Source organism: Musca autumnalis, unplaced genomic scaffold (genome assembly GCF_047663935.1).
Source record: "Musca autumnalis isolate F117 unplaced genomic scaffold, ASM4766393v1 scaffold_1, whole genome shotgun sequence".
Taxonomy (NCBI): Eukaryota; Metazoa; Arthropoda; class Insecta; order Diptera; family Muscidae; genus Musca; species Musca autumnalis.
Genome location: NW_027411644.1, coordinates 299,075,798 through 299,138,283, shown reverse-complemented (window position 1 = coordinate 299,138,283; position 62,486 = coordinate 299,075,798). Strand labels below are relative to the sequence as shown.

General features: G+C 38.0%; 1 protein-coding gene across 14 annotated transcripts; it reads right to left on the bottom strand.

The window, feature by feature from the left end:
• Window positions 1–15,688: 15,688 nt before the first annotated feature.
• Fmr1 (synaptic functional regulator FMR1) lies at window positions 15,689–58,664 on the bottom strand. Of its 14 annotated transcripts, none has more exons than XM_073961926.1 (12): window positions 58,311–58,664; window positions 51,899–52,722; window positions 36,998–37,047; window positions 30,737–31,054; window positions 30,504–30,669; window positions 24,136–24,203; window positions 23,700–24,000; window positions 23,452–23,583; window positions 23,154–23,379; window positions 22,871–23,095; window positions 17,000–17,071; window positions 15,689–16,881 (listed from the first exon to the last, which is right to left on the bottom strand). In XM_073961926.1, the coding sequence occupies exons 2-12, from the start codon at window positions 51,947–51,949 to the stop codon at window positions 16,418–16,420; spliced, it is 2,073 nt and encodes a 690-aa protein (XP_073818027.1). In that variant the 5' UTR covers window positions 51,950–52,722; window positions 58,311–58,664; the 3' UTR covers window positions 15,689–16,417. The 14 variants fall into 14 exon arrangements, with proteins under 14 accessions (XP_073818027.1, XP_073818034.1, XP_073818041.1 ...); XM_073961933.1 differs by having other exon boundaries at window positions 23,703–24,000; window positions 58,311–58,497; XM_073961940.1 differs by having other exon boundaries at window positions 23,703–24,000; window positions 58,139–58,447.
• Between the last annotated feature and the right edge of the window lie 3,822 nt (window positions 58,665–62,486).

Below are 62,486 nucleotides of genomic sequence, written 5' to 3'. Positions count from 1 at the left end.
AGCTACCGGAAGATCCAAATTAGCACCCGTATGGGGTCATAACATCATTCAATAAAACATTTTAGTCCATAATTCTCTTTTAAATATCGTTCATGGTTCCTCTTTTCTACATTGATTGTTTTGTGTGTGTCAGTTTGTGATGCTTGCGTTAACGCAGCTTGTGTGAGTTTGTTTGTGTGCAAAAAATTGTGGTGGTTTTCTGAACGTGGTGGTGGTGATTTTGAATATGAACGAAAGAAGCAAAAAGAACCAGGGAAGCTAAAATAACGAGATGAACGATATGATCTACTGAACGATATGAGCTACTGAACGACATGACCTATTGAACGATATCAGCTAACTGGACCATTGATTGTGTTGTGTGTGATAATTTGTGATGCTTGCGCTAACGCAGCGTGTGTGAGTTTGTTCGTGTGCATAAAAATGGAGTTGGTTTTCTGAACGTGGTGGTGGTTTTGAATATGAACGAAAGAAGCAATATGATTTACTGAACGATAGGAGCTAACTGAATCATTGATTTTTTTATGTGTGCAAATTTGTGATGCTTGCGCTAAGGCAGCTTGTGTAAGTAGAATTTTTGTTTAAAACCAAGATCTATTAATAAGGTCACGTAAGTGGCGAATTGGCTCAAATGCAACAGTTTGACTTCTTCAATCTGTCAAAAATTGTAATTAGGGCGAAAACGTATTTCGCCCTTGTTTACAGTTTTTTTGAGGCGAATTTCTTAAGCGTCAACATATGAAAATCAAAACAAATCGTGTGAGCATTGAAATATAGGAATCCAAATTAACAAAAATAGAAAAAAAATGTTGGTTTTCCTTTGAAATAACTGATTTTGAAAAAAATAGAACCCGGAGGGCTCTGAGGACCATAATTGGAAAAATTTCCGTGCGCACGAGCCCAAAAATGAATGGCCAGTGTGGAGCAAATTACATCCGGAGAAAGGATTGGACATTTTGGATGTCAAAACACTTTATTATTAATAGATCTTGCGCAAAAAAAATGTATTTTTAATATTAATAGATCTGCAAAAACACATTATTTTTATTCGCTAACAATTTTAAATTGTGTATACCATTTTCAACATAACTGTAAAATATTTCATTTTGACATTTTCTTCGCGGCGAATTGAAAATATAAACAAATATATTTTGACAGATTGAAACCTGTCAGCTGGTCACTTTACGTGACCTTATTAATAGATCTTGTGTAAAACTAATTAAGGTGTTCTGCTGCTAATGTTGTAAGCAGCAATGTCTTGGTCATCAGGGATCTAAATGAACGACATAAACGAATGTGGTAGATACGGATCCGTTTGTTCTTTTCACGGAATCGTTCCTTGGAACCGGTTTGTTCATGAACGACACAACTCTACTAAATACCCTCAGGATTGGAGAACCGAAATGGATGAATAAATTGCTAATTTTAAATATTAAACGCCGTTTGCATTAGAACTTTTAGCCGGGTTTATCTTCTTTATGAGGATTTATCTGACGTATAAGCTATGCAATTGACATATGAAACCCAGTAAGTTTACTAAATCCGTTCAAATGCAAACGCACTATTAATAGAATGTTTGTGGGTGACGAACGAAGTTTTAGTAGTTTTCAGCATTTGTCTTGTTTGTATCGCATACAGTGTTCCTTAAGCTGAAAACACGTCCAACGTTTGTGTAAAGTTTTGTGTCATTTCTGGTGGGGATTTATCTGATCCATATCTCAGGAAGTATTGGTTTCCAAACAAATGCCATACTTTCTCAACCTCGTATTTTAAAAAATACAACTTTTCAGGAGAGACAAACGATTTTTTTGATACATCGATGTTTGGATGAAAGTGTAAAAGGCAATTATTATGGGCCAAATACATACGATCGGATGTGTGACGTGGACAGATAAAAGTGTAAAAGGCAATTATTATGGGCAAAATACATACGATCCGATGTGTGACGACTCGTGACGAGTTGCGCTTTGAAAACAACAACCACATGAAAAATGTGTAAGTGATGGCAAGTTTGTTCTTGAAGTTTTCATGTGGTTGTTGTAACGCTCAACGCTCCGTATGTGCAGCGACATTAAAGGAATTGATGCATCTATGCATATTAGTAATAATAATATATTAATCTCTTTCCGTTTAAGCACTAGACGCATTTATTGAGATACGAGTTTGCTGCATTAACAATTGAGAACAAAAACTACTCAGTTAACCACACTTTAGCTTCATACGTTCGTATCAAGGGCAATTTATATAAGGAAACAATTGCAGATAACCGTCGTGGTATCCAATGGACTTTAAGCAGTCACGTTGAGGATCTAAACTACGCGGACGACATTTGTATACTATCCACCAGACACTCAGATATTCAGTCTATACTCCACGACTTACTTATCCATTAAGCGAAAGTCAGATTAAAAATTAACATCGCAAATACACAGGTTTTAGGAATACGAACATCAAACAACAATCCCTTTGTTATTGGTCATGAACAAGTAGAGTTCGTAAATAAGTTATGCTATCTGGGAAGCATGATCTCAGCTGAAAACATTGCGCAGTCTGACATTGAATTCCGAATTGGTAAAGCAAACCGTGCTTTCTTCCGAAGTTAAAAATCCACATATTCAAATCAAACGTTCTGTCAGTACTATTCTATAGTTGCGAATAGAGTTGTGCCAAAGGAACTATATGGAACTATCTAGTGCACTTCGCAGTTCCAATGTCCCAAATCTTTTTTTCGTTGAACAAACTGCGTATACTTAATATCACACTTTATATTTCATGATGGGAAACTCGATCTATAAACGCCAAAATAATGGGAAAGTTTCGTATGAAACTCAGTAGCTCAGTAGTCACACGCGCAAAATTTGCGGCGAAACTTTCCCATTATTTGGCGTTCATAGATCGAGTTCCCCAATACAGCATTTTCATAAAATTACGTTAGTATGGAACTCCATCTGTGAACGCCAAAATAATGGGAAAGTTTCGCCGCAAATTTTGCGCGTGTGACTACTGACTTTGTGACCAAACTTTCCCATTATTTTGGCGTTCACAAATCGAGTTCCATACTAAAGTAATTTTATGAAAATGCTTTATTGGGGAACTCGATCTATGAACGTCAAAATAATGGGAAAGTTTCGTCACAAATTTTGCGCGTGTGACTACTGAGAAAGTTTCAGCGTGTAGCTTTAGAGAAAGTAGTCGTAAAGTTCTACCGATAGCAACAGTGTTGTCAACTTTTATTTGAACTTTTCATTCATAATTTTGCATTTTAATTTAACCTACATTTGTGTTTAACTCAAAAAAAAAAAAAAAAATGAGTTAAGGCCTGGGTACATAAGCTGCCTCGCCTGGTTGCCTTGCTTTCCTGCTTCATTTCTGACATAATATAAATAAAAGAATAAAGAAGGCCGAGCAAATTTCGAACTGGGTTGCCCTTTTCTTTTTTATTCTTTTATCAGAAACAAGCAGGCGAGGCAGCTTATGGACCCAGGCCTTTAAGGGGTGTGCCGTGAGTAGTGCGTGTTCGTGCCTTCTCGAAAAACACCGTGTTTGCGCGAGTCGTGCCAGAGTAACTTGTGTGATTGTTTTCTTTTAGCATGGCACGATGTGTCACGATCGTGCTAAATTTTTGTGTTGAAAAATTCACCTTTAAGAGTGTGAGAGAGTGTACTAAACCATTGGTACCCGCTTCCTAAAAACAAACCACACGTATTCTCTCTTTATTTCCGATTTGGCATTGCTTAGCAATGGGGAGAGTGTCTTACCACTACTAATACTGAGCACCCCTGTACTAAACTCGAAAATCGAACAGCCTGTTACGCAATGTCAACATAAATCGGCCAAGATCAAGATCTATTTAACAGGTCACGTAAGTAGCACAAATACAACTCTGTTTTTGCCAAAAATTCTTCAATATGTCAAAACGTTTGTTTACGTTTTCATACAATTTATTCACAATAACAAAAAATTTGACAGATTGAAACCAATCATCTGGTCATTTTACGCCACCTTATTATTTCATCATGGGCCAAGATCACCCATATACGTTAACGTGGGTACAACAACAACATAACTTCTCTTTATTTTCATCTGCCGTGTATTAGCAACGGAAAGAGTCTCTCAGAGAGACCAATGCACAAAATATTTTGAGCACCAACGACATAAATATAAAACCGAACATAAATACATAAATAATTTGCTCTGTTGTCCGAAATAGCCTTTGTTTTAAAACGTCAATCAAAACGATAGTCGGACTTTCGATCTGCCAGGGATGCCAACTGTCCCGAGTTAAAAATCGCTACAGACAAGTTGTGTTAAAAACCACCACAAATCACTAAAAAACCGTATTTTGAACCGTTTCTTAACGTTTGAGAGGATATATTTCTGTGCGTGAAAAAAATTATGATCATGACCCTTCAGTGTACTGTGTGTCTTCACCAAGGGCTTTCACCTTCATAACGAATTTTCCACCCCCAGGTCATGATCATAATTTTTTTCACGCACAGAAATGTATCCTCACAAACGTTAAGAAACGGTTCAAAATACTCACAAACGTTAAGAAACGGTTCAAATATTAATCATATCTGATTGAAATTTTAATACCTTTCTAATGATATACATATACGGTTCCATAATTCGGATATCCGGATCTTTATTCCAAAAAGAATTGACGTGCTTAGCAAAACGAGGTCCAACTGTTTTAATGACTCCGAGAATTCTAGGTCATCAATAGCTTAACAATAATATATTGAAATAAATAGATATAGGGCTGTCTGAGCAAGATTCGGATAAAAGTGAAAAACGGCCGCTTAAACAAGATTTTGTCGATTTTATGTCTTTGGGAGCCGTGCCTAAAATCTTCCGAGCGACATTTTTGTAGAATATTCCGAAGCTGAAAAATGTCATCTTGCGCCATTTTTATTACGGTTCTTGAAATAAAGGACGAAAAGGACATTGAAGGAAGCGAGTTAAAAGTTCGAAATGTTCTACGAAAAAAATCCTCATTTGATTTGACTGCAGACATGTCCTCTTAAATATAAGCTTAAACAACAGCGAACAAAGATATAATGCTGATTCCAGATGGCTTTTAGGGTCTCCAGCAAAATATTCATCACGTCATATCGCGAAAGTTCGACTCACGGCGAATCTGTCCTTCGGGGTTCTGTATATACTCACCAAGGGCTTTCATCTCCAATAAGAATTTTCCACCCCCCAGACTTTGAGCTCCATTTTGTTGCACAGTGTAATCAATTGTTTTTATTTGAGTTTTACGTTGAAAAATAAATAAAAAACAATTAGAAAATCTTTTGGCAACTATACATGTTCATCCGTGTATCAATGAAGCAAGGAAGACTTCAATCGAGGTTGGCGTAATTTGGAGGCGGAGTTGAAGTTGGCCAACATTTTTCAGATATCGGAAGCGGTTCCGAATCATAGGATGACCCAATCAGGAGCAACGCCTTTCTGCAATTGTTGTTCCTCGATAGAACAATGTACATACACACATACATATCGTCACCATAAATGCCGGAAGACGTAACCGACATGATAATCGAAATTCGTTTTTTGATGGAATCTGATATATTAAGCTAAAATACATGATCTGGCAAAATTTCAAGCGTCTACGTTTAAAAATAACGTTCCTATTTAAGAAATGCCAAAAGACAACAACATACCGTAATTTTCATAAAACACCAAAGGCGTAACCCTCATTATTTGTAAATTAAACAGCAGTACAAACAATGTAGTCTTTAATTTTTGCAGCAATTATAATGCCCGAGAGAGGGTTCATTGAGTATAATGTGTAATTTCCACGGGGGTGGATCCGGTTGTCCTGTTATTTGACCCGAAAGTCCAGGTTCAAAACCGGGTTAGAGCCGGTTAACGTATGAAAGCTTATGGAAATACCTATCACACGGTGTAGTTACTTTAACAGTTATATGTGTAATTTGACTCTTAGGTGACGATATTTCAAGGATGGTAGCTTTTTCAAAAATCACAAAGACCATCCTTTTAGTTAATTTTGAAATCAACTACTTTTAGTTCAGACCGTTTTTAATGATCTTTCAAAAAAAAATCCATAATTAAAATAATATGGCAAGCAATATGTTAATTCGACAAAAGGAAGTGGTTATTCGGAAGGCAAAGCAAGACAAATGAAACCCGGATCTAAAGCAGGTCGTATCGATATTGCTCATTTTTCCAAGAGAAAGAACGAACGGGAATATTCAAAACATCTGACAGCAAAAAACGTGCACGTAACGAGAATATTGAGGCATTGATACGGAAACGTGTATATGCTCAAAATTCTGGTCAGTCTAACACAAAGATGTTTTTTAAAGACAACTGCGATTATAGTGTAAGTTTGCCGAAAAATGTTTAAATGTGGTTTAACATTTATAATGGTTTGAGATTGGATAAATTCAACTGATTTTATTGATATTGAAATAGGTCCAGAGAAAAACTCAACTTTTCTGTATTGTCTACTTATGCAAATAAACAGGAGATCCAATAAACTGCAAACGTTGGCGTTTGATCTTAGCGGTGTAATCTATTTTAAAACTGATATAAAAGATAACTACCAGACTCTACCACAGACAATTTCAAAGTTTCACAAAAAGAAATTTCAGCACCTGCTAGACTTAATACACATAATTCCAAGTGATTGTCATTACATTTATAGCTACATTCCTTATGAGAATTAAAAGTTACATTTAAATTGTTACAGATCACTTAATATATCGACGCCTCCAAACAATAGTATGCTAAGTCGACTTAGCATGTTTTCAAGTTCTTTATATTTTTATATTTAACGTCCTTTAACTTAAATTCTATCAAATTTTGGTAATGATCGGACAATCCGAACAGAAGTTATAAACAAATATTTACTTAGCCTAGCCTGAAGGTCAAAGAAATTTCCAAACTTTTAGAGCTTGTCCTGCAAAACTCGCTTTTCAGAATTAGCAAACTATTATTTGGAGGTGTCGAACGTCCTTTAACTTAAATTCTGTCTAATTTTGGTAATGATCGGTCAATCCGAACAGAAGTAATAAACAAATATTGACTTAGCATAGTACTGAAGTTCAAAAAAATTTCCAAACTTTGAAAGCTTCTCCTGCAAAACTCATTTTTTAGACTTAGCATACTATTATTTGGAGGTGTCGATATATTAACTATATTTTGTCGATATATTGACTTAAATAACACAATAAATATAATATTCTGGATCTGTGGGGCTATTCTGTAACTTTTAAACAACTTTACTCATTGTTTATTTTACAACAATTTCATTTGTTTGTTTTGTAGTTGTTACAAAAACAAAAGAAATTTTAACAACTTTTTAATCGATAAAAGTTACAGAATAGGCCTACTGCTGATGTTTTAAATGTCTAATACACTTGAAATTATAAGTAATTGTAGTGCTGGTTGGAATAGACAGTTCACCTAATTTTGGTCCATTGAAATATCACCGTTGAGACTGGGAATTGAACCCAACAGCTTCAGATTGCTAGTTTAAAGTTAGTTTAACCGAGTAGGACAATAAGTCAGTTCTAATTTGATTATAATTTTTCATTTATACTAGTTTCTTTAAATTTATGCTCAATAAACTGTGGGTTACGTCTTTTGGATTTTAGAAAAATCCTCGTACAATACCAAAAGACGTAAACCACACAGCTTTTGAAATTCTAAAAAAAATATTTTTTTTCCAAAAATAAATTTCCTCTCTGTCCTCAAGCACGATTCTAAAAACTTTCGATATTTTATAACACCGTTTTCATTTTATAACGTTTTTTGCTTCTCCTGTAAAGTTTTAGTTTTGTGGGTTACGTCTTCCGGCATTTATGGTGACGATATGTACATACATACAGTGGTTGTTTCTCGAAGCGTTGAAGGCTGCTGGATTCCAATTGACTGATTGCCCGCGTTTACAATTGTATTCAATTGTAACAAGCTTGATGCTGCTTCTTCCGTGTCTGTTAGTATGTACTGCTTGAAGGATCCTCCACCTGTAGCACGACATTCCGCCTTATTGTGAACTAACTTCTTCCTTAACTTGAATTTGTTGTCAGCCCAGACTTTCATCCAACCCTCACCTGTTCGTACTAGAGGTGGGCGCGTGTCCTGCCGTGAGTAGTGCGTGTTCGTGCCTTCTCGAAAAACGCCGTGTTTGTGCGTGTCGTGCCGGAATGCATTTTTGGCCGTGCGTGATCGTGTTTTTTTGTTCGACCCGGTTTTGCACGACACGACTAAACACGATCTGCACTATGTGACACGATCGTGCTAAATTTTTGGTCTCCCTTTAGAACATCGAACAGGGAACCGACCAAAATATTCCTAAAATTATTTGCTTCGTTTTTGTAGTCTGGTACTTATTGCCGTTTTGTTATGGAGAGGCCAGGGTATGAGTGAAAAAAGATGACGTTTGTTTGCCATTTGTTTTGTTCATGAGAGAAACAAATACAAAAACTACTATGAGGGTTAACGCAATATACTCTCTTTGCAAATCAGATGTTTATCTGACTGTATTATTTTTTATGGATCCTCATCTGGATTTAATAAATCCAGTACAAATCTCATTGCATTTAGATATGTATATCTTTCAATCGGCTGATTTTTGTTCATAGCACAATTACCAAGGTAGATGCATCAGCCCATCCGATCGAATTTGAAACGTCAGAAGAAGCTGTTGTAAATTGAACTCGTCTCAAAATGCATACGGCAAATAACAAATTTATTGTTTAATATTGAAAATGTTATCTTATTATGCTACTAATGCAAATAAAGCAAATAAAGAATTATTTTATCGTTTAAACATTGCAAATATTTGTCTTGGTATCAAATCAAATTTGCATATCAAATCAAATTTATTTTTTTTTTGTCGTATCGTTTACAAATTTTGACATTTTAAATTATTTTCTAGCAACATGTTTTTCTGGCAGAGTTGTATACGAGGATTTATGCCGGATTTAAAATAAATCCACCCAATACCAGGATTTATTTTTGTATGGGAAATCTGGTAGACTTTGACTGGACTTAGCAATTAAAACCTGATAATGAACTAAATCCGACTACTGAAGTCATATCTAAATGGCCTATAAGAAGATGATTTTTTATCAGCTAATGTAAAAGCAATGTTCCTTGATATACAAAGTGAGAACATATGATTGGCAGGAAATTACAATACCACATTTACACTAATTATCAGAGCTTTTGGATCAAAATGGCAAAAAGACGAAAAATGAAAAAGTCTCCACTTGATACAGAAATTGATACATATTATCGAGTGCCGTATCTAGCACGACTGATGTTTTAAACTTTTGGAAACTGTCTAATCTAAAATATTTAGAACAATTAGCCAGAAAATTTATGGCTATACCCGTCAGCTCAGCAACGAGCGAAATATTCTCAACGAAAGGCGTACTAGACTTTTGAGTTCTAACTTGGACAAACTAAGGTTTTTAAATAAGAATAGAAAAATTAGAAGTACATATCGCTCATTTACTAAAAGAGTGTCACATTTCAAAAAATCAAGTTTCGAGAAAAACGCGTTTTAAGTTGGCGATTGAAATTTGACTTCCCAACTTAAAAAGATTATTACACAAAAACTAAAAGTACTACATGGACCATATTTTGCAGACAGCTAGCTAGATATCAGTGCTAAATTTCTGTGCAAGATCAATCATGATTTGAAATGTTTTAGTGCTTCATAAACTCGAAAAACTTGTGTGTTGAATTATTGGCAACTCTTAGTTAATGAGCTGTAACTCGTCGAGTTTTAGAGATATCAGCATGAAAATTTGACACAAGATAAAGTAGAAGTCGTAGAAAAAATAGAAAATGCTAACTCAGAAAACGCATTTTTTGAGTTATGCCACTCTTTGGGTAAATGAGCAATATGAATATTTTTTAAAAACAAATAAATGTACACCTATGTATATCGATTTCTCCTTTTTATACCCTACACCACCTTGTGGTATGGGGTATTAGGTCTTTGTGCATTAGTTTGTAACATGTAAAAGGAAACGAGATAGACCCATAGTTCCTTTTAGGGATATACATTGGATCACTTTCTGAGTCGATTTACGCATGTCCGTCTGTCTGTCCATGCATTTTTGTAAACAAGGTACAGGTCGCATTTATTGTCCGATTCGCATGAAAATTGGGGAAGATAGTTGTTTGCAAAAAGGACGAACGCTATTTATTTTGGTAAAAATCGGTTCAGATTTGGATATAGCCCCCATATATATCTTCGCCCGATTTCAATGAAATATGGAATGTGCGACGGATTTTAGTCTAGAAATAAGTGTGCCAAATTATCTTAAATAAATCGGTTTAGATTTGGATATAGGTCCCATATATATATATACTAGCAAATGCCCGCTACTTCGTATGCGGAAAGGGAACAAAATATATATAAACAATATTTAATACGGGAATGGTGAATACTGGAGATTCTGTTGTACTAAGACCTAGTTTTATTTACAATTTTTTTTTCGATTGTAGTCAGAATTTACAAAAAAATCTGAAGTATCGCATCCCTACACAACTACCATATTTTTTGTTTCGAATTTCCAAAACTACGTATCATATTGCAAATTTCAGATTTGACTCCTGGTTTTAACCCTTCACTAACACAGCATTCCCTTCCAGTACGAATTTCCAAACACTAAACTTTATCTCACGCCTTCACAACAACAATCACGCACATTTACCATGCAAGGTTCTAGCTTTAGTGGTTTCGCCATAAAAATCCACGTTTTCGTATATCCCTATATAATGGTACCTCTCGACTTAGTGTATTTTAAAATATTACTTCCTTATATTCAACATATATCCTAACCCCAATTCACTTTTCCAGCTTTATCTGTTCTCCTGAAACCCATTATAGTACTATTTAGTACTTTTTGTATAAATAAGTACGAATTTTCAAAACCTCCTATCTACCTCCACTATAAACACCAATTGCTAATCTAGTACCGAATTTCAAAATTCCAGTTGTACCCTTTACAAAGTCACAAATTGTACAAAATTCTCTACCATATAGCAAATACCAAAAGGTACCAAATTTTGTACCATTTAGCACTTTTCGTACACGATTTTCCAAAATGTACTTTCATATCTCAGCTCTATCCGTTCACCTAACCCCAATTTATAGCCAATGTACTTCAATTTTGCACTTTTCCATAAGTATGAATTTCCAAAACTACCTCAATCCTCACTCCAACAGTAATCTGTTCACGCAAATACAGCGAATTCCGTACCAGTTAGTACTGCTTCGTTCACATTAGTACCATTTTCCAAAGCTTCCTCCATATCTCAATTCTATATTCCAACAGTAATCTTAATTCCACATTTCAGGATTCCAGCTCTTCAAATCCAAATCATACTAAACTCACTACCATTTAGGACTTTTCGACCTTTGGTACATCTTTCTTACTCTTAATCAGTGACCCTCATTCCAAATTTCAGGATTCCAGATCTATCCGTTCACCCAAATCCAAATTGTACTAAATTTAGTATCATTTAGTACTTTTCGTGCACTTATAGCTCGAATTTCTAAAAACCTTTCTTTGTTACTCTCCATCAGTGACCCTCATTACAAATTTCAGGATTCAAGCTCAATCCGTTCACCCAAATCCAAATTGTACTAAATTTAGTACCATTTAGAACTTTTGTGCACTTATAGTTCGAATTTACAAAAACCTTTCTTTGTTACTCTCCACCACTGACCCTAATTTCAAATTTCAGGATTCCAGCTCTATTCATACATCCAAATCCAAATTGTACAAAATTTAGTACCATTTAGTACTTTTCGTACCCTTATAGTTCGAGTTTACAGAAACCTTCATTGTTACTCTTCATCAGTGACACTTATTCCAAATGTCTGTATTCCAGTTCAATCCGTTCACCCAAATCAAAATTGTACTAAATTTAGTACCATTTAGTACTTTTCGTATCCTTATAGTTCGAATTTCCAAAAACCTTCCATTGTTACTCTTCATCAGTGACCCTCATTCCAAATGTTTGTATTCCCGCTCTATCCGTTCACCCAAACCCAAATTGTACTAAATTTAGTACCATTTAGTACTTTTCGTGCACTTGTAGTTCGAATTTCTAAAAACCTTTCTTTTTTACTCTCCATCAGTGACCCTCATTACAAATTTCAGGATTCCAGCTCTTTCCGTTCACCCAAATCCAAATTGTACTAAATTTAGTACCATTTATTACTTTTCGTACACTTATAGTTCTAATTCCAAAAACCTATCATTTTTACTCTTCATTAGTGATCCTCATTCCAAATTTCAGGATTCCAGCTCTATCCGTTCACCCAAATCCAAATTGTACAAAATTTAGTACCATTTAGTACTTTTACCCTTATAGTTCGAATTTACAAAAACCTTTCATTGTTACTCTTCATCGGTAACCCCCATTCCAAATGTCTGTATTCCAGCTCAATCCGTTCACCCAAATCCAAATTGTACTAAATTTAGTACCATTTAGTACTATTCGTGCACTTATAGTTCGAATTTCCAAAAAGTTTTCTTCGTTACTCTCCACAATTGACCGTAATTTCAAATTTCAGGATTCCAGCTCCATCCGTTCACACAAATCCAAATTGTACTAAATTTAGTACCATTTAGTAATTTTCGTACACATAAGTACGAATTTCCAAAATCACCCTCATGTCTCAATAATACACTTCAACAGTAATCTTAATTCCAAATTTCAGGATTCCAGTTCTATTCGTTCACCCAAATATAATTTGTACTAAATTTAGTATCATTTAGTACTTTTCGTACACATTAGTACGATTTTCCAAAAACATTTAATTACATCAACACCACTTCCCAACCTTGATTTCCATACCAAATTCCATGATTCTAGCTATATCCGTTCAAAATATACAATTGGTACTAAATTTTGTAAATTTTAGTACTTTTCGTACACTTAGAGGTCGATTTTCCAAAAACCCTTTGGTACATCTTTCTAGATCTCCATCAGTTACCCTCATTTCAGACTTCTAGCTCTTACCGTTTCCCTAATACAAAGGGTACTATATTTAGTACCTTTTAGTACACTTCTGGGTCGAATTTCCAAAAACCCAGCCTTATCTCACCCCTACACACCAACAGCAACCTACACCCAAAATTTCAACTTTCTACCTTCAGCGGTTTCGTCTGGGCGGTGATGAATCAGTCAGTCAGTCAGTGAATACCTCACCTCACTGCTCTTTTATATATATATATATATATATATATATATATATATATGGCCGATTTAAAGCATTTGATGCACGAAACGCGCTATATATGTACGATTTCAATAAAATTTGGAATGTTTACCGGGATTTGGCCTAGAAATAAGTGTGCTAAATTATATAGATATCGGTTCAGATTTGGATATACCTCCCATTTATATTCTCGGCCGATTTCAGGTATTAATGCACCAACCTATATATGTCCGCTATATATGTCCGATTTCAATAAAATTTGGAATGTTTGCCGGGATTTGGCCTAGTGTGTCCAGTGTGCCAAATTATATCGAAATCGGTTCAGATTTGAATATAGCTCTCATATATATTTTAGGCAGATTTGAGGTATTTGATGTACGAAACACGCTATATTTGTCCGATTTTGATGAAATTTGAACTATGCGACGGAATTTGGGATTATCTCCCATATATATTTTACATATTCACAGTGGTGTAGGGTATTACATAGTCGGCCCCGCCCGACTTGATCCTTTCCTTACTGGTTTTGTAATTTCGTGCGTGAGTGTGCGTGTTCGTGCCTTCTCGAAAAACGCCGTGTTTGTGCGTGAATGTGCATAAAAATTTTGGTCCGTGTTCGTGCATGTTCGTGACTAATTTTTTAGGCACGCGCCCATCTCTAGTTCGTACTGGCGGTCCTAAAATGTTGAGTTTCGTACTAATTTTATTCCACTCTTCTTTCACGCTAATTTTTTTATTTCATTGCTGTAACCTCTGGCCAAATTTGGATTGTTCTGCAAAATCTGGACCATTGTGTCAAACTGCTTTTTTGTGGTGACTTTTGTTCTAAAACATGTGCAATATTATAAAATTTATACGAATATATAATCGTTTTGTTATATAGACACATACCTTTTGTTTAAATCCATTTTATTTGTTCGTTTTTATTAACGTTTTAAGAAATTTGTCGGTTGTCGTCAACAAAATCTCTAACGACTAATTTCACAGCGTTTCTCGTAATAAAACGCCTCTCGTGGTAGCAAAATTGTAAAAGAATGTCATACAGAGTTGTAATATCTCGTATACGACATACATAATACCAATTAGTCGTTGCGAAAATGTCGTGTACGACATACATAATACCAATTAGACGTTACGACACGTCAATTTGCAATTTTTGATACGACTACGCCAACCGTAACAAGGCTGATTATCGTTTCTGTAACATTGATTCTCATCGCACTAATTATGCACTAAGACAACCTGTCCGCAGAATGTGTGATGAATTTAATTCTTTGTATTTTTTTTGTAGATTTTGGTGTAGATATCAATATTATCAAGTCAAGAATAATTTCATATCTTAACGCGTAGAATATACCTAATATTATAAAATATACTACCTGCTGAAAAATACTCTGTAGCTGGTATTCAATGCCAACTTTTTACCCGTCATGTTCCGGATCATGACGTGTACGCGATCCCTACGTAATGGGGAGGTCGCCCCCACGGTTCGGAAGGGGTGGGAAAGAGTGGCGTTGGGAACGTTCGAACAAAAAAAGGGGGGCTACACCAAAATCTGGCCCATGTCCACAATTTTTGGTGGGGAAGTTTCTGTACAATTGGGAACTCCAAATGCCATACGTGATGTAAAAATTGCATCAGGCAACGCGACACGACTCGTGTTGCAATACGGAATCGACACATAAATAAAACACTGTAAAGATATGGAATAACAATTGGATATTTATCAAATACTATTATAAATAAAAACATAACAGAAGGAAAGACAACATTTGCTCTGTTCCAGAACCTGTAAGAAGCTACTATTTTTACTACGATAACATTTTTTTTCATTTATGTTATCGGAAAAAATAGTAAAAATTAGTAGATTCTTGCAGTTCTGGAACAGACCATTAATTTCAAAGTGGTTTATGTGTGTCCTTTGTAAATATTTAAATGGAATAAACATATATTCAATCATTAATTCCTCTAAAAAAAAAAAATATTGAGAAAAAAAGTCGAAAAGTCATTATAAGAAATTACTTACTGTGTAAATGTCCCTGCCTTTTTAGCGTGGACGTTTTCTTTTGTTACTTGTATACCCCATCTACGTGAAATAAATGCAACTACCAAATGTAGAGTTTCGTTTTTCGTTTTTTTTTAATTAGAAAAATCCTTTAAGGAATTTTGTTTTTGTTTTATTTCATGCTTTCTTTTTTGTTGAAAATGAAAAATAAAAAATGAAAATAAAAATAAAAAAGATGAAAGTTTATATATATTTTTACATAAAACTTAAAAATTAGTAATGTTAGTTAACATTGTTGTTTTTTTGCTTTTTTCTTGTTTAATTCTTTTTTCTGTTTGTTTATCAAATTAAGTGCTGTGTTTTTTTTTTTTATTAATTTGTATCTCTAGTAAAATTTCGGTTTCCTTTTGAATTTTATTTTATATTTTATTAAATCAATTTATCAATTAAAATAATATTTGTTTTTGTTTTGTTATTTCAGTTGCATTTATTTTCGGTTTGTTTTGTTTATCTATTATTTGTTGTTTTTATTAAATTAAATTTGTTGTTTTGTGTTTTAAATTTATAAATATAATTACTTGTATGTTGTTATTTTTAAGGTTTATTTAATTTTCTTGTTGTTTATTTTTTTATATAAGTTACATATAGTTTGTTGTTGGTTTTTTATTATTTAATAATATGTACCGTTATTATATATAGATTTTATTTGTTTTATTTTAATGTTTCATAAAATTATATTTGCATTTGTATTATGTTTTATTTTTATAAAATTCTTTTTCTGCTTCTTTTTCATTTCTAATATTATAATGTTCTCTGAATATTTGTAATTATTATTTGTTTTGTTTGGTTTTTGAAACAAAATAAAAAATAATTGTTGCAAAACCACTGAAAGAAGTTCAAATGAACATGTGTGAAGGGTTTTTGGGGGGATGGGGATGAGTGTTAAGAAAGAAAGAGAGTAATCATGTGGTCTAGGTGAATGTTTGTATTTGTGAATGAAAACAAAAAGCAATAAAAAGTAAATAACAATTTCGGGATCCTTTTAATTAATTCTGAGTGGTATGGGGTTTTAGGATCGTTCATTTCGAAATGATCAAACAAATTACATAAAAGAAAATGAAAGAAATGTGGGGGATTACAAATGGATGTTATGTGGATAATGATGATGTTTACCACGCCGCGGTAAATTAGGAAGTTCCATTCACTAGAGTTTCCTTTTTAGCCTGTGTATGTTGTTGCTGCTGTTGCTGTGGTGGCTGCGATTGTTGCTGTGATTTTGGATGATCGTTTGCATTATTCTGTTGGCGGTTTCTATTACGTCTTGCTTTTGGCTGTTGATTTTGTGGCTGTTGTTGTTGCTGTGGCTGCTGTGGTGGTTGTTGCATAGGTGGCTGTTGTTGTGTTGCATTATTGTAGGCACCACCACCTCCTCCTCCACCAGATACAATTTGAGAATCACTTCCTTTGTTTGTTGCCACATTATTGGTATCCTTATTGTTGTTACTATTGTTATTATAGGTATTCTGTTTAGATCTGTCTGCAACATTACCACCACCAGATCCACCACTACCACCGGAATTATTTTTATCAGCATTGTGTTGTGGTGGTTTACTATTTTGTTGGGATTTGTTGTTTGACATGCCCGAGTTTGCTAAAAAATGGAATAATGCAATTAGAGTTGTATATTTATCCCAGGGTGAGAAGATGTTTTTTAAGAGGACTTTTTTTTTTAGAAAGTAAGCAATTGATGTTAATGACATCATACTCACTGTTATGGGGTACGTTGCTCTTTTGTCTTCGGCGTCTTCGTGAACTTCCTTCAAACGATGAATTACTTTCAGCTAAAATGTAAATAAAACAAATATTAAAGGTTCATATGCTAGAAAGCCCGGTTGAATGCATAAATCTGCATAAAAACGGATTTTTGGGAAATTTCGGGAATTTTCCCAGAACAAAGGAAGCGTGATACTAACAGCCTGTTTCTGTATGTCGAAACGAAAAAATTAATAGATATCGCGCCCACTAGTCATTTCAGTTGGTCATCGCATAAATTTTCGACCAGAAAAATTAATCGCAATAAATGAATAAATAAATAAATAAATCGATATCGGTCATTTTGAAAGTTAAACTAAATTTGGACAACATATTAGGAGATCCAAAGTTTTGAACAAATTGGTTGTCCCGTTCAAGAGACATCGTGCATTCCATTTTGCATTTTTAATGAAATGTTTTATATATTGAGGGGGAAGTACCGGAAGTTGTTGCCCATCTTCGAACTGAGACTAAGTTTGGACAAAATATGACGAATGCCAATATGACCAAACCGGTTGATCAGTTCGAGAGTTATAGTGCTCTCCAGCTACTACATATGGTGCTATGGGGTTTTTACACCTTTTGAGCAGTTTTATCAAGAAGAATGGACTTGCCCCTGAAAAAGCTTCTACCGTCGTAATTGAGGCAGCGGTTGCATGTTGCTTCAACAGAAATAAAAGTGATTCGAGAGCAGGTCTTAAAGTGAACTTATCCGAAATTTTGTGTGGGAGGTACGCAAAGGAGTGGACAAATATAATCCATATTCAAAACTGATATACATCTGGTAGATATATTAGGGTGTGTAATGCATGGACCACATCGGTCACTCCCTTCAAGACTTATCATGCGCACAATTTTTCCGAACATTTTTGAACTTTTGTGGGGGAGGTACCTGAAGGAGTGTACCGATATGGCTTATCTTTGAACTTAAGCTAAGTTTGGGCAAAATATGACGAAGGCCAAATTTTGGACCAAATCGGCAAAACCGTTCCAGAGTTATCTTGCGCTCCAACCACAACACACGGTGTTATAGGGGTTTTTTGTACTTTTAAGGCTATTTTGTCAAGAAGTACGGGCTTGTCCCTGATGAAACTTATACCGTCGTATGGGTGGCAGTGTATACAAGTTGCTACAACAAAAACCGAAGCGATTCGAGAGCTGGTCCTAAACTGAAATTTTCCGAAATTTTGTGTGGTAGGTACCCGAAGGGAATACTATAGTTTCAGTTGTCACCAAACAACTTCATCAGTTCCCTTTTCCGCCGACTCTGTATCGATAAACAGGTCAATAAGCCCATCCAGCAAATTAAACAAAATGAGAAAATATGGCCCTAAAGCTGATTACCCTACAATTTGAGTCGAACTAAAGAAACTATAGTATTCCCTACCCTCCGCCCGCAACTAATCAATTTCATATCCACTGTAAAACATTTTGTTGTTATTCAAATACTTGAATACAACAAAATATGGACTAAAGCTGAAATAAACACAAAGATGTAAATAATTTTTCGCTTAGGTCCGTTTACATAGGTTTATTTTTTATATGGGGGCTATAACTGTAACGCCTCAATTGTGATATTTTGAAGTTTTAGCTATATTTTCAGACCGAATTGGCTGTATTTTGGCATTTAATGTTCGATAAGGGTAAACAAGTTTGGACATAAATCCATTCTTTGAAATAGCTTCCATATAATAATAACACTCGAGTTGAGGTATTTCGACGTTTTCAGGTATTTGGAAATTTGCGGCCTAAATTGGCTGTAATTTGGTATTTACGATTCTGAGTGGTAAAGAAACTTTTCCGCTAAAAGTTGTGGACATAGGTCCACGTTTTTGTGTAGCCCCCATGAATAACAAATACCGGTAACTCCCGATTTCAGGTACTTTAAATGTTTAAACAGACAGCATTATTTGGGTTTCCCATTGATAAAAAAGTTTTCCATCTAAACTTTCATAACAGAAAGAAAACTCATTATCTCATATTTGTCCAGATTATTCCATGGTAATAGGGTGCCACCATGGTGCAATGGTATGCACGCCCGCCTTGCACGCAGAAGGTCTGGGGTTCGATTCCCCGGCCAGGCAACATCAAACATTTTTCAACGGTGGCAAAATACCCCTCAGTAATGTTGGCGACATTTTCTGAGTATTACAGCCTTGAAAAACTTCTCCACAAGTGGTGTCTTAAGACACGCCGTTCGGACTCGGCGATAAACAGTAGGTCCCATATCATTGAGCTAAATATGAATCGGGGTGCACTCATTGATATGAGAGAAGTCTCCCTTGTCCCGTATGGGATGTTGTGGAACAATGTTTTTATGTTAGGTACCCGAAGGACCGGACCGATTGAGTCCTTATTGGAACCTCATCTAAGTCTGTTAGAACTTTAAGGATGTGCAAAGTATGGACCATATCGGTAACTTCCTTCAAGAATTATCGTGCGCACAAATTTTCCGAACTTTTGTGGAGGAGGAAGGAGTGGACCGATATAACCCATCTTCGAACTTAAATCAAATCTGGACAAAATATTTCTATACCCAAAATTTGAACCGAATCAATTGATCGGTTTGAGAGTTATCGTGCGCACCAGCCAGACAGACGGACGGACATTGCAAAACGACTCCAAATTGTCTGAAACACATATCGTCCAAACATACTTGGGGTCTAAGCCTATAAATGGCTAAATTGTATAAAGAGTTACATCATCGAATCCTGCAGAAGTCCATTGAGGGCTTAAGTGCCTCTTTTTGATCCCTGAGAAAATGATTTTATTCACATTTTAGCCTCAGCTGGATGTCTATCATAACGTTGAAACAGCTGCATGAACCAGAAAATATTACTGGAGTCCTCAACCTGTCGATAACCAAACTAAACCCTTCCGAAATCAGTCAGTCTAAGGTTGCCGGCAAATATGAATAATCAGACCGATTTAAAATGAGTCGTCCATTGTAAACAGCCTTGAGGCTTTAGTCAGAAATATCTGCCCATAGAGGGTATCCTTAAGTCCCCGAACATGTTGAACATGTTGAAAGCCATCCTAATCGTTGCCGAAGTGTGGTAAGAGGACAGCAAAGGTGAATCGTACAGATCGACTTGACTTTTGGCGTCCTCATAAATATATGTCCAATTACCGATCATCAGCAAACATGGAGCATCATGATCATGATGCAAACACCACTCGAGTCGTACCGGAACAAAAATCTGAGGAGGTGAAAAGGAGCTTAAACATCATCCAAAATCCAAGAATTCTTGGAATCATCTTCGACAACCACCTCACCTTCCCTAGACATGCAGCTGCCATAAAAACGAAGGTACAAAATAAAGTGGACGTCTGGTGGTAAGGACAAGGAGGTCCTGCTGAATACATATAATGCAGTCAGTGGTTCAAGATACACCCCCTAAGCACGTCCGGAGGTACATCCGACAATACTGCCCCGACATCGGACATCGACCGGCTGTCACTGGCTGCATCGTTGAAAGTCATTCATACCGGAACAGTCCAGCAAGCTGTAGAAGGGTATGAACCCAACTGTGTTCTACAATGGATGCAGAATCGGAGAAATCCCTATATAGATGATGCACATGAACAATCCTGGCACAACTACGATCTGGCGGGTCTACCATCCACAGCATTTACCACGTCAGAATCATACAAGGAGTAGACGACATTTGCCCACAGTGCAGACAGGAACTTCATAATACAGTCGAAGATCCATAGAGTGAAAAATAGATTTTTTATCTCCTCTAGATCACGTAGAGAATGTTATATGAGCGGATGATTAAACGATCATGACGAAGGGTGATATTCTTGATGTCACTTGTGAAAGGTTGAAAACGTTGAGTCGAAAACGCCAATCTAACATATGCTAATATCCGCTACTTAACCCATGGGACTTGAAAATGTCAATAAATGTGCAGGTAACATTTGATAGCATTTTGGATGCAACTAAGTAGTAGAATCAAGGTCCTCAATTCCCTAACAGGCAGCCGAAGATACCTTGTAGACCTTCTATAATGTGATACGTTGGTCAGTAGTAATCTATGCGGCGCCAGTGAGGTCCGTTAATATTTGTCAGAATGTCAGTCTAAGAACAACAACAGATGACCTCCTCATGACTCCAGGGAACACTTTAGTGTAAATTGTACGATAATTCCCATATATTACGTAGGTATTAATTAAATAAATAATTAATTATATTACAGTAAATATATGCCTTCTTCAGAGGAACGTATATCAAAGGGTCAATCTCTTTGTTATAAAATTTTTATACCCTCAGCCTTTAGGCTAGAAAGGGTATATACACTTTCATACGGGCAAAATGTGTCTCATCGAAATAATGGTTTTAGACCCAAAGTATGTTTGTACGAAATGTGTTTCAGACAATTTGGAGTTGATTTAGCAATGTCCGTCCGTCTGTCTGGCTGGTGCGCACGATAACTCTCGAACGGATCTGTCGATTCGGTCCAAGATTTGGCCTTCGTAATATTTTACCAAAACATAGTTTAAATTGGAAGATGGGCTATATCGGTTCACTCCTTCAGGTACCTCCCCCACAAAATTTCAGAAATGTTCGGACAAATTTTGCGCACGATAACTCTTAAAGGGAATAACCGATTTGGTCCATACTTTGCACATCGTGAAATTTCTACCAGACTTAGATGAGGTTCCAATATGGACTCAATCGGCCCACTTTTTCGGGTACCTCCCACACAAAATTTCGGACAAGTTCAGTTTAGGACCTGCTCTCGAATCGCTTTGATTTTTGTTGCAACAACTTGTATTCACTTCCCCCCATACGACGGTACAGGTTTCACGAGGGGCAAGACCATACTTCCCGAGAAAATGGCCGAAAAGGTGCAAAAAGCCCCTATGACACCTTGTGTAGTGGTAGGAGCGCAATATAACTCTCGAACGGATCTGTCGATTCGGTCCAAGATTTGGCCTTCGTAATATTTTACCAAAACATAGTTTAAATTCGAAGATGGGCTATATCGGTTCACTCCTTCAGGTACCTCCCCCACAAAATTTCAGAAATGTTCGGACAAATTTTGCGCACGATAACTCTTGAAGGGAGTGACCAATGTAATCCATACTTTGCACATCCTAATATATCTACCAGATATAGATCAGGTTCGAAAATGGACTAAATTTGTCTACTCCTTCTGGTACCTCTCACACAAAATTTTGGATAAGTTCACTTTAAAACCTGCTCTCGAATCACTTTGATTTTTGCTGAAGCGATTTGCATTCGCTACCTCCATTACGACGGTAAAAGTTTTTTCAGGAGAAAGTCCATATTTCTTGCGAAAACAGCCCGAAAGGTGTAAAAAACCCCTATGTCACCATATGTGGCGGTAGGAGAAAACGATAACTCTCGAACTGTTCAACCGATTTGGTCCAACATTTGGTCTTCGTCATATTATATCCAAACTTAGTCACATGGGCAATACCGGTCCACAACTTTCGGTACTTCTCCCCAATATTTAAAAAATATCACTTTGAATCTCCTAATATTTTACCAAATTTTAGTTTAACTTCTAAAATGGCCCTCCCTAAGAGTGCCTGCCCTATAAAAGTTCAACATTTGTGTCATTGAGCAGTTAATTCCTATTCCACATTGTTGTCGGCAAGTTCAAATATCCAAAAAGGGCCAAATTCTGAAGAGACCTGAAATACATTCGATCTGTCCGGAGGTAAAAGTTTCGCTTCACATTGGCTGAGGGTATATGTATATCTGTGGGCAAAGCCGACAGACACTTTTTTACTTGTTGACATCAAACCATCAATATAATCAAATAAATTACTTAAATAACAAACGTAAGACATACCCCTTTCAACACTACTCTGTTCACGAACTTCCTGTACATTTTCACTGTTTTGATTATAGTACTGGTGATCCCTGCCGTTTTGTTCATTACTGCGATTGTTGCGTCTCTGGCCACCACGGCGATCACCGCCTCGATATCCACCGACACCACCTCCGCTGTTGCGATCATTATAACGATTATCGCCACGTGAATTGTAATCATCATCATCACCACCGCCACGACGACCTTTAAAACAAAATTATAATTAAAAAAAATTACAAAAGTGTTAAACTTCCTTACAAACCTTGGTTATAACGTTGATTACCACCACCATTGCCGCCACCACTGCGGCCTCGTCCACGTCCACGCGGACCACCTCGACTGGAACGAACTGATTCTATATCACTACTATAGCCACGTTCAGAACGGCGAGAGGAAGGGAAATTTTGAACAGAACCCACAGAAGATTCTTGGATGGCTCGTAGTTGTTGATCAATTTCTAATTTGGCTAATCGTAATTGTTCAACTTCCTATAAAATCAAAAAAACACAAGTACAACAACAATTAACAATCGTATACATAAAAGAAAAGCTTCGTCTTACCTTTAAGTGCGCCAAATGATAGTCTAACAATACTTTGGCATTAACAATACTTTCAACGGTACCAATGAACACAAATGGCACATGTCCCGGTTCACGTTGGATATTTGTATCCGGTTCATCGTCACCAGCAATCTATATATTTTTGTTGATAATGCGCAGTATTTTTTTTTTTTTTGGAATATATAGAAGAGGAAACAAATTGAATATATTTTTAGATTGATCCCGTTGTAATTGAAATGATTAATTACCACCTTAATTCGAAATACTCCACTCTTATCGACAATCTCTTGTATTATGCGACCATTCTTGCCGATAACCTTACCCACCAAGTCGCGCGGCACATGAAACAATTCTTCGGCATACTCAAGCATGGCTCGGGCCCTCTGTACAGCTTCTTCTGATTCGCCGGTAATTTTAAATGTACATGATTTCTCTTCAAGCTCAATGTTGGTTACACCCTCAAGCAGGCGGGCTGCTTGAATATTGGAACCATGTGAACCAATGGCAAGACCCATTAGATCTTCACGCACCTGAAAGACATCAACATGCCTAAGAGAGGCGATGGATATGGTTAGAAAATTAGTTATTAATAATCTTTGCTAAAATAATGAAACACGTATGGTATTTTTAATATGTTAAGGAAAAATGTTCACGGACATTTGTTTCACACACACACAAACTCACCCACGATTAAGTAGCTTCGTTGACTTCAATTGGCGAGTAGCCTCTTCAGTATGTTTTAAAATCATATACTAGAAAATTAAAAGAAAATAATTTTGAATTATAGATATTTATATAAATTTATTGATGTCTTATAAATATCCTATTAATCTAAGGACTTAATGCACAATAGAACAGGAAAAAACAATAAAAATAAGAAAAACACTTACAAAAGTTAAATTATTTAAAAAAAGGCACGCTCAAGAACCGTACCAGCCTTCGAGTGCTCGACACTCCCTTATTCAAAAAGCGTTATTGAACCTACCCTCTTTGATATGAGAGAAGCATTCCCTTATTCCTCACACAAACTTAGAATATTGACACACTTGACCATTCTGGTTAGTTCAAGGTTTCAAGGTTTTATTTTCTGCACCCCAAGTATTCGCCGTAGCTTGGGGTAGTTTGTAATCGAAAGTTGATCGACATCCATTTAACAAGAGACAATGGTTTATGCAGAAGAGAAGGGCCAATGGACAGCCCATGTGAAGTAGGGTATCACGAAACATGGTTTGATTAACTCAGAAGACCTTTCAAGTCTAGGTTTGTTATAGACATCGAAGTAGTTAACTGCGATCTCTACAATTCTTCGATATCGGATTGACCCTGCCGCACAACATTATATAGGCCCAACATTAGTCCGCTTTTGGAAGGTCATAACCGTATGGTCTTAGGGCGACTTTAACGCCCATCATGAGCTGTGATATATGATCCTCGGAAATGATTAGAGGAGTATAGGGCTGGTTTGCACGGTCAATGAGGACGGCAGACATAACCATAGTGTCACCTGGTCCGATGTCATCTGACAACCCACCTCTGAACGCCGCATTTTCACCAATCAAGAGAAAGTTAATTGGTCTAGATTCACAACTGCACCCGCTCGCTATATACCTGCTGGTCGAATATCTGAAGTAAGACCAAATTTCCCTGCAAAGGCGACGGGATTAGCAAATTATCGTGATGAGCTTCGTCGAGCCAACCCCAGAGGAGTCAGAGGCTGGTACTGTTAAATTAACAGCGGAACATGTGGCTAAATAATCTGAAGAATTGGAGGCGGAATAAGTGAAATTTGGGCAACGGTTAAGTCACTTTCGAACCTTGGAAGGAAGATAGGTCACGATGACTGATCCGGAGAGTTGCAGAAGTTATTTTAAATGACAGTTTTCTAGCATCCCAGGAGTGACAGGGCGAAGAGAAGAGTACTACGTCGTATTTTTGCTCTTACTGTGTAGGAGGAACCACCACAATTTACAATGGATGATTTTGCTAGAGTTGGCCAAATGAACAACCTAGTTCACTGTCCTATTTCAAAAACGTATGAGTAACGTCGTACAAGATAACGTGTGATATTACGTATACGTAGTTTATTCATACGAACGACCGGTGACCATTGAACTAGATAGTGAACTAGGTCGTTCAATATAGTTCAATTGGCACAACTCTAGATTTTGCGAATGCCAACAGAAATCATCCAAAGAGTTTTGTCCTGATGGAATCTTCATGGTAATGATAAACAGCTGGATGAGCCGGCAGTTGAGTATCTCATAATAGTTCTCAACCTGTCGGTACCCACCCACATCTTTCCCGAAGTTTGGAAAATAGGCAGGGTGGTTCCGCTACTCAAGCCAATCAAGGATGCCAGCAAAGGTGAATCGTACCGACCAATTCCTCTTTCATCGGCCGTAGCAAAGATTCTTGAGCCTTTACTCTTCCAGTTACCGATCATAAGCATCAATACCGTAAACAGCACAGACGAGAATTCAACCAGAGCAAGCCGTGGTGTGTGTTTTGGCGCTCAACTTATCAAAAGCCTTTGATACTGTCAAACATAACTCGCTGTTTGAGGACATTGAAAGGACTGCCCTTCGGCCGAGTTTAAAACGTTGCGTAATCAATTGTATGTGTGGAATTCAGGAACGAGAGTGAAACAGGGAGTTTCAAGATGGGGTGATATCTGCGGAACTGTTTAACCTCTACCTCCACCCCCTTCAGACGGCATTGAGATGGTAACATCTGCTGACAATTGTACGATCTTTGAGTGATATTGCCACGCGAGTACTATGAAAATATTCTACACTAAATCTACGGCCACATGGACTACAGAGGTGAGCGCAGAGTTGAATATCATTGTCGATCCCGAGCAAAACTATCACAAGATTCTAGGAGTTCCATTCAAAAGCAGATTCACGTAGTTCGCGCATGCCACAATTATCTGCGACAAACTGAGATCAATCCCAACGCAGCGGGTTCTCTGTACCGGATTGACCCGGGACCACACAACATCAGCGTTCCGGCCAGCGGTTGTCACCTCAGTGTACATGTGTTTGTATTTGTTTCCTTTTTCTGTGCTGGGAGCGGCATATACCGGAATGTCTGCTCCGGATTCTTTTGGTCCGTGCCGGGACGGAGGAAAACCCAGGACCAATTTATTTGTGCTCGGTTTGTCACATCCGCATCTTCACCCATATCCAATCTTCGGTGAGATGCAATAGATGCTACATGCTGCGCGAACACAGCCCCCAGTGAGTCGTCGTCAGATTACGAAACTCCGCCGCAGTCCCCCCAGCAGCAGACGCACGCGCATGCACGCGCATCATTTAACACCAGCCGTTGCTGTTCCAATCCCAGAAAATGCATCCTTTTTGCAATTTAATTGCAATAAGCTCCGAGGTAAGATCGATGATATAGTGGACTTTTTGAATCGGAAGAATATCAAGGTCGCGGCGGTGCAGGAAACCATGCTGAACGACCACAGCTCAGTACGTTGTGATGGTTACAACGCAAGGAAGGATCGATTCGGATGTGGAGGTGGGGGATTAGCTTTCCTTTTGCACCAGTCTGTTCAATACAGACCTATCTCGCTTGAGCCTCTAACTACCCGTACATGGACTGTATGGGGGTAGCAGTCAGATGTGGAACTGCAACCCGTCATTTCCCTTGGTTCAGACCATCTCCCCAAAATTGTCTACATCTGCAGACCACCCGATTTCATCACCTCTGAACGCCGCACATTCGTCAATCATGGGAAAGCTGATTGGCCGAGTTTCAGACAATCACCGCTTCAGAGAATTGCCCAATCCTTCTGATGTTCGGGTAGCGGAAAGGACGTTCCGAGACATCATCAATACTGCAGCCGCTCGCCATATACCTGCTGGTCGAATACCCGAAGTGAGACCAAATTTCCCAGCAGATGCGACGGGATTTTCAAATGAGCGTGATGAGCTTCGTCGAACCAACCCCGACGACCCCAGAGTCAGGGAGCTGACACTGGAAGTTAACAGGCTGGTCGGCGAACATAAGCGGAACAAGTGGTTAAATCATCTGAAGAGTTGCAACATTGGAGCCGGTATAAGCAAATTGTGGACAACGGTTAAGTCACTCTCGAACCCCGGAAGGAGGGATGACAGGACCTCAGTCACGTTTGGCGACGTTACATTGACTGGCCCGAAGAGGTGTGCAAGTTACTTCAATCGACTGTTTGTCGATCACCCCAAGAGTGACAGGGCGAAGAGTGTTCCTGCCGAGGATGAACCACCACAGTTTACAATGGATGATGTTGCGAATGTCATCAGGAACGCTAAATCATCCAAAGCGTTGGGCCCTGACGGTATTTCCATGGTAATATTGAAACAGTTGGATGAGCCGGGAGTGGAGTATCTCACTAAAGTTTTCAACCTGTCGCTAGCCACCCTTATTGTTCCCGAAGTCTGGAAAATGGGCAGGTTGGTCCCGCTACTGAAGCCAAGCAAGGATGCCAGCAAAGGTGAATCGTACAGGCCGATTTCGCCTTTGCCCCCTGTAGCGAAGACCCTTAAGGTCTTAGTCCTCCCCAGCATTAGAAATAGCTATCAAGTTGCCGATCATCAGCATGGATTCCGTAAGCAGCAGAGCACGACAACAGCGCTGCATGCCATCTCCACACATATTTGTTGAGGACTCAACCAGGAACGGCCGTGTGATAGAACAGTGATGGTGGCACTTGACTTATCAAAAGCCTTTGATACAGCACTCCACGCTGTTCGAGGACATCGAGTAGACAACCCTCCGGCCAAGTCTGAAAAGTTGGATAATCAACTATATGTGTGGTCGGAACATGAAATCCAATCCAAATCCAAGCCCCGTAGAGTGAAACAGGGAGTTCCTCAAGGAGGGGTAATATCTCCGGAACTGTTTAACCTCTACCTTTCCTGTATTCCGCCCCCTCCAGACGGCATTGAGATCGTAACGTATGCGGATGATTGTACGATCCTGGCGTCAGGTACCTACCCTGATGACATCTGTGAGAGACTGAACTCCTATTTAACCGATCTTACCACCTTTTTCCACGCGAGGAATATGCAGATATCCGCCACTAAATCGAAGGCCACTCTGTTCACCACATGGACGCAGTATAGAAGAGAGTTGAATATCAGTTGAATAATGGTAACAGAATTCCGACCACAAACTGCCCCAAAATTTCAGGGGTCACATTCGACACCACTTTCACGTCGTCCGCGCATGCCACAGCTATCTGCGATAAACTGAAATGTAGGAACAAGGTCCTCAAGTCCCTAGCCGGCAGCACTTGGGGTGCAGATAAAGAAACCTTGTTGACCACGTATAAAGCGATAGGTCGGTCTGTGGTAAGCTATGTGGCGCCAGTTTGGTCCCCGAATTTATGCGACACGCAGTGGGATAAGATTCAAATTTGTCAGAACGCCGCCTTTAAAGCAACAGGGTGCCTCCTCAAATCTACAGTGGACCATCTACATGAGGTGGCAAAGATTCTTCCAGTACGACAACATAATGAGATGCTATCGTTGCAGTACTTGCTCGGGTGTTTCCATGAGTGCAACCCCAATCACCATCTGCTGGCCACCGATACACCCAGGCATGTCAAGAAGGATATTCATGCTCTAGAGACGACGATCCAACAATATAGGAGAGAACTTCTAGATCAACAGGCATATCAGGCAGGTTTGAACATCATTCACACGGACACAGTTGCTAAGACCATAAGCAATTATTGTGTGAATGCAGTCATCGGAGCACATTCCCCATCTGTCGCAGCTGAAGAGCGTCAGCTGCCACGACAAACCAGAGTAGTTTTGGCTCAATTACGCTCAGGATATTGCAGTCGCCTAAATTCCTATTGGGCGGGAATCGATCGCGCCGTGCAAGACATCTGCCCAGTATGCCGCGGCATGGGCCCGCACGATACTAAGCACCTATTCAACTACCCCGCCAAGCCTACTCATCTGACTCCAGTGGATCTGTGGTTACATCCCATTGAAGTAGCCAACTTCCTGGAACTGGAGATAGACCCAGAGCCAGATTGAACAGGAGAACGAACATACAAACATAATAATAAAACACTGTTACAACAACAACAAAATCCACCCCCTTTAGACGGCATTGAGATGGTAACATCTGCTGATAATTGTACGATCTTGGCGTCAGGTACCCTACCTGAAGCCATTTGTGGAACGCTGAGCTTCTATTTGAGTGATATTACCACCTTTTACCACGCGAGTACTATGAACATATTCTACACTAAATCTACGGCCACATGGACTACAGAGGTGAGCGCAGAGTTAAATATCATTGTCGATGGTAGTAGAATCACACGGCATCACACTAACTCAAGATTCTAGGAGTTCCATTCAAAAGCATATTCATGAAGTTCGCGCATGCCACAACAACAAGGTCCTCAAGTCCCTAACTGGCAGCTAAAAACCTTGATGACCGCATATGCGGCGAATATAAGTGCAATGCGAACTTGATTTAAATTAGTGATTAATATTTAGATGTACAAAGTTTGAACCAATATTGGTCAATACTTTAAATTTTTTATAAGGAAGTATGGACTTGCTCCTTCATAACAGGTTTGGCGAGAACTCCTTGCTATAACAAATTTCAATATAATCCGACACATGTCCTTAAATTTCACTTTTGTAAAAAAATTAGAAATTTTATGCGGGAGATACCTAAATATATGGAATTAATATAGCACATATTTGAAATTGATCTGTCTGTCTGTCAAGGAAATTGTTGTGAACTTTTGTGGAGGAGGGTCTGAATCCATTATTTCAGGGTGACACATTTCTGATCCTATCGAAGTGTAGCCTTAAGACATAACTAATCCTAAAACCTCAATTTTTGTTCATTCAGCGAAAAAGTCTCAGAGCAGATACAAAACTCGGTTTCAAAGAAACAAAATTATGAATCCAATTTAAAATCAAATTGATCTCTAAAACTGATGGACCACCTACGCTACTAATATGTTATGAATAAAGGAAACTGATAATAGAAATTATCTAAAATAAAAACAATTTAAAATTTTATTATGTACTTACCTTTTGTAATAAATTACGAAAATGCATATCTTTTAGCAAATTGGCGCGCTTCTCAGTCACCTCCCATTTCGAAATCACATTTAAAGCATTAAATTCGGGATTATAAACGCAAACGCCAGCGCATATAGTGCGTTGAAATTCCTTATGAATGTCTTCTTTTTGTGCTCTGAAAACAAAAGAAAGCGGGAGTTATTACAAATTCTGATTTTCTTATCCTTTTTCTAAAATCTTACTCTGCACGCAATTCTTCCGGTACTGGTATTGTGAATTGATAAAATGTTTTGGCTGTAATTGGCGGATTGAGATTCTTTGGACGCAGTCTTTCCAAATCTACTACCTCAGTATAGGGATGTTCTAAGCCGGGATATACAACAGCACAAATGTCATTATTCAACATTTTCAATACACCTAACCACCAACCACACGCCTCGCTTTTTGTGGGGCGCGTAAGCACCTCCACCTCTTGGCCTGGTTCATAAACAGGTGGTTCCGCTGTTTCGTTTGGTGGAAAACGTACATTATTGAAGGGATATTTTTGAATCTCTGGAACGCTAAAATAAACAACAAATAAAAATTCAAATCAATTAACAAACAATTTTATTGGCAAAAAGAAAACAGTTCATTTCATTTCAATTAATTTGAACAACGTATGTAGCTGTCGCATATTATTTGAACATTAACATGATCGAAATATTAATGTGAACAACATAAATCTAGAGGACAGGTGTTTGGACACTCTTCTTCGTCGACCACCAACAACATAAAGAAGCGTGCTCGCGCCTTAATGTCACACATACGCCGCACACATTGGCGTCATAATGCTGTCGTTCTCATTCATTCAGTCAGGCATCGTGTATCGGGCTAAGGAATTTGCCAACAACAAAACAGTAGCAGCAACAGAAACCGAAACACACTTTTGGGTGTTCTATCTATTTGCAATATAATTTTCATTGCAAGAGGATCTTGTGTGGCACTACTACTGGTCGTCGTCATCAACGTCTGCGTCTAAGCAGGCTGTGTAATTGGCTTAGGGCCAAATATAGTTTGTGTTTGTTGCTCCTCGACATATCAACAACATTTTAATAGCGGAGAAAAATGCAAAATCACACACAGAGCAATAACATATGAGGCATGAAAAACGACAAAACAGCAGCGTATACAAACATCTATCCCAAAAAGCCTAAACGCCGAATGAAGACGAATATGCGGAAATCAGAATTTATACTCATTACAATATAGAAAACACACAAAAACAACAAACAGCAACAAAAAATGGCATGCGATGATATATTTTTAGGATCAATGGTTGTTATTTTCTCAAAATTTGTTTTTATTTCTGGTGCGAATCGTGTGTTTTCGAACAAGACAAAACTTAATCTGTGTAAAATAAAACCATTTGTGCGCGGTGGCTGCTATTGTGGTGGGATTTTATGGGAAAGGGTCAGTGATATGTAAAATGTATGTATGTTCTACTTTGGTGCAATAACAAATAAACGAATTGAATGTACTTAAGCAGGATGACATTATTTTTGGATTAGAATGGGCCAAGATTTTTATATATGCACATAAACTGTCCTACTCAAATGTCATATTTAACCAGAGGGTGGTATAGCGTCCTCCTTATAAGACAAGGTAATGACGACTAACCATAGGCCGTGTAACTCAATTTAAATACGCATCGGTTAAAAGCAGTGCGTTTGCCCATTCTTCAGACCGATGACAAGGCAAGGAACAGACCAAAATATATATTCTGCAATCATTAGAATAGTACTAGGTTATTTCAATGCTAGCACCTGAAGGACAATATAATTGGTCGGAATGTTGTCTTCAGAGAGGACTCGTAAACAAGTGTTGAAAACGTGTGGAGGAGTTCCAGAAGGAATGGACAGACATATTCAATCATGAGACTTGATATAAGTTGGCGACACGCCCCTTTCGATAATTATCGTGTCCTCCAGCCATTTTAGTTGGTCATCGTAGGATTTTTTAGATGTTTCGGGCAATTATGTTAGATAGTATGGACTTGCCCATGAAAAACATATCGTTGTAAACAGGACCACAAAGACTAACTTCAGTAAAAATTTCACTAGGATACTCGAACTGCTGCTTAAACTGGACTTAAGTGAAAACTTTAAAGTTTTGTAGGGGGAGATACTCCAAGGAGTTGTTTGATAAGTCCATCGAACTTGATTTAAGCATGGGACAAAATATTAAATTGTTAAATTGGCTTTGGATCAATGTCACTTCTATCGATAGTCCGCCACTCATTTTAGTCGGTCATCGTATGAGCTTTCGAGCCATTATGTCAGGAACCAAATATTACGATTTGCTGTCTCGAATAATAATCGGATAATTAGGAGCATTTGTGGTATTATCTCAAGAATTAATGATATTGTATCAGTTCTACAAGGACTACGTCCGGTAAAAATTCAAAAACTATTCGCTTAAAGTCCTTTATGTATGCTCATTTTTATACCCTCCACCATAGGATGGGGGTATATTAAGTTTGTCACTACGTTTGTAACTACTCGAAATAATTATTGCAGACCCCACAAACTATATATATATTCTTGATCAGCGTGCAATTCTACATCGAAATAACCATGTCCGTCTGTCCGTCTGTGGAAATCACTCTAGCGTCCGAACAGATTGAAGTAGGTGGATGACAAAGTGAGGCGTGATGCGTCGTCGTTTTAAGGAATTTTTAAGATATTTGTCCCATTTTACCACCGACTCGGTTGTAATTTGGTATTTTGGTGTTTCCAGAGGCTAAAAAATATTTCTACCAAAGTTTGTTTATATAGGTCGACGTTTTGGTATAGCCCCCATATAACGCCCCATATATAGTACGCGCCACTTTACGATATTTTAAATGTATTAGTCCCATTTGACCACACAGAATTGGTTGTGACTTTGTATTTTGTGTTTCCAGAGGCTAAGGAACATTTCTACCATAAAATGCTTACATAGGTCCACGTTTTGATATAGCCCCAAAGGACGATACCTCCCGATGTTCGGTATTTTGAAGGTTTTAGCCTCATTATCACACCGAAATGGCTAAAATTTGGTATTTAGTCTTCGTTGGGGGTATAACAAGTTCCCCCAGAAATTTGTAGGTATAGGTCCACGCCCTCATATAGCCACCATAGAACGGTTCCACCCGATTTTCGGTATTTTGAAGGTTGTGCCCACATTAATCCACCGAAATGATTAAAATTGGTATTTGGGGTATTAAACGTTCCATGTGAAATTTATTGGTATAGGTCCACGCCTTTATATAGCCCCCATAGAACTTACCTACCTTACCCGATTTTCGGCATTTTGAAGGTTGTGACCTCAATATCCCACCGAAGTGACTGAAATTTGGTAGTTAGTCTTCGTAGGGGGTATACAACTTTCCACCTGAAATTTAACGGTATAGGTCCGCGTCTTCATATAGGCCCCATAGAACGGTACCTACTGATTTTCGGTATTTTGAAGGTTGTGACCTCAATATCCCACCGAAGTGACTGAAATTTGGTAGTTAGTCTTCGTAGGGCGTATACAACTTTCCACCTTACATTTGTCGGTATAGGTCCGCGTCTTCATATAGCCCCCATAGAACGGTACCTCCTGATTTTCGGCATTTTGAAGATTGTGACCTCAATATCCCACCGAAATGACTGAAATTTGGTAGTTAGTCTTCGTTAAGGGTATACAACTCTCCATCTTAAATTTGTCGGTATAGGTCCACGCCATCATATAGCCCCATAGGACGATATCTCCCAATTTTCGGTATTTTCGGAATTCACTTCAATACAGTTCGTGGTGGGGGTGCCACCGTGGTGCATGCACGCTGAAGGTCGGGGGTTCGATTCCCCGGCCAAGCAACATCAAACATTTTTCAACGGTGGCAAAATACCCATCAGTAATGTTGGCGACATTTCCTGAGTATTTCAGCCTTGAAAAACTTCTCCATAAGTGGTGTCTTAAGACACGCCGTTCGGACTCGGCGATAAACAGTAGGTCCCATATCATTGAGCTAAATATGAATCGGGGTGCACTCATTGATATGAGAGAAGTCTCCCTTGTCCCGTATGGGATGTTGTGGAACAATGTTTTTTTTTTTTGTTTACAGTTCGTGGTGGAGGGTATAAAAAGTTCGCGAACTTAACGCTTTTCTTACGTCTTCTGCTTAATCTGGCTCTGGGTCTATCTCCAGTGGCTGGGTCTATATAATGTGGCTGATTAGATGGGATGTAACCACAAAGCTACTGGGGTTAGTTTAATAGATTTGGCAGGACAGTTCAAAAGGTGCCTTGCTTGCCTGAGACGCATGCTCGACAGATTTTTTACACGGCATCATCGATATCGTTAGGAGACGGCTGCACCATTCCGAACTTAGTTGAGCCAAAATTACTCTGGTTTGTCGCTCTTCAGCTCCGATATTTGGGGATGTTCTCCTAGCACCGCATTAACAATATAGTTGTTGTTTATGGCTATTTAAACCTACTTTACAAGCCGTTCTTTTTAGATCATGAGGGTCCCTCCTGACATGTCTGGGTGATGGTACTATCCAATATATGGTGATTAGGATGGCTCTCACGGTAACACCCGAGGAAGTACTGCAACTAGAGCATGACTTAATACTAATAATCGCCGTTCTCAGGGCACTTATATTCGCGGATCACACTTGCACCACATAGCTTACCACAGACCGACCTCCTATCGCGTTATATATGGTCAATAGAGTTATTTATCTGCACCCCAAAGTCCATGTTGTGAACAGGGTGGCCGTAGATTTAGGAATATTATTTGCATATTCCTCACGTACAAAAAGGTTGTAAGATTTGTCAAAAAGGATTTTAGCCTTTCACATATGACATAAGGAAGGTACCAGACGCCAAGATCGTACAATCAGCGGGTGGAATACAATAGAGGTTGAGGTTAAACAGTTCCGGAGATATTACCCTACCTTGGGGAACTCGGTGTTTCACTTTACGGGGCTTGTACTTGGTCGGATGGTAGCCTGTTTAAGCGCCACCACGACTTTTCTATCGCACATCTATTGCAAAGTCTCAAGAGTCTTTGCTACGGGTGACAAAAGCGAGATCGGTCTGAACGATTAACATTTGCTGGCATCCTTGCCTGGAACTTTTTTGGGAGTGGTACTGGAAGTAAAGGACTTGGTATATGTTCAAAAAAATATAAAGGCTAATTTGGCTATAATTCGGAATGTGTTAAGTCAGTTATGCGACTCAATATAACCGGTCAGATAAGTCTCGAGAACCTGCAAAACGGCTTTGATATGCCAAGTTAGACATATATAGATGTCGAGTATGGCAATGAAATGACACAGTGGGTTATGTACAGATTCTTCAATTTTAATATTGGGAAACTGTGATCCAGCACGTGCTAGTTTATCGACCCAACAGAAAGTGATTTCATTCTGTAGTCTTCCTAGCAGATCTCTACACATCTTAGCAACCATGGGTTTGATAAATCATGATTTTAGTACCAAGAGTGCTGCCGGGCTATGGACACCGCTTCCAGCCTCTCAGAATGACTTAAGTTGACTTGCATTAGCATTTCCGCTTGGAAGACGGTACATATCTGATTTAAAGCAAAAAAATCCGGCCCTATGCCCTATTCATTGGATTGATTATTTATTTATTTTATTTATTTGCTTTGCAATTGAAGCCAATTTTGAGGCCAATTTATATAATTACAAAAACAATTTCATATATATAATTCATCTCAAATCTAGAAATTGGAGATCTAATTATTTTGGTTACAATTATATTCTTTAATTTTTTTATCAAATTCTTCATTACGTCATAGCTATTATGAGAATGCAAGATACAACAACAGTAAAAAAGGTGTATGTAAAGGAGGTCACCGCCAAAATGTATGTCAGTTGGTGTAGTGCAGAAGACCGAGTACAGTTTCTGGGGTGAAAATCGTAAAGGAATTTTATTCCACTTTTGCTACCCCAAAAATCAAGAAAATCATGTTTGCAGCTTAAGCAAGGACCTAACAACAAATTAGTTCCAATTCGCTAGAAGATCAACCGATGACAATATCAAATATTCTTTCTTTGATTGTAGTCTTATAATTCAGAATAAAATTTTGACAATCTGATAATTGGAATAAATGTGCAAGGAGAAACGCTAATATAATGAAACAATTAAACTGGCGTTAAAAATGTTTTTTGTTAGAACTTTTGTTAATACATTTATCTAATAGTTTTTGTGTACAAATGTGCGACTGTGTTTTAATTGCCTAACAAGCAAACAGTAATGGGATTTTTATGAGATATATGAAAGTGTAAATCGAGCGTTTCATGTGGCCATTTCGTTTTGCTTCTTTTTTTCTTTTAAAAAAGTATTTTGTTCTTTGCTTTGCTTGCCAATATTTTTTGCTAAAATTTATGTATTTTAGAACTAAACACATAAATGTGTAATTTGTTTTGTAATGTAATAACATAGAAAAAATGTGTAAAATGTACGACTTACCCATCAACCTCGCAACATACACCATCGTCATGAACACTTTTCACCATACCCTGAAATTATGAACAAAAATGATTAATGTTTTAATTTTAAAAAAGAAATGTGTGCACAAGAAGTACAAGATGAAAATAAATGTTTGTGGAGGAAAATATTGAAATGTGTCAAGATATTTTAGTAATATGATTTTAAATGCTGGCCCTATGCTCCTTATAGGAGTTTAAAGGAATAAATATATATATTTTAAATGGGTTGTTTATGGTAATAATATGTATGTGACCAAGTCTAGGCAGGTCCAGTGGACTTTACACTGCATTATGAAATTTATAAAAAAAGTTGAGCGTTGCGATACTTATAGGTTTGCTAGCTTCTTCCTCACAGTAAACATATACAAAAACAAAACAAGTAAAAAAGTATCAGTCGGCTTTGCCGACAGAGATATACCCTCAGCCTGTATACATATATTGAAACAATTTTTTCCCAAAAAACGTATGTATGTATTTAGGGATTTTTATAAATTTTGGGAATTTGAACCGACAAAAATGTTCATTAGGATTAGGGATCAAAAGTTTTGCGGAGGAGATATTAAAAGGAATGGATCTACATTGACCATTATGGAAGTGGATCTTCAGCCACTACATATGGTGCCATATGTGCTTTTTACACACTTCGGGATGTTTACTCAAGAAGTATGGACTTGCCCCTGAAAAAACGTTTACCATCGTAATTGAGGCAGAGAATGCAAGTTGCTTCAACAAAAATCAAAGTGATTCGATAGCAGGTCTTAAAGTGAACTTATCCGAAATTTTGTGTGGGAGGTACCGGATGGATTGGACAAATATAGTCCATATTTGAACCTGTAATATATCTAGTAGATATATTAGGATGTGTAAAGTATAGACCAATTCGGCCACTCCCTTTAAGAGTTACCGTATGAACAAATTTTCCGAACATTTTTGAACTTTTGTGGGGGAGGTACATGAAGAAGTGGACCGATATGGCTTATCTTCAAACTTAGACTATGTTTGGACAAAACATTACTAAGGCCAAGTTTTGGACCGAATCGGCAGATCCGTTCTAGAGTTATTTTGCGCCCCAACCACCTCACACGGTGTCATAGGGGTTTTTTTACAACTTTCAGGCTATTTTCTCAGGAAGTATGGACTTGCCCCTAATGAAACTTGTACCGTCGTATGGAGGACAGTGAATACAAGTTGCTAAAACAAAAATCATAGTGATTCGAGAGATGGCCCTAAACTGAACTTTTCCGAAATTTTGTGTGGGAGGTACTCGAAGGAGTGGACCGATTGAGGCCATATTGGAACCTCATCTTCCTCTTGTAGAATGTTTACGATATACAAAGTATGGACCAAATCGGTTACTCCCTTCAAGAGTTATCGTGCGGACAATTTTTCCGAACATTTTTGAACTTTTGTGGGGGAGGTACCTGAAGGAGTGGACCGATATGGCCCATCTTCGAACTTAAATCAAATCTGGACAAAATATTTCGATACCCAAAATTTGAACCGAATCTATTGATCCGTTCGAGAGTTATCGTGCGCACCAGCCAGCCAGACAGACAGACAGACAGACGGACGGACATTGCTAGATTTACTCAAAATTGTCTGAAACGGATATCGTACAAACATACTTGGGGTCTAAAACCATTATTTCGATGAGGCACATTTTTGGCCGTATCAAAGTGTAAATACCCTCTTTAGCCTAAAGGCTGAGGGTATAAAAAAAAAATAAAGCGAGGAAATGGAAATAATAAACTTTCGGGTCATTATCGAAAGAGGATATATGGAGAATAAAATTACAACTTTGTAACAAAGAGCACTAAGACTAGTGCGATAGCTGTGTGAAGAAGTGGCCCTAAATATTTTGACATTCCGTGGCCCACATCAGAGAATGACTTCGATCACAAAAAATTTCATCACACTCGTCCATTTACTCGATTTTTGTTCATAACTTTGCTGTGTTTGATCTGCATAGAATGATTGTTTTTAAATAGGCTCGAACAAAACGATCAGGTTTGATGAGTTTTATCCGCACACACAAAGTGAGCGTTTGTGGTTGTGTGTTTTGTTCAGTAACAAGGGATGATCGAACATATGACTCGTTGGTAAACGTTCATAAATCTGATTTTCGTTTTCAATCGAGTTTGCTCTGGCTCAATGATTGTTCACGTGTTCGCTCAACTCAGTGTTTTTTTTTAACATTTCGGTAAATAGCAGTTAGTTTTTTGTTTATGAATTCTCATTGCATAAAATGCTAAATTAATAGGAAATTTGAACCTATCAAATGACTTTACTGATATTTTTATAATATTTATAAAATATTTACTTTAAATAGCATTTGCTGTAGTATGTATATAGTATCATATACGTATATGAAACATAAGAAATTAATTTTGAATTAATTAATTTGTTAAATCATAATTTTTAAATCATATAGGTACATACTTTATTGAAATTAATGTTTGTTGTACTTTTATAACAACCACTGTTGTCTCAAATCCAAATGTTTTTTATATATGTATATTTAATTTCTACTAATTTATTAATTTTTTGTTTCCTACATACACATTTTAAATATTGTAAATCGAAAATATCCACCATTCATACAATTATTCACTGCAACTCATTTTTTAACACACACACATACTATTTTCGTCTGTTGTGATTTCAATCAGAATAAATATTCTGAGTTTGAGTGCGATCAAATCACTCACTTCACAAGGAAAAATCAAAATAATAACATTCGCTGTGGCCATGGCACAATCATACAGGTACCCGCATCAGCCCAGCTGATGTACTGTGAGCTGTCAAAAAAGTTGTTGTAATTGAAAACACAAAATTAAAAAACAAAAATTTAAAAGAAAAACTGTGCATTTTTGACGGGTTTTTGTTATAATGTGTTTATTGATAACTGCCTAACAAAATTTTGTTGAAAAAAATGTGTGAATCGCTTTATTTTTGTAAAACATTTTTGACATTTCACAGTACTGAACTCGGTTTTGTTGTAGTTGTTTGCTGATGCATCTACCTGGAAATTGTGCCATGGCTGTGGCTGATCGTCCCGTTGGTAGCAATCAAATATGAGTTCGTAAACAAAGCAATCAAGCCAGCCACTTGAACGTGAACATCCAACTTCATTCAATTCAAGTTAGGTCACAACATTTTTTGTGTTTGTGTGAGCGACTCGAATAAACAATTTACAGCCGACGGTCTGATTGAATTGAATTAGTTTTTTGTTATGAGTGTTCGATCATACACAATCGCACTCAAAGCCAGTCTCTGGCCCACATCTCAGGTAGTATTGACTTCTCCCAACAAAAAATTTTAGAAGGGCACAGTAGGATTTTTAGAGCTTATGCGTCATTATGTCAGGAAGCATGGAGCACACGTAAAGAATTTCATAATTTTAATCAGAAACACAAGGACTAACTTCGATGGCAAATTTCAAAACAATCCTCGAATAGCCATTTAGCTGCACATAAGTGGACATTTTTAAATTTTATTAGTGAGGTAAGGGAATTAGTTGCCCAATACACTCCATCTTCGAACATGACTTAAGTTTGAGATTAATATTGCGATGTGCAAAAGTTGGAACATCCATAACCCATTTTAGTTGTCACCGTAAGATTTTGGACCATTATGTCAGGAATCATGGACCTGCCCAAAAAAACATTATATCGCTGTAAAGAGAAACACAACGAGAAGCTTGGGTCAATATTTAAAAGTTATCCTCGTACAGCCCTTTAATTGCACTACTATTGTTATACCCTCCACCATTGTTACACATCGAACTAATCACTTGCGGCCATATAAAGTATATATTTCTTGATCAGGATAAATTTCTAAGACGATCCCGTATATTGTAATCACTCCAACGTTTGCAATAATTGAGCTAGAGCGCTATATTTTTGCACCCGAGTGTATTTTTCCATAGGCAGGTCAAGTTCGAAGATGGGCTATATCGGACCACTTTTTGGTATAGCTCCCATATAAAGGTGCCTTTCGATTATCGGTATTTTGGGGATTTTAGCTACATTTTTTGACTGAACTGCGTGTAGTTTCACGTTTGGGGTTTCCAATAGTCACAAAACATCTCCACTAAAAACCGCCAACTAAGGTCCATGGTTTGGTATAGCCTGCATATAACGGTACCTCCCGATTTTTGGTATTTTGAGGATTTTAGCTAAAATTTTGAACCGAACTACCTGTAATTTGACAGTTGAGGTTCCTAGTAATCACAAAACATCTCTACTAAAAACCGTCAACATATGTAGGTCCATGCTTTGGTATAGCCCCCATATAACGGTACCTCCCGATTTTCGGTATTTTGAGGATTTTAGCTAAATTTTTTTCACCGAACTACCTGTAATTTGACAGTTGAGGTTCCTAGTGATCAAAAAACAGCTACACTAAAAACTGTCAACATAGGTCCATGTTTTGGTATAGCCCCCATATAACCGTACCTCCCGATTTTCGGTATTTTGAGGATTTTGACTAAAATTTTTGACCGAACTACCTATTATTTAACTGTTGAGGTTCCTAGTGATCACAAAATATCTCCACTAAAAACCGTCAACATAGGTCCATGCTTTGGTATAGCCCCCATATAACGGTACTTCCCGATTTTCGGTATTTTGAGGATTTTAGCTAAATTTTTTCACCGAACTACCTGTAATTTGACAGTTGAGGTTCCTAGTGATCACAAAACATCTCCACTAAAAACTGTCAACATAGGTCTATGTTTTGGTGTAGCCCCCATATAACGGTACCTCCCGATTTTTGGTATTTTGAGGATTTTAGCTACAATTTTTGACCGAACTACCTGTAATTTGACAGTTGAGGTTCCAAGAGATCACAAAACATCTCCACTAAAAACTGTCAACATAGGTCCATATAACGGTACCTCCCGATTTTCGTTTTTTTAGCCACATTTTGCGACCAAACTACATGCAATTGAAAATTTGAGGTTCCTAGTAATCACAAAACATCTCCATCTAAAACTGTCAACATAGGTCCATGGTTTGGTATAGCCCCCATATAACGGTACCTCCCGATTTTCGGTATTTTGAGGATTTTAGCTACAACTTTTGACCGAACTAGCTGTAATTTGACGGGTGCCACCGTGGTGCAATGGTATGCACGCCCGCCTTGCACGCAGAAGGTCGGGGGTTCGATTCCCCGGCCAGGCAACATCAAACATTTTTCAACGGTGGTAAAATACCCCTCAGTAATGTTGGCGACATTTCCTGAGTATTTCAGCCTTGAAAACTTCTCCATAAGTGGTGTCTTAAGACACGCCGTTCGGACTCGGCGATAAACAGTAGGACCCATAACACTGAGCTAAATATGAATCGGGGTGCACTCATTGATATGAGAGAAGTCTCCCTTGTCCCGTATGGGATGTTGTGGAACAATGTTTTTGTTGTTTAGCTGTAATTTGACAGTTGATGTTCCAAGTGATCACAAAACATCTCCACTAAAACTGCCAACACAGGTCCATGGTTTGGTATAGCCCCCATATAACGGTACCTCCCGATTTTCGGTATTTTGAGGATTTTAGCTACAATTTTTGACCGAACTATTTGTAATTTGACAGTTGAGGTTCCAAGTGATCTGGCTCTGAGCCTATCGCCAGTTCTAGGAATGTGGCTGCTTCGATGAGATATAACCACAGATCTACTGGAGTGAATGTAGTAGGTTTGGCAGGGCAGTTGGAAAGGTACAGTGTGTCAAGAGGGCCGTGCCGCATGTTGGTGTCATCGATTGTTGCCATATAGGGATTCAGACGGCTGCACCATCAAAAGCATGCCATTGGGTTGATGTACTGGAAGTATTTTTGGCTCCTCATGTAGATGGTCCACTGAAGACATAAGGACAGGTTTGAAAATGTTTCCATCGCTTTGCACTTATATTCGCGGACCATACTCACGCTGCATAGCACATAAGTCATTTTATTTGGCACCGGCAGGGTTTTTAGAGCTATTGCACCATTATCTCAGGAAATATGGACTTGCCAGCTGCAAAAAATCCAAAATGGTCTGAGACATGCCTTTAACCTGCACATTGGCGAAAACATTTAGAAGTTTTGTGTGGGAGGTACCTGAAGAAGTGGATCGATATAGTCCATATTTGAACCTGACTGATCTAAGTCTAGAAGACGTATTACGATTTGCAAAATTTGGACCAAATCGGTTACAACCTTCATAAGTTATCGTGCGCATAATTTTACCAAAAACGTTTGAACCTTTGTGGGTGTGATACACAAAGGAGCGTTGGAATATGGTCCATCTTCCAACTTGATCTAAGATTGTAGAAAATATCCCGATAACCAAATTTTGCGCTTCAGCCAACAACACCGACGGATAATCGGCTCCAAATTGTCTACCGATTTCGTACAAACATACCCCACACCTTTGGTTTTGAATTACATTTTTAAAGATGACAAAAAACCCCTCGGCGTAATGTTGGCGACTTTTACTGAGTGTTTCAGCGATGTAAAACTTCTCTACAAGTGGTGTCTTAAAACACGCCGTTCGTATATGAATAGGGGTGCATTCATTGATATGAGAGAAGTCCTCTTGTCCCTTCTGCGATGTTCGTGGAACAATTATTATAAAACTTGTACTAAAACAAGAACCTCCTCCTGAACTGACGGAAAAGGATATAAGTTGTATGACGTTGAAATCAGAAAAAGTGATACCTTTGATAAAAAAAACATGGATTTTTCACGTAACGTGTAGCAAAAGGAAAGATAAGCCATGGATAAGCCATTGTACAATACCTGATACTGATGGGGAATGGGAATTGAAGGAATATTCATTAAAAAGAGTATACATTTCAAATGTCAATACAAGAATGTATGGGCATAAATTATAACAAGTGGGATAACATAATTTATTAGAAAACATTTTTTCCGTTTACTGTCATTTTCCCAATCGGCATTTCTTTGAGGCGATTGTGCTCAGTACCATCTCACTTCAACAAAAAAGACAAACAAACAATTCCCCTCTTCCCACCACCTTTGTATTTTAGTTTTAAGCTTTTCATTAAACATTGCATTCCTTCTAATTATTACACATTTATTATATCTCTGTGTGTATGTTTGTTTCATTGCTTGTCGGTTTCTATATTGAAAGGGAAAATCAATGCAAAAAAGAAAACAAAAATACAATAAAAGATATACCGACGAAAAATATCCACAAATAAAAATAAACAAAACATAAAGCCAAAGCCCTAAATATACAACAACAAAAAGCTACGAAAAAAATGTAAATTAGTTTTGCATCTAAAAAGGCATCTGAAACAGACCGACGAAGAACTATGAGGACTTATAGGAGAAGGAATGCGCGCGCCAGCTAGACCGACAGCATAAAAACATAATATAACCAGGCAGAAGCGGTGGCGGCGACAGCATCATCAGTCAGTCAGCCAGCCAACAAATAGACAACAATACAACATGTAAACAATGCTGCTAAATAAAACAAAAAACCACAAATGTCTAAAAAAGCTTCAATGAAGACAAAATGAAAAATCAGCAACAAAAGAGAATTTGCGAAAAAAGTGGCAAACCCGCCTCTACCCCAAAAGAAAAATAACAAAAACAGAACATGAAATAAAACAGCTGAAAGAAAATAAAAAGTTACAAACAAAAATACGAAAAGTTCACAGCGCTAATATGACATAGCAGAGCAGCGTAAAAATAATAAGCAGAGAACACAACTAAGTGTTCTAAAATGACGACGACAGACCAACAACGACGTCGACGACGTTAATGATGGTGATGATGACATAAACCAGCAACAGAGGTAACAGAGTTGTAGTATTAATTGTACAAACATTCTTGGGGATTGTGGGAGAGAAACAATGAGCTGAACTATGAGACGAGGAGATTTCAATGATATCTTACAAACTCCCCAACATAGAAACTACACATCAACAACAGAACTAGGAGGGACAAAAAAAGTCCTTACACAACCTAAATAAATTGATGAAATATGTGAAACAATTTCAAGTAGTAAACCACAAACGATATGTCATAGGTGTGATCTAACTTTTACTTTTCGTTCTCAACTGTTATAGATCCTTCCTGTAGTGGGATTCTTTAATGCATTTTTTGGTTACCGACAAAAAGCGGTAAAATTAAAATGATTATAGGTCTGTTCGATAACTTCGCAAGTAAAAAGTATTTGCAAGTACTTGCAACTACTTCTCATTTCTCTTTTATTTAACAAGTTTGTTATCGAACAGCATTTTGTAAAAGTTTGTACAAATTTGTACAAACCTTTGGGTTATCGAACAGACCTTATGGCTTCGGTAATTAACGAAATTTGTCGGTAAGATAGCAGCCAAAATAAGGTTGTCGCTTAGTCTGGTTTTTAAATTTACCGATTTTTGTAGGTAACCAAAAAATGCATTAGAGAATCCCACTACTGATGTGCCTGTTTAAAACATCGTCTATAAGATGATGTTTTTATTGACAAATATTACACGGTATCACATAACGTTACAGACTGTCATGCTACCTGTAGTGCGATTCCCTAACTCATTTTTTGAGTTATCGACAAAAACCGGCAAAATTAAAATTCTTATAATTGCGGTAAATAACGATATTGTTCTACTGATAGCAACTTTTATTTGAACTTTTCATTCATAATTTTGCGTTTTAATGCTATAGATTTTTGTCGGTATCATGAAAAATGAGTTAGAGAATCGCACTGCTGATCATACGTAATCCAAATATGAACATTTTACACAAAAACAGAAAGCAATATAAAAGCCTCAAAGAAAAAAGTAAGAAAGTGTCAGTCGGCTTTGCCGACAGAGATATACCCTCAGCCAATGTAAATTGAAACTTTCATCTACGGACAGATGGAACGTATTTAGGGTCTCTTCAGACCCTTTTTGAACATTTGAACTTGTGGACAAAAAAGTGGATTAGGATTTAACACCAATGTTGAACTTTGGTGGAGGAGGTACCCTTAGGGAGGACCGATATGGGACATTTTAGAAGTTAAACTAAATTTTGACAAAATATTAGAAGATCCAAAGTTTGGACCATATTGGTTGCACTATTCAAGTGATACCGTCCTAAAATTTTAGTGAAATTTTTTAAATATTAGGGGAAGTACCGGATGTTGGGGACTGGTATTGCCCCATGAAACTAGGTTTGGATAAAATATGACGAAGACGAAATGTTGCACCAAATCAATATAACAGTTCGAGAGCCACATATGGTGACATAGGGGTTTTTTTACACCTTTAGGGCTGTTTTCCCAAGAAATGTGGACTTGCCCCTGAAAAAAAAACTTTTACCGTCGTAATGGAGGTAGCGAATGCAAATCGCTTCAAGAAAAATCAAAGTGATTCGAGAGCAGGTCTTAAAGTGAACTTATCCGAAATTTTGTGTGAGATGTACCAGAAGGAGTAGACAAAATATAGTCCATATTCGAACCTGATCTATATCTGATAGATATATTATGATGTGCAAAGTATAGATTACATCGGTCACTCCCTTGAAGATTTATCGTTCGCAAAATTTTTCCGAACATTTTTGAAGTTTTGTGGGGGAGGTACCTGAAGGAGTGGACCGATATAGCCCATCTTCGACTATGTTTTGATAAAATATTACGAAGGTCAAATTTTGGACCGAATCGACAGATCCATTCGAGAGTTATCTTGCGCTCCAACCACTACACAAGGTGTCATAGGGGCTTTTTGCACCTTTCCGGTCATTTTCTCAGGAAGTATGGACTTGCCCCTGATGAAACTTATACCGTCGTAAGGGAGGGGGGGGGGGGGGGGCAATGAATACAAGGTGCTACAAAAAATCAAAGCAATTCGTGAACAGGCCCTAAAATGAACTTTTCCGAAATTTTGTGTGGGAGGCACCCGATGGAGTGGGCCGATTGAGCCCATATTGGAGCCTCATCTAAGTCTGGTAGAAATTTCACGATGTACAAAGTATGGACCAAATCGGTTACTTCCTTTAAGAATTATCATGCGCACAAATTTTCCGAACATTTCCGAACTTTTGTGGGGAGGTACCGGAAGGAGTGGACCGATATAACCCATCTTCGAACCTAAACTAAGTTTGGACAAAATATTACGAAAGCCAAATTTTAGACCGAATCGGTTGATCCGTTCGAGAGTTATCGTGCGCTCCAGACAGCCAGACAGACAGACGGACGGACATGGCTAAATCAACTCCAAATTGTCCGAAACACATTTCGTCCAAACATACTTGGAGTCTAAAACAATTATTCCGATGAGGCACATTTTGCCCGTATGAAAATGTATATACCCTCGTTAGCATAAATGCTGAGGGTATACAAATATTATTGAATCTAACCCGAGTTGGATTTTTTGGCTGTTAAAGAAGTATTGCCAATGTGGATTTTAAAGAAGTATTGCCAATGTGGATTTTAAAGAAGTATTGCCAATGTGGGTTTTAAGGAACCAATTTGGGTTCATTCTTAGAGAAACCCCGATGCCAGGGATGCTCACGGCGCAACCTCCAAGGAGGAACTTTATCCACAGAGTCTTGTTGTACTGATGCACCGCTAAAATCTTCGTCTCCTTTTGAGGAGGAACACTGTTACAGCCCTGCAGGTTTGAATATTCTTCCATTATGTAGCGCTAACATTTGCGAACCACACTACCGCCGCAAAGCTTACCGGCTTATTGCTTTGAAGATGTCAACCAGGTTTCTTTGTCTGTACCCCAAGTGCTGCCAGCGACTTGAGGATCTTGTCTCTACTTTTGATCTTGTCTCAAATAGCTGTGGCTTGCGCTGACGACTAAGTTACACCCAATATCTCGGGGTAGTTAGCAGTCGGAATCAGGGCACCATCGATCAACATTTTCAGGGTGGCAGGAGATTGTGCGGCTGATATTTGCATATTCCTCATAATATTATTATTATTATTATATTACATATATCATCGACGATAGAATTCGACGACAAGATCGCAGAGTCATTCGCAAACATCACGATCTCTAGCCGTCTGGATGGTGTACAATTTTTAGAAATGTAGAGGTGAAACATTTCCGGAGACATCACCCCTCCCTTGGGGAACTCCTTGTTTCACTCTACGGTTTCTGGACTGCTTGTGTCTGAATTCCACAAGCGACTGGCGTCCACACTTATAGTTGATTATCCAATGTTTCAAATACGGCTGGAGGATAGTCGAGGACATCGAAGGCCTTCGGTAGGTCAAGAGCCACCATGACTGTTCGGTCGCACGGGCTGTTCTGCTTCAGTCCTCGACTGATATTTGTAATGCTATGGATATGACGTGTATGCTGTTGTGGTACTATGCATTTTCTGGGATCCATGCTGATGTTGAGTAACTCGGAAACTGCTTATCATGGGGAGGAGTGGTGCCTCTAGAACAGGGACGCGCTTCTTTGCAAAGACAGAATAGTGAGGGCTCCCACTGAGTTGTTTTTGCATTTGCTTCTCTCTCCCACTTACAGTGTACGTGTACATAAACAAACGATGAACATCATGTGGTTGTTGTTTTTTTCACCCATGCATACAAACATGCATTAGTATTGATACTCAAATACTCAACTCCGGGTTCATCCAGTTGCTTAAGCTTTACCATTGAGATTCCGTGTGTGCACAATGCTTTGTATGATTTTGTGTTTCGGATGAGACCTGCAAGATTGCTCGTGTTGTTTTTGTAGCAGCATGTAACCTACGCAGAAGCATAGGTTTGATGCTGGGTTGGGAGCCAGCCGCTGGCCGAAACACTATGGTTTCGAAAGAACCCGCTGAAGTGGTATTGGCAAGATTGCTCCTGGTAAATTGTGGTGGTACCTACTCGGCTTAGTGGGTCTTATACGGCGTAGTATGTTCCTCGTCGCCTTGTCACTCTCAGAGTGTTCTATAAATTGCCGTACGACCAAGCTCGTCACACTCATTTGCAGTTCCGTCGCCACTCCTGGGAAATTTTTTCAAGGTTTATCTATGTCTGAAAAAAATATCACGATATGATCCCTTCGATCTATATATGGCGAATAACAAAATTCCTTTACAATTCCATTTGAAAAAAATTAAAATTTTTTTTTACGAGCACATCTACGATTTTTGGTACAGAGGTAAAGGAAAAAAATCCGGTTTCAAATCTGCTCGCGTTCACGAAATTGGCCAATGCTCGCAAAAGTTATAGCGGTTTTTATTCTCATATAAAGAAAAAATATTTAAAAATATCTTTTTTGTTGTTATGAGAAAATGTATGCATAAATCGTTAACAGCATTCCATATCTATTCGTAGATGTTTAAATAGTTATTAAATTTATTATTATTTTCGCGGAAAGTCAACAAATAAAAAAAAATTGAAGTAAATCCAAATTATCCTGTCCCAGAATCCGTACAAACCCTCAAAAAATAAATTAAAGAATATATGCGGAATCTAGGCAATGCGTAGAAAAATATGATACCAAATTTATAGAGATTGGGTACATAAATTGCATATTATAGCAACAACAAAAGAGAAAAACTTATTGTTGGAATATTGTTGCAAATATTTTTATGGTTTGATTCTAAAAATTAGAAAAAAATATTTGGCAGTTCTCCAACTATTTTGCTAAAATCCCATAGAATAATGAATGTATACCTTTAAAACTTCATCAAAACATATGGTTTACCATCGCGAGAGTTTAACTGATTTCTGTGATAACTTATAAGGGTAGGAAATTAAGAGTAATATTGAAATTGCAATCATTCAATTAATATTATAATTAAAAAGCCTGCTATTCGCGAATTAGTTAAAGTCGGTTGATGAGCATCCGTTTTTGGATACAGCGAATCAATCTCTGTCAAAATTTATGCATATTTCGATGTTTCACTCAGGGGCCATTGTGTGCCACCAGTTGCATCATACACTGCAAAAAACCTTAAAGGTTTTGTCCCATAGGGACAAGGGAGACTTCTCTCATATCAATGAGTGCACCCCGATTCATATTAGCTCAATGATATGGGACCTACAGTTTATCGCCGAGTCCGAACGGCGTGTCTAAGACACCACTTTTGTAGAGAAGTTTTACATGGCTGAAATACTCAGGAAATGTCGCCAACATTACTAAGGGGTATTTTGCGACCGTTGAAAAGTGTTTTGATGTTGCCTGGCCGGGGAATCGAACCCACGATCTTATGTGTGCAAGGCGGGTGTGCATACCATTGCACCACGGTGGCAACCCAATCTTGATCTAATTTTGGAAAAAAATTTTGCAAAGTGCATGGGCAATTTGAAAAAATCTGTTAAACGGTGCGAAACTGAAACTGATTTTGTCCAAACAGACTTGGGATCCAAAACTAATATTTCGATAAGGCACATTTTTCATCGTATTAAATTTTATATACCCTCCTAAAGATCGTCTATATTGTGCGTCATTTAGTATATCCAGTGGATTTAAAGGGAGTTTTTTTGTAGTCATAAAGGGAGTTTTTTTGAACTTAAAATAAATCGATTTTATTCGATTTAACGAAGTTAGATCCAATTTACAGGTAACGCCACAACAAGCAATAGGGATGAATCCAATAATGTTCTAATTATTCGATTGGTTTTTATGTTATTATTCAATTGTTTTTAGGTTATATGCGTTAGCACATGTTTAGCGATGGCTTAACCGACCGCCACTTTGTACACTTAATTTTTAAAGCCCGCAGGCGTAGTCTCTACATGAGTCTCTACATGAGTTTATCCTTGCAAAAGTCCTAATGTGGACATATTATTAGCCTAAAGGCTCAGGGTATAATGAATAATTGTGATTTCTTTCTTTAGGCCCCTACAGCACCTAAATTATTGTCAACGAAGTATGGATTTCTTCAAAACAAAATGTTTATCATTCTGATCAAGTAAGAAGAAGCTACCCGTGATCAACATTTTACAACGATATAAGATCAGCCCATAAAATAGACTTAAGCCAAACATTGTTCTTTTGAACCGGAAGCCATGGATTTGGATATAATTATAGCTAGCATTGATTAAGATGATTCCAAAGTTGGAGGTACATGGCTATATTCAAATCAAATTTACAACAGGAGGTTCCGTTCTATGGGGGCTATATGAAGGCGTGAACCTATACCAACAAATTTCAGGTGGAAAGTTCTATACACCCAACGATAACTAAATACCAAATTTCAGCCATTATGGTAGGATAATGAAGCTAAAACATTAAAAATACCGAAAATCGGGAGGTACCGTTCTATGGGGGTTATATCAAAACGTGGACCGATATATCCCATTTTCAATACCAACCATTCTGCAAGTAATTAAAACTTCTGTACCAAATATTGACTCTCTATCTTAAAAATTGCGAGCTTTATCTTGCTTTCAACAGAGAGACGGACGGACAGACGGACATGGTTAAATCGACTTAGAATTTTATGCTGATCAATAATAGGTATATATACTTTATAGGGCCTCCGACGAATATTTCGATGTGTTACAAACGGAATGACAAATTTAATTATGCCCTCCATATGGTGGAGGTTATAAAAACTGGGTCTCATAAAACTGAAAATAATAAATAAACAAAGTAGAGGCTTTGTTTTGTATCCCCCAAACTTGTAAACATTCCCCGGTTGAGTTAAATTTTATACTAACAATATAGCTTTGCCCCCACTCAAAAACAAAAAGTGAGCCCGTTACTGTTTCAACAATAATAAAAAGCGAGAACGCATACGTCAGTTATAAGCTAGCTAAGTCATAAAACTACAAACAAACAACACCCTAAAATAAAAAAAAAACTCAACGATAATGGAAAATGGTCAAAAACTAATTCAAATATGTAGTTTAAAATAAAATACCTAGGTGTATGAAATAGTTTTCGGCACACATAATTGCTGTGCAGAGTTTATCTTTAATCAATAACTACTTACCTTATAATAGGCACCATTATCGAGCCGAACTTCCACAACTAAATCATCCATGGTGTAATCGCCGCCGCTGGTACCGATGTTGGTGATGATGATGACAGTAGCTAATGTTCAATGAACACACAACACTCAATAAGCGGGAGGAATATATAAATAATATAGTGGATGGATGTGTGATGATGATGCTGCTGTTGGCTGCTAACGCTACTACTGTCGCCGATATCTGTTTGCTGCAATGATTGATGATGTATTGTGGGTTTTAGTTTTGCGTTAGAGAAACAGTAGGAGTTACGCTGCTATTGTTGTTGTTGTTGCGGAAAGAGGTAGAGAAGGTTGATAATGATGGACTTTTTTTTTATTAGAGAGCAGCAAAAACACCACAACGACGACCACAACGGCAATGAAATGCTGTCTGTATAGGTATATATAGTTAGACGAAGATGATCGCTAGAACAAACTGTGTGTAGTTCTAAAGTCAACACCAAATTTTTGTTATATGGGACTTCCCCGTTATTTTGTTATTGTTTTTATATTGTTGTGATAGCGATAAATCCTTGGAGGAAATGTTGTGTTTTTGGTGTTGAAGAAGAATTGAATTTGATTTTAGTTGTTAGATTGGTTCAGTCTTGTTTCGGTTCGGTCAGTTGCCGCTTTTTGTCGTCTCTGGTAGAAAAAATGTTTTGTATTTGTTTGCTATTGTTGTGTGTTTTTCCCTTCTTTAGCTTTGCTCAGATGTTGTAATTTTTTGCTTGTTTGCTGCGTTTTCCTTTCTTTTCGTTTTTGACGGAGTTTTTCACTGCAGGTGGTGTAGGTTAGATGTAATGCAACTATAAAGGGGAAAAGAAGGGGTTACAATTAATAACAACTAAAGTTATTAGGATTATACATGGGATAAAGATTTTGAAAAATAATTTGACTATATTGACGGAATTTTAAAAACTTGAAATAGGAAGCATCGTCCTTTCAAGTTTTACATACGGGTTTTTCTTAATTCTTTTTATCACCGAAAGACCATATAGACACCAAATATGCCTTCTAGAAAAACAAAATTTATTCCCGTAAACTAATCTTGGACACCAACACAGATACAGCTGAGCATTACACTGATTGTGTATGTGAGCGTGGTTAGCAGGTTCACGAGCATGGGAAATTATGTCTGCGTCTGAGTTGGTGCCCGATACTGCTTTAAATCAAAACGGCCTGAGCCCGGTTTTATGAACTGGATTGACCTGGAGGAACCAGGGCAGCCTACTTAATAATGATATATCGGAATTGTGTATTTTTTCATTATGACAGCGGCAATGTATGTCTCCTCCGAACTCTTTTGAACCGTGCTGGAATAGAGAAGATCCCCGTAAGGTGGATTTGTCCCATTTGTCACACTCGCATCCAACACATATCAACTTTGAACAGATGTAGTGTTGCATTTTCATCGTTCCAACAATTGAGTTTCAACAGTCTCTCAGAGTCAGGGAAATTGAAGATTTTATGAGTCGGAAATATATTATGATCGCCGTCATACTAGAAACTAACCTCGCTGAACCTGTGGAAGTAAAAGTGTAAATAATTGGATGTGGAAGAATAGCCGCATTTCGACACCAGCCCATCTAGATTGAGGAAATATCACAACTTACTTCCATTATGTAACCAGGTTGGATAAATAACTTTTCTTGGCCCAAGCCATATCCTACCATCATCTCCGTCAACAGAACAATCGACATAATTTCTAAACAGAACCTCTAGATAAACGTGCATACCAGGCAGGTTTAAGAGACATTCATACTGATACGGTTGCAAAGGTTCTGGCAGCCTACAGTGTGAATATCGTCCTCGAAGATCATCCACCACCCGTGGCAGCGGAAGAACAACAGCTGCCAAGACAAACGAGAGTCGTGTTGGCACAACCTAGATCTGTTTGGTGCAGCCGCCTCAATTCTTACTGGGCCAGGATTGATGGCACGCGGAGTATCTGCCCAGCATGTGGCACCGGTCCGCACACTACGCAGCACCTCCTGTTTAACTGCCCAGCCAACCCAACTGACTTAACTCCTCTCTCTCTTTGGACTAATCCTATTCAGGTGGCGTCCTTTCTGAACTTGGAGCTGGAGGCAGAGCCGAATAAATAAAATAAAGATGTACATGTACTTGGAGAAGCTGCTACAACAACAACAACATAATTTCTGAACAATTCACAAATCGCCGTTTCAAAGAGCTGCCCAATCCCTCAGATCCTCGGAAAACTGAGAACATTTTCATCACTATTGCAGCTGCTCCCTACAAACCTGCTGGTCGAATAGCTCAAAAATGACTAAAATTTCCATAGGCGATGGGACAAGCGAGACAGGGTGATGAGCTTCGCCTTGCGGTTATATATATTTTATGTTAGTATGTGATAAATGCATTGCCGGTCCTGACCGGCTTTATCAAGGGAAGAATCAGAATTTATCTACGATTTATTTACCAACAAGTTAATCTGGTAACAGGTTATGGAAAGAGAATTTTGAAAGAATTTGGTTCCAGTAGTAGCGATCAACCCAAGAGGATGCTCATACAGCAGTGAGCCAGCTGAAGAATAAAAAGGCCTCAGGAGCCGAAAGTTTGCGAACTGTTCAGGACCGAAGGAGACAGGCTGATTAGTATTGTTGTTGTTGTAACAGCATATGACTAGGACTAGAAATGTTGCTGCTTCGATGGGTTGTAACCACAACTCTACTGGAGTTAGTTGATTAGGTTTGGCAGGCCAGTTAAAAAGGCGCAGTGTAACACATATTGCAGATGAGAGCCTGTACCACATGCTGATCGGATGTTTGGTACTGTGTTATCAATCTTGCCTGTAGGAATTGAGACGACTGCACAAATCCCAACGTAGTTGAACAAAAACTACTCTGGTTTGCCGTGGCAGCTGACGTTCTTTAGCTGCGATATATGGGATTGACCTAGAAACACAGCTCTCCTCCTCATACAGACTGGACACTGATGACTTAATGAGGAACCTAGTTGCAGTTGTGGCGTTCTGACCACAAACTGTGACATACGCCGACGACGTAAATATACGTGACCCATAGAATCGTCCGGTTGTTACATGCATATATTCCCACAACATCCCCGAAGGGACAAGGGGAGACTTCTCTCATATCAATCAGTACACACCGATTCATATTCAGTCCAATTATGAATGTCGACTCCCCGTGAGTTTTCTCTCTTTCTCCTTTAAGTTGCAACGGCAGAAAGACAAAATTCACGGTGAGTTTTCATTTATAATCACCCTGATTGACTCAATGATATGTGAACTACTTTTTATCACCGAATGCGAACAGCGTTTCTTAAGAAAAAAGAAGTTTTTCATAACTGAAGTACTCAGGAAATGTAAGTCAGCATTACACTGAGGGAATTCGTTATTTCTGATCAGGGATTGAACCACAAACCTTCTGAGTGCAAGGCGGACATGCTTACCACTGCACCGCGGTGCTTTGTGGTTGGAATTACGTTACTATCGGCCAGTACATTCAACTCTGTTTTCATTTCCGCAGTCTGTATGTTGAGTTAGTGTCAGATATTTATCGATCGTATCGATCTCACTGCCATATGGAGAGGTTGGAATACAAGAAATGTAGAAGATAGACAGTTCCGGAAATATCATGGCACTTTGAAGACATTAATGGGCCAAAGCAAATGACCTTGGAGGTTATCGAGCCAAAGCGTAAGTTCAATACTACACCTCAGCACGGAAGCAATGTTCTTAGGTACAATTCTGGAATATCAACTGCGATGGAAGAGGAGCGAACGAAAATATGGTTGATAACACTCTGTTCATGTTAGAACTCGATTGGGGAAAAGCTGGAGATTGCAGCCATCGATTATGCCTTCACTTGATGTATAACACTGTGGTAAAGCCCATCCTATGGGCTATAAATCAATATCTGGCAGATTAGATAGGGTGTTACGGTAATAACCGTAACTTTTAGAAGGACTCCACAAGCAGTTCTGAAGGCAATACTGAATTTCCCGTCAATGGGACTTATATTAAATGTGAGGCGACTATTCCACGTCAGAGGATGCTTTTTACCGGATAGACCCGAAAAGCGTTTCGATCAGCGGCTCTCAACACAACATCAATCCTATGCTGCTACAACAAATGCAAATGGGGAGGTCCCCAACGCTGCAGTAATTCATTTTTTGACGCGACAGGAGTTGTTGTCAAACATTATAGCGGATCATCGGTCATTTGAAGACATTGATGTTGTTATCCCAAGATGAATTAAACCTCCTCCTCTGTATAGTCTGGAAGAAGGTACTGGTGCTGGCGTCTACTGCGAAAGACTATCTAGGTCTTGAAACAACGATTGATGTGTAATCCAAGCTGAGATCTTTACAATCATAAAGGGAGAATATTTGAAAGAAGGGAGCAGGGGCATAAATAGAATACTCTCCCACCTGGCGGAAAAATCTGGAAAAATTACCACAGGTAGATCTTGTTGTCCTGATCACAAATATATAAACTTTTACGGGGGGAAGTCCATACTTCCCGAGATATGGGCCTCATAAGTTCCGAAAATTCCCTTGTTAAAGTAAGAAAAAATTTTAAATTAAAAAAAATGTTTTCGTGCCCGCTCCTGTACATAGGAGAATGTCTTAAATCCCCGGCCGAAGGCCGGCTACTTAGGAAAAACTTACAATTTAAAGAAAATTTTCAAATTTTTTCAATTTGTTCCGGAGCAGGTTAAATGTTTGGATTGGACTCCAAGCTGAGATCTTTACGATCATAAAGGAAGAATATTTGAGAGAAGGGAGCAGGTTAAATGTTTCGACTGGATTCGGAACGCCTTGAAATTTTTACCACGGATAGGGCTTGCAGTGCTGATCACGCCAATATATAAGGTTCAAAACATACCTTGGTTTTGACGATATGTTTAGTTTAAATCGAAATTTTTTATATTTAGCCGGCCTTCGGCCGGGGTTTAGGACTTTCTCCTATAAACAGGAACAAATCTCGGCTAACGCGAACAAAATTTTCCTTCAAACCAAATATTTTTATCATCGATCCGAATCCAGCCCCTATATTCAACTTATGCCGAAAAAAATCTGGATGCTAAGATCTGGTGACTATCATGGCGGATAGCCAGGCAGCTCTTAGAGCCATCAAATCTAAAGCCGTCCTTGAGTACAGAACAGCCTTAGGAAACTTAACAGTTTTCCGGACTTTCAAAAGCCATACAATATAACACTTAGCTAAGTGTAATGATAGGTTTAGTTCATGATATTTTTGAAACTTATTCTATTGGAATAGCCACTTCTAGCCTTCACGGTAAACATGCTGAGTTCATCAATGCCAAGTAGGTAAATTTTGAAAGGTAGATTATTCAACCACTCGCGTTATGGGGAACACTTTTAATTATTGCTTGCTTGCCATTACCATAACGCTAAAAATAGAACAAATTTGAATTGCATGGTCGGTCTCCTCCGCCCTCCCGCTATGGAGCCGATGTTCAGTTACTCGCACTTCTTTTAATAACTATTCCTCCTCGTCTTGTTTCCAATTGCTATTTGTGTATACAATTCCCTTTTTTCTTTTAGACTAGGAGAAGACAAGATATTCACAACAAATAGTCATATTTTTTCAATGGGTATCTGGTTTCAAATTCAAATTTTCTAATTGCACTATAGAAAAAATACACACAAATTTTCGCCTCTTTCCACCATTCAGATAAACGGCAGTTTCGTGCTGCTTTACGCCTATTTTTCTTCCGGTAAGGTAAACACTTAAAAATATATAAAAAATCACACACCAAATAAAAAACAAATTTTTCCAAATTCTTGTTTTCTATGCTTTTCTTGTCATTCTTTTCTTTTTTGGTTTTTCTTCTTTGGTGTTTGCTATTTTCGTTATTTCTTTCACTACTTTTCCTTGTTTGTCATTTTCCTTTCGTTTAGTGTTCTGGTAATATTATGCTGTGCTGCCTGCTACTCTGATGCTTGCTTCTTCTTCATGCTATCGACGACAATGAACTGTTCTCCCATACTCATTAATCTCATATCTGTTTTTTTTTTCTTTTATTGCAAAAAAATGAAGTGCAGCCCGACGGGCGGCAAACAAAACACAACAGTGCAAATACACAATCACCAATCCACACACCCGTGTAGTACTCTATATTTTTTTAATCCAAATCCATTGCGATTTTACGTTGTTTTTATTGAAATTCCTTATTTTTTCTTTTATTAATTCACAAGACACATGAATATCACCTCTTTTTTTAAGAGAACACATAAAAAAACAGATTAGCGGCGTTGTTTTCTATTTCCCACTGACTTTGTTCTCTAATCGCAATTTTTTTCTTATTGCATTCTTTTTTGCATGTATTTTTCACATTCTTGTTGTTAATATTTCACATATTTTACAATCAATTTCAACACTCACTATTCCAAATTAGTTAATCCACGGAATTCGTTTTATTTTATACAATTTTTCTGCAAGGATATTTTGTGTTTTATACGCTTTTTACAAGAACGCGTTACAAATTCTGCTCCTTCTTGCTTGGAAAAAAATTCTATGAGATTATTTTTTGAAGAAAGTAGGTGTAAAGCGGAACTGCCATAAGTTATGCCAAGCGAATGTATGAGTGCTGCCTATGCTGAGAGATGGGGGATTTGCACACATTGGATGTTGTACGATTTGTAGGTTAACAAAATGAATGAGCATTTTTTAATGAAATTCAAAGAAAATTATAAAAAAATCAATGGTTATGAATTGATACATGTACTAATTTAATTTAATTACGAAATTCTAAGAAGTTGTGGAGTTGTTGCTGTTTAACGTATTTAAATCACGTAAGAAATATTTTATTTTAAAGCATTGCCAGACAGATGAAGGCATTGCCATTCATAATAAATTGTTTGTTAATGCATATTAACGGAAAATTTGTAATTTGTAAATAATTGAAAGTTGAGGGCGAATTTTATTTAACATGCAATTACACATGCCAGTAAATTGGTGCAGTTGAGTACACGTACTATACTCGAAAATGCCGAAAAGGTGTTCGAATGACATACAGTTTTCTAGTGTGTTTACACATGCCAGTGCAAGGTCAATTTCAAAATTATTTTAAACCGCTTATAATACCCTTGACAGACTGCAGCGTTAATTTTCCTTAAGAACGGCATTTAATTTTACAGTGACAGACGACAGTTTCTGCATTTACGAAACAGCTGGTTGCTGGTAAACAACTGTTTTGTTGTTGTTTGCTATGTAAATTGTGTCTCAGAGTATGAATACGCTCTCTCTCCTACATGAATATGGGCTCTCTTTCACAGCATTGCCATATTGAAATTCCTAAATTCAGTTTAAATTCCCTTTGATTTTGTGCATTAAGAATGTGGATAATGCACGAATTAATTTGAATTAAGGCAGTTAGTGCAAATTAACGCTGCCGTCTGTCTAGGGTATAAGGCCATGTTTATAGCCATGTTTTAGCTTTTTACAGGGTTGGCCTTCTTAGCCCCCGTTTACACATGCAAGTGACAGTTCGAAAAATACCAATACACTCACACATATTCACTGCCACGCCAACTAACAACCTCACTGCCGATAAAATTTCCTTGTCAGTAATCAATGTAAGTGCTTTGAAAGCAACTACATTTTTTTCCGAACGTTTACACATGCAAGTCAGTTCGAAAAAATTTAAGTTTCGACTATAATATGTATATACAACTGTCTGCAAGTTACTTGCATGTGTAATCATTGGGTTACTTAAATTTTTTTCCGAACGTTTACACATGCAAGTGTCAGTTCGAAAAAATGTAAGGTTCGACTATAATATGTATACACAACTGCCTGCAAGTTACTTGCATGTGTAATCCTTGGGTTAATGAGGATTAATTTGACGTATAAGCAAAGGAATTGACATTTGAAACCCAGTGGGTTTGTTAAATCCGGTTATATATAAACGTACTATTACACACACAAAATTGCATTATATTTCAGATTTAAAACACAATGAACAACATATTTTATTATTTTTATTTTATTTCGTTTTAAAAATACTGTTTTCAATCTTAAACATAATGAATCTGGTATTGCCGTCGTTTCAATATTGTACAATCCCAGAGGCCAAATCATTTGTCAACATATATTTTCATGAAAAACATCAAAATTATGTCTTTATTTAAAATAATATATGATAGCTACCGGGATGTATTATTTGTATTTCATAATCGTTTTGAGAATATACATCAAATCTTTGCATTCATAAAAGAAACAAAAATGTACACGGATTAAAACATAGTCTCGGCAACTCTTTTTTCATTTTCGGCATATCACTGGCAGCCAGTTCAAAATTTTACTGGCATGAAAAATCTAGTGCCAGTGGAGTCGACAATTCAAAAAATGTAATTGGGGTAACACAAAATTGTGTATGTATTGAATTTTTGGAACTGTCACTGACATGTGTAAACTCTGGGTAACTCAATATTATTTAATGCTTAATGTGGCTCTGGGGGTCTATCTCCAGTTCTAGAAATTTGGCTGTGTCGATTGGATGTAAAAGTTACTGGAGTTGGGCAATTGAAAAGCTCCTCAGTTTAGATATTTGGGGATGTTCTCCGAGGACCTCACTCATACGATAGTTGTTCATGGCATCTCTGACTGAATCGTCCATGCCACTTCTTTTGACGTTTGCATTCGAGAGGATGTTGAAGAGTTCACACGAGAGGCTGTCTCGTTGCCTGAAACCTCTTTTGGTACCAAACTCTTCGGAGAGGTTCTTTCCTATTTTAACTGAGGACCTCGTGTCAGCACTGTGGCAATTGGCTTAATATCACTCCTCTCATAAAGATCCAAGTTTGATATCGAGTTATATGTGGAGAATAAAACGAAGGGATCTATTTACGAAAGATTGCAGCTTATTCGTGATCTTATTGGACACAAGACATGTTTGGCATCCTATAGCAGAACTGACAGAACTTACTTACTTACTTAGCTAGCCCATTACAGAACATTCGTTCCATAGACCGAACTAAGAAAAAATATCCAATTCTCTCTGTTTAGTGATTCTCTTTCTGGAATACCTCGCCTTGTCATCTCTTCATCCACTTGTTTGCGCCATCTATTCATTGGCCTGCCAATTCTGCTGCACGCTTTTTTAGCGGGTTCATCATCGCTCATTCTTATTATGTGGCCTAGCCAACGCAGTCGCTGCATCTCGATACGTTTAACTATATTGATGCCGTTGTATAGCAGATACAGCTCATGGTTCATACGACGTCGATATTCACCGTCAACGCAGCTTGGTCCGTAGATCTTTCGAAGAAATTTTCTCTCAAACACGCCAATCACTGCCTTATCTGCTTGCGCAAGTACCCAGACTTCGGAACCATACATCAGCACGGGTAGTATCAGTGTTTTGTAAAGCGTTATGTTTGTTTGACGAGTTGTGGCTTTGTTTTTGAAGTGCTTACTGAAGCCAAAGTAGCATCTGCGGTGCCGAGGTATACAAAGTCTTTTACTACCTCAAAATTATAGGAACCAATTTCAACAGTTGGTCCGATCTCAATGGACGCATTGCGCGTCGACACCATTAACTTGGTCTTCTCGCCGTTTACCGCCAGACCCACTTTAGCAGATTCTCATTCGACCTTCATAATGGTATCGGTTACTTCTTTTACTGATCGTCCCATGATGTCTATATCATCAGCATGAGCAAGTAACATGTGACTATTGATGTAGATTGTGCCACTTCTTTTGACGTTTGTCTCTCGTATAACCTTTTCTAGCAGGCTGTCTCCTTGTCTGAAACCTCTTTTGGTACAAAACTCTTCGGAGAGGTTCTTTCCTATTTTAACTGAAGATCTTGTGTCAGTTAGAGTCATTTTACAAAGCCGAATGAGCTTTGCGGGTATTCAGACATGGCTTGGAATACCTATGAACGTAGCGGGCTGTCGAAGGCTGCTTTATAATCGAGAAAAAGGTGGTAGGTGTCGATCTGCATCTCTTGGGTATTGTCCAGGATTTGTCGCAGGGTAAATATCTGGTCAATGGTGGACTTGCCAGGTCTAAAGCCGCATTGGTATGGTCCAATTATTTCGTTGACCATGGGCTTTAGTCGTTCGCACAATATCCCTGACACTATCTTGTAGGCGATAGGGAGAAGACTTATGCCCCTATAGTTGGAGCATAAAGTCTTATCTCCTTTCTTATGGACGGGACACAGGTTGCTCAGGTTCCAATCGTCGGGTACGCGTTCTTCCTGCCAGATAGAGCTAACTAGCTAACCTTATCCGCAACCAAATTTATGCTTTATGTCATAGCAGCTATAATACAGTGCGTCACCTTTAGGTGTTGTTGTAACGCCTTTCCCATTCCATCGTATTTCCTGTATGACAGTAATGTCGGTCTTGTACTTTTCAAGTACATCTGCCAATGCGTAAACTGCACTTTCTCTATAAAGAGTGCGAACATTCCAGGTGCAGATTCGCAGATCATGGTCCTTAAAACGTTTGTGGGGGTCGTCAACTTTAGAGGGCTTTGTTTTTCTTTTCTTTTTTCATAGTAGGCTGCTTTTTCCTGGGGGAGGGTTACTAACCCGGCGCCCAAACACAA

What these genes read in the sequence shown, in the direction of transcription:
- Fmr1 (XM_073961926.1), bottom strand. Translation starts at nt 51,949, where the DNA reads ATGGATGATTTAGTTGTGGAAGTTCGGCTCGATAATGGTGCCTATTAT. An exon ending in GAGTATTTCGAATTAAGGTG is followed by an intron (nt 23,584 to 23,699) that starts GTAATTAATCAT and finishes AAAAATATATAG; the next exon opens with ATTGCTGGTGACGATGAACC. An exon ending in ATCATTTGGCGCACTTAAAG is followed by an intron (nt 23,380 to 23,451) that starts GTAAGACGAAGC and finishes TTGATTTTATAG; the next exon opens with GAAGTTGAACAATTACGATT.